At 50.1% G+C, this 71,497-nt stretch overlaps 1 protein-coding gene across 1 annotated transcript; it reads right to left on the reverse strand.

The window, feature by feature from the left end:
- Positions 1–10,598: 10,598 nt before the first annotated feature.
- Positions 10,599–46,089, reverse strand: LRRC38 (leucine rich repeat containing 38). Its single transcript, XM_039228956.1, has 2 exons — positions 45,438–46,089; positions 10,599–10,855 (listed from the first exon to the last, which is right to left on the reverse strand). The coding sequence occupies exons 1-2, from the start codon at positions 46,087–46,089 to the stop codon at positions 10,599–10,601; spliced, it is 909 nt and encodes a 302-aa protein (XP_039084887.1).
- Positions 46,090–71,497: the final 25,408 nt, after the last annotated feature.

The following is a 71,497-nucleotide window of genomic DNA, read 5'->3' on the forward strand; positions in this document are numbered from 1 at the left end:
AAGTTAGGATTCTGTGCTCCCACAGGGACTGGGAGACAGAGGCCTTACCATCCTAATGGTTATGTTTCAAAGGAACAGCTCCCAGGCCCTGGAGAAAAACTCCTGAGTTATAGGGCATATGCATCCATCTCAAAGGGACAGAGGAAGCATTCTTAACTGAAAGCCCTTTTGAGTAAAGGTTCTAAGAAAGGGAAGTCTGGGCGCATTGGCCTGTGTTGGCTAGCGCACACAGTGAATTCTCCGGACAGTGATAAGCTTTCTCGGGCAGGTGCTTGATAGGGGGTCCGCCTAGGGACACAGCCTTACGCCATTAGAAGCCCTGTTGGAAGTTGTTCATCTCCTAGAGCAGGGGTTTGGGCAGAGTCCTTAGTTCTAACTGGGGGCCCTTCTCCGGGTCCCTCACCCCAGGCTGGCCCCTGCCCTGGGCTCCTCAGGTACCTGCACTTCCTGGCAAGGTAACTCGTTACCTCTGTCGTGATCATTGTTGTAGTTGTTTTCTCTGATACAAAAGTGCTTGGAGCCAGAGACTATTTGTTCTGTTTGCTGATCTAGGACAGTGCCTGGGTCGGAGTAAATACTCAATACTGAGTGAATGCAAGAATGGGTGAATGAGCAAGTCCCAGGTAAGAAGCATCTAGGACAAGGAAGATTTATCAGGGTGGGGGAAAATGAGGAGGAGGTGTGAACCCACACAGCCACTCTAGAACCGGTTCGAGGGGCGTCTACACCTCACTTGGGCTTCTGTGTTGTGGGCTGGGGGGGCTCCAGGAGAGAGAGTCGGAGTGGGGACCAGAAATCATCCCAGCACTTAATCCCACGCCGAAGAGAGCTCTCCCCACCTCTCTCTTGCCATCACACTTATTTCTCCCAACTAGCAATCGGGCACTTTAGAAGACTCAGGATTAGCAGGAGAATAAGCTTTTAGAGGGAGCTCATCAAAAAGGGACAGACTGACCTCCACTGTGAGCAAATGGTTGCAAACTCAAATAACCTGAGTGGTGCACAGTCTCCTCCCTCTAGAGGCAGGTGGTGGACAAGGACAGGTGAAGGACACCCCCTCTCGTCATCGCGGGGTTTTAAGCCTTTCTTGCAGGGAAAGCTTGTCCAAGTAATTAACGGAAGTAATTAGGGGTCAGATGGTCACGGATGGAGATCACTCAGTACCCAGCCTCTGACGCCAAGGCTGTCAAGGCCAAGGAGGGGAGGGTAAGGGGGAGGAGGGGTTGGGGAGGAGAGGAGCGGGGAAAGACCTAACAGGATGCAGCAACCTGACAATCTGCCCAGGGCTTGTTTTCCTGGGGTCCTCAGAAAAAAGGCAAGGTGCAAAGGCTGGGGGTTGCATCTGTAATCAGCAGCCCGCACTGGGCAGAGGCGAAGGCTCCTGAGCCACAACAAATGTGGACAACTGCTAAGGAAGGAAACACAAGTGGTCCCCGATGTACTCACAGCCCTGGGCTCGGAACTCTGCCCCCTTCAAGGTGAAGAAACGTTTGCCTTTAACACACTCAGTATGTCTTGTCAACCCTTTCTCAGTTGTATTTCTCACACACTTTGTGTGGCTTTCAAGTCTTTGGAAAGAGCAGAAAATTTTCTATCCACCCATCCATTCATCTACATGTCCAAGCATCCCTCCACCCATCCATCCACCCACCCATTTACCCATCCACCCATCCATCTACCCACCCATGTATTCACCCATCTATCAATCCATCCATCCATCCATCCATCCATCCATCCATCCATCCATCTATCCATATGCCGCCTACCCATCTATCCACCAATTCATCCATCTATCCATCCATCTATCTACCCGTCTACCCACCCATCCAACCACTTCACAAATATTTATCAGGCTCCTGCCAAGCCCATGACAGATCCGGGCTCTGATCATACAGCATAAACAAGACAAGGATGGACTTTGCTCTTGCAGTTTACCGTCAAGAGAGGAGGAAACAGAGCAAACAAACAAGCAAACAAAACCAAGAAGCCTGCACAGAGATGAGCGCTCTGGAGAGAAGGAAACAGGGTGGCGTGCATTAGAGGGGGCAGGGGAGGCTTCTTTAGCTGGGATGGGCGGGGCAGGCCTCACTGAGGTGATCTCTGGGCTCTGACCAGAAAGGCAAGAAGTAGGAAAGATGAGGAGGAAGAGCATCCCAAGTGGAGGGGACAGCCAGCTGCAAGGGCTCTCAGGCTGGAGCAAGCAACGCTTGCATGCTCTAGGGCTGCAGGGGTGAGCACTGGGGACAGGAGCAGGCTGCCAGAGGCCGGGACCACTCACAGCAGTATCACACAGACCAAGGGTCAGCTGCATGAGCAGAGGCCCAGCTCAGTCACCCTCCAAAGAGTCAGGTGGAATGTGAGTACCATTCACATACCAGAATATTTTATTACTCTATTTCGATGCTCCGGGAATACCACCCCCAAATACTCTGTTGGAAACATCTTGGTGGCTGTGGGTCAAGTGTAATAGGCTGGCTGGACTCTCACCTGGACTCTGCTCTGTCTCCTCACCTCTTTGTACTTCCTTAAGGGAAGCCACCTGGTGTGACCTCTTCGGATGGAGAAGAGTGTATGTTCCTTGTTCATGTGACAGTGGAGAGCTCCCTTCTGCCAGGTCTGCTCAAGGTGTTTAGTGATGGGGACCTCATGGGGTTTATAGTATCACGGGCATCTTTGGAGGTAGAAGGCTCTGTGGGGGCAGGGAAGACATCCACGGTGCCAGCTTGGAGCCCTGTGGTGGGAATATCTTGCCCTATAATTCTTGTCTTCCCAGGCAGCTTTGCAAGGGTTTGGAGACCCCATGACCTTCCCCACCTCAACAGGTCTTTGCAGCCTCCCCTACCAATCAGGAAGGAACAGAGGTGCTAAATATCTCTTCCTGTCCCACCTGAGCCTCATCTGTTTCCAAAGCTGGCTCGTTGCCATGGCTATGGGTGATGATGTTCATGCCTGGGGAATCTATTTGCTCATGTCGATAAACCTGAGTGGAGGAAGGCCTGAAGAGAGGGGGAGGTTTTGGTGTTCAGGGAGAAAGCCCAAGAGATGGAGAAATTGGAAGGATCTTAGAAGGTCTGCTTCTAAGCCTAGCCTGGAGACTAGTATGACTCTGTGGAGGGGACATTGTCCCCATTTCCATGAGAAACACACTGAGGCTCTATGGATGAGTGAGGGCTGAAAGGAAGGTGGCCCGTGAGAGCACCTCCAGGGATGGCGGTGTGGGACTAAACACGTGGGCAGGGCACTGATCATGGGGTAAGGGTCCCCCAAGGAGCCCCAGCAGGGTGCATCGAGGCCACACTGTCCAGGACAGAGGTGGACCCTCAGCAGACATGATGGATACTCAGTGGATGCCAGTTCAGGGTGGGTTTTAAGCCTGAGAGAGACTCTCCATCCCTGGAAATACTTAGAATCTGTGGGGTGGGGGATGGGCAGGGCGAAACTTTCACTGACTTGCAGTCAGGAAGGTGGGATCCACCAGGACAACACAATTTGAAGGAATCTTCGTGTGGCCTCATTTGTATTCTGGAGAGTGGACCCCCAGGGATGCACAGGTTACGAACGCCAGAGCCACCTCTCACATTTATGCAGACTCCGTGAGCACCAGAACGCACCGAGGGCAGCCGAGGCACTAGCAGTGGGGCTGGGGGCTGATTATAAAATGGTGGCAAGGACAACTGAGCTTCTTCATTATGTGCCAGAGGTCTTCAGACTGCTTGCCTTTGGCTCCTGTTGTCCGGTGCTGGATTCTGGCTCTGATTCTCTGGTTCTCTTGAGATGGTCCCCTCTTCTGTGCACCCGTGAGCACTCAAGGAGCCGCCACTGCGATTCTGAAGGAATGGGGCAGGCCAGGCATTGGGTGGGACATCCCTCCCATTGTTTCATTGTTGTGGCTCTGGAGGGTCCATGGCGTGGCCAAGGGCACTTGGCTCCAAGGACAGAGCAGAGAGACAGTCCATGGGAGGGCTAACCCTCCACTCCCGAGGGCTCTTTTGGAGACTGGTAGACCCACGGTTGCTTCACTCTGGTTATTCAGTTAGAGGCTTGGATGGGGATGGTGGTATTACACTGTGTAACACACCCTAAAAGAATGATTCTTGGAAAACCAATTCTTAGCTTGGATACCAGCGAAACTCCAGACAGCAAATGAGTTCTTGACGAAGGATCCTGAACACAGATATGAGGTTTCACCAAAAAGCACGTCGTATTTTTTGCCAAGGCCAAAATATAATAACTCGCACCCTGGAAAGGTGTGTTTTCCAAAAATGGATCACATTTGCAAATAGCAGAAAAGTGTTCTTTTTCATTTTTAAGAAAATCTTCTCCGTGGAAGAACAATTTAAAGTTTGGGTGTGTGTTCATGAGCGCGGAGTCTTAAAGAACAAAGCTACCTTATTGACTGCAGGCACATGAAACCCACAGGAGTCTGCTTTGGGGGCAGTTTTACCATACAGGGTTCAATAGACCATTTTTGCAAATAAGAAATTAATTAACCCTCAAGGCAGCTGGGAGCCACTAAAAAGGAGTTTATGGTCAAGGCTCAGGGCTGGTGGCTGGGTCAGCTGGCGGTGGTGGGATATTAAGGAGATTTAGAGACGTGATATGCTCCAGGGTCCAGTTAAATTTAATAGCGTTAGGAAAAAAACACCAGCCCCCAGCCGCTGTTGGAACTTAGAATTTGTGTCTGTAACTTTGGCCATCTGAGCCTGCAGGGACATTGCTGGGGAGGGGGAGGAGGAAGTGGATGAGGGGGAGAAGGGGGTGGCTGAAACACGGATATTCAATGCAAACTGTCTCTGTCGCTGGTGAACGCAATCGGTGCGTGTGCATTTTTCATGCTTTCTGTACAAAGGGTGCAGATCGGCTCTGCAGAGCAGAAGCAGTGTTGGGCCCTGGAGTCACAGCCAGGACTTGTGGCTACCCTTTGGTTGCTGCTGTGGTACCCAGGCCTCCCTGGAAGAATCCATGAAGTTAAGACAAGAGTAAAAATACCCTTCACGTACCCACATCGAAATCGTTGTGAGTCATAAATGAAGATGAACTGACAAAGAAGTGTTCCACCAGGCTACCTTGACAGAACTATCTTCTTAACGCTTGGAAGACCAGCTTCAAATGATTCTCGCATTCCTAGAAGTCTGCCCCAGAATGTGGTGTGTGGGGAGAGTTGAGCTATCTAAGACCTCCCCCCGTTCTCTTCCCAGCTCTGGCTCTACCCTGTGCCACCAGGGGTCTTGTGCACACTTACATGGACACTCCAGCCTGCACATCCGACCTCTGTTCACACACCCTGTTCACACACCCTGCCAACCTCTACTGCCTGGCCACTCAGTCCATCCTGGAAGACGGATGGTGGGTGCAGATCACTTGACATCATTTGTGTGGGGAATTCTGGGGTCCTATGTGCCCAGAGAATGTTCTAGAAGAGGACTTGGTTCTGAGTGAGTATGTACCATGTCCTCTACAGATTCTCCACTCTAGCAGGAAGAGCTCAGCCAGAGTAAGGCTGAGATACGACCCTCTAAATTAGTGCTGGACCCAAAACAGGGGCCCCTCGCCTGGGCTCCAAGGCTGTATTGGTGGTACCCGCTGCCATCATAATAAGATGAACTCATCTGTGATGCTCTCAGAATCCTGGTCATTAGACAGTAAGGAGAGCAAGACAATGAGACAAGATATTCTGGTGGTGTTGACTCTCCTGAAGGCATCTGAGACATTAGACTCGAGACTCCCAATAAATTCATCCTGGGCGCACCCAGCAAGTGTGGGCTGCCCTTCCTGGATCCCAGCACACAGCTCTGAGAAGAGTGCCACCCCCGTGCTGTCCCTGTCAAGTCCGCTCCCGCTGGCATGAGAAGGGCATGTAGTTGGGTGGAGAGAGTGTGTTGCAGTCTGCATGCCTCTGGCCAAACTCCACTCCCTCATAGGCTGTGTCCTGCCAGGCAAGTTACTCCCAGGATCAAACCAGTTCTCTCAATGGCCACGCAGAGGCGCCAGGGATCTGTAAAGGGGAAGGAATAATGGTACCCGTCAGTGATGGTTTGCTTTCCTGGGTCAAATTGGCTGGGGCTCAGATGTGCGGTCAAATGTTATGTTGGATGTTTCTACAAGGGTGTTTTTAGCTGAGATCATTTAAATTGTTGGAGTCTGGGTAAAGCAGATTGCCCAGTCATACTGTAGCCTCATAGGATCAGCCTCGATGGAACAAAAAGGGAATTATACAGGGGGCAGCACCCAGACTTGAAGTGCAAGGTCAGCTCATTCCCTGGTCTCCAGCCTACCTGCCTGTGCTGCAGATTTTGGACTTGTGAGCCTCCGCAATCACATGAACCAATTCCTTGGAATGAATCTCTTTCTCCGTCTATACACATCCTCTCGGTTCTATTTCTCGGGGAAACCCGGATGAATACACTGCCTTACAGGGTTGTGAATTGCCTCATGGGCCCGGTCCAACATCTAGCACAGAGTGTCCTCAATGCACACAAACTAAGATCATAACCAGGAGCACAGGCCTCCAAGTCCAAATGTGAACCTGATCTACCTCTGCCATGTCCTGTCACCTACTCACCTTCTCTGAGCCTCAGTTTCCCTCCTTATGTGTAAAATTGGGATAATAGCAGCTCTCCCCTGGAGTTATAAAGATGTTTAAAAAGAGCTCATGTTTGTAGTGTTTCCGATATGGTGCGTGGAATTCTTTTGTTTGGTCTTTCAACCGACATGCATATGGGTTGTGCCATCGCTGTGTGCCAGGCGCAGCTCTAAACCTGGGGACACAGACACAGACAGCCCGAGACACAGACGGCTCCCCAGACAGGCTCTTGGGGAGTTTGTGTTCCAGTCCAGAGAGGTAGACCATAAGCACATAAGCAAACAAGTGGAGTAATGTCACATCATGGGGACGTGCTGTGCAGAAAGCAGCACGGGGTGCTGTGCTACTCTGAGGAAGTGACATTGGAGACTCAGTGACACTGGTAGCGATCTGACCAGGGGCATTTCTGGTGCAGGAGGCCCTCAGTTGATATGTAGCATTGTCTGTTGCTGTTGGTTATAACCGGAGACCCCAAGGCCAGTCAGAGGTCACTGAGTCACTGCCTGTTGTTTGTGCTGCTGTCACTTCTTGAAGGCATTTCCCCAGTGGAGCTGGGTCTCCTGGCCGGTATGTATTTTCCTGGGCTTGGATGTCCCTCCTGTCCCCAGAGTCCTGAGTGTTTCACAGGCTTTATGTCCAGGCAGTGACTGTTTCAACTGGTAATATTTTAAAGCCCTTCTTCCCCAGAGTCACGTTCCTTCCAAAACTCTGGGGTACAGCCAGCAGAAGTGGGGGTTGATGGGCACCCAATGAGTGCCCCTCCTCCATTCACTTGTTCATTCAGGAAATGACCACAGGCCCCTGTGCTGGGCGGGGCTTGTGTCTTCTAAGGAAACAGCTGAGTCCATTGGCCACAAGGGGTAAAACAGACTCATTAAGTGGGAATTCACCCACTGGAACCTATCAGACCAAGGCCATAGTACTAATTCCATAGCTCGAGGCACCATTTCCCTAGGATTCTGGGAGGAACAAGTTGTAACTTTGGTGGGGGCCAGTTGGATCTGGGGCCTTTAGCGGTGTCCCTTGCAGGGTCCTCCTGGGGGTGTGGATCAGACCCCATGACAATGGACAGCAATTCTGACCCCACACAAATCTCAGTGAGTCCATGGCCAGGCTGGGGAGGTGCTGATGTTACATTGTTTTGGGCCTCACACTCTCAGCCTCGGAGCCAATGATGCACGCCTCCGCCATGGTCTTTTCCATATTCTCGGGTAGCCCAGTGTCGGCAGAGTCCGTCCCCTGACTGAACACCTTCTCCGTGAGCTTTCATTCACAGAAGGTGCACGTGATGGCTGGAACCTGGAATTCATGCAGCACCTAATGTGCACGATGACCACTTTCAGGATGCTCATATTGTCTTCTCAAAGGAAGTGGTACCTGAGCTGAGGGGGAGCCCACAGAGGTGGGTCCCTCCAGTGCTGAGGTGCCACAGAGCATGGGAAAGATGTGCCCGCCTGCCCAGTGGCTCTGTGACACGACACCTCCCTTAGCTAGTGGTCTCCTCTCCTGGGGCTAACAATGTTGGGGGCCAGATGGGATGCCTGAGCCTCTTCAAGGGGGAAGAGGAGTAGAGGAAGAGAGTGGAAGAAGAGGAAAGGAGAGAGGGAGAGAAGGAAGCAAAGAAGTGAGGGAAGGAAACAGGATTCAGCCTGAAGCTACCCAATGAGACCTTCCCTGATGTGAGGGTTAATTCCATGCATCATCTTGCCTGGGTCCAGGGTGCCTGGGTATGTGGTTAAATGTTATTTCCTGGTATGTCCTTAAGGATGTCTCTGGATGAGGAGAATAGCATTATATCTGTAGACGCAGCAAAGCACAATGTCATCCCCAGTGTGGGCGGGCAGCATCCAATCCATTGGGAGTCTGAACAGAACAAAAAGGTGAAGGAAGGGAGAATTATTCCCCCCGCCCCCAGCTTTCTCTGTCTGCCTGACTGCTTCAGCTGAGTCTTCTTCTACTCTTGGACTAGAATGGAGACCAGTGGTTCTCTCGGCTCTCAGGCCTTGGGACTCACACTGGAACTACACCAGTTTTCTCTTGGGTCTCCGGCTGACCAGCTGCAGAAAGTGGGACCTCACAGTTTCCATATAATGTGAGCAATTCCTTATAATCTAGATGGATGGATGGATGGATGGATGATTGCATGGATGAATGGATGGATGGATGGACAAACAGTAATAGATATATAGAACACATATCTCCTATGGGTTCTGTTTCTCTGGAGATCCCTGGATAATATACCCTACTACCCATTCTTGTATAGCTTCTACCCATTACTCTGTTGCAGGACCTCATTTATTTCTTTCATGGTGCCTATCACCATCTGCAATTACAGTTCTGTCTACTTGCTTGTTTTATGTTCTCCCCATAATAACTGAGGCCAAGAGAGGGGTGCCTGGGTGCCAGTCGGTTGAACATCTGACGCTTGGTTTCAGCTTAGGTTGTGATCTTGCAGTTTGTAGGATCGAGCCCTGAGTCGGGCTCTGCCCTGACAGCATGGATCCTACTTGGGATTCTCTCTCTCCTTCTCTCTCTACCCCTCCTCCTCTCTCTCTGTCTCGCTCAAAATAAATAAATAAAAGAATAGAGGCCAGGTGAGCAGGGGACCTGTCTTCTTATTCAGTGCACACCCACACTGCCCGGACCAGTGCCTGGCCCTCAGCAAGCGCGCAGTGGGTGTTTTGTGGAGGCAGAGATGGGAGGGAGCCATGAGCAACGGAGGAAGAACACATAAGGAATATATTATGAGAAACAATGGAGACGGGTTCCCAGAAACACCCCAGAGGCTTCTCTTGGGCTCCCTCAGTCTCAGTCCCCAGCAGGGTCCGATGCTGCTGACGCCGTCGCCTTGCATTAACCGCCAGGCGCACGACGTGGTTTCACATTATCTCTGAACCGAGCGCCGTCTTCCACGTCAGGAAAACACAGCCTGTCACACGCTAAGCTCCAAAGAAATGTCTCACACACCCCAAGGCAATTGACAGAGGTTTCTCAGAGGCCACATCTCAGGTTTGGGTTTTGTCGTTTTTGCTGTTGCTTCTTAGCATTTTGTGGGTCCCGTGAAACCTGCTTTTTGGAATCCTGGCCTCGGGGGGACTGTCATTCTGGAGACGACAAGTCTGGACCTGTGCCAGCACCGAGACCGGCCAGGGGTTCGCTGGCTGAGGAGGGACTCCAGCTGGGGGGCAGGGGAGGGGGCTGGGAAGGGAGACAACTGGCTGTGTTTCAGGGGAAGGAGTGACCGGGCACAGAGGCCGTGGAGACTGTATACGAGACGGACCCTCTTTCCCCTACGAGTTGCTTCCTCTCAGGCTGAGGACCAGGCTATGAGCTCTGTCAGCAAGCTTTCCTCATCCGCTCGCCAAATTACAGCAACAAGCGCCCTTTGGCCAGATCTTAGCTTTTCCCTCGGTGCCACTTTAGCCAAATGGGGATTCGTTCTGTGGACCCCCAGAAGCTGCTGAAGTTCGTTATGGAAGGAGAGGTCCAGTCCAAGGACAGGGCCCTGGACGCGAGTCCCCATCTGAGCGGCTGCGTCCCAGGAGGAAGAGGCCAGTGTCCCAGGCCAGGCCAGAGAACAGATGCGCAAACCAGCTTGGTGGTGGGAGCTGCAAGCATCTGCTCCCCCTGGCTTGGGGTTCAAGGTCAGCAGGGAAGCCTCTTTCTACCCTATTCTCGCACCTCAGGCCAAGAGGCAGGTCCTTCCAGAATCCTTCCTGGGCTCATCCACCCCTAAGGTCCTAAACTCTGAGATGGGAGGTCCCAGCGGGCACCCGGGGTGTGCGCCCAGGTGCGTGGCCAGGTGCATGGCCAGGTACGTGGCCAGGTGCACAGTCAGGTGCATGGCCAGGTGCGTGGCCAGGTGCACAGCCAGGTGCATGGCCAGGTTCACAGCTGGGGGCAGGTCTGGGCACCGCAGGAAGTTGACTGCTTCCCACTTCCCGCCTCCCCTCTTCCCTCTAGGCTCGGAGGGAGCCCCGCCCGGGCTCTGGCAATCCCGGAAGGGAGGGGCGGCTCAGTCTTCCTCATCTTCGTCCTCCTCATCTTCGGCGTCCTTGTTGGGGGCACACCTCTGGAAGCACTGCACCACGGTGGCCAGGAAGAAGCTGGAGATGATGGCAGCGATGGACACCGCCACGCCCGAGAAGATGATGATGAACAGGTCTGTGAGCGACAGGCTGAACCTGCACTCGCTGAAGCTGGCCTCCGACAGCTCGTGCAGGAATACCCTCCTGTTCCCCAGGGGCAGGGAGCACTGGATTTCCTCGAGGCCTGGGAAAGAGGCAGGGGGAGGGGTGAACGAGAGGTCTGCAGGATTGCCTGAAAGTTGGCGGGGTGAGCGCTTGCGAAGTGCAGAGCAGGAGTATTCCCCTGGAACGGAAGGGGCGGGGTGGGGGTGCCCTGCTCTTAAGGTGTGGAACTCTGGGTTTTGAACCACTCAGATGGTGATAGAAGGGGAGATTCAAGGTCAGGGCCTCTGTAGATCTTAATCCAGACCTGGGTGCTACGTGGCCTTGGGGAGCGGTGGGCAGAGGAGGGGCTGGAGCAGTGGGTGGGGGGTGGCATAAGCATTGCCCACCCACACAATACGCTCCAGTGTGCAATGTCACTTCTGGAGCTGGGTGTGTCCTCCAGTCATTGTCCACAGGGCACAAATGGAGGGTAAGCACAGCACTACCCTCGAAGGGTTTTCGCGTGACAGGAGTGGGGAAAACAAGCTACATCTGAAGGAGGCCTTCAAACAGCAGGTACGGAAGCTTCTAGGAAGTTCCCATGTGCTTCAGAACCACCCAAAGATGCAAGTCCCCCAGGGAGTTTGAGAGCTTCTGGGACATTCACTCCAGCCATGCCCAGAGGAGCCCTTGTAACCTCTGTTTTATATATTGAGGGTCCCCTTAAGATTTCACTTGAAGGATGGTTGGCTAATTTAAAAAGAAGCTTCACACCCTCCAGTCCAGAAAAGCATGACATCTGAGCACATGTGAGAAAGGGCTTTAAAACAATAACCATAAACAGGGCGCCTGGGTGGCTCAGTGGGTTAAGCATCCAACTTTGGATTTCAGCTCAAGTCATGATCCCAGCGATCAAGTACCACATCAGGCTCTGTGCTGAGCGTGGAGCCTGCTTAGGATTCTCTCTCTGTCTCCCTCTGCCCATCTCCCTCCCTCGCTTGCATGCTTTCTCTCTCTCTCTCTAAAATAAATACATTTTTTAAAAATCAATAACCATAAATGCTAACTAGAACCTACCATGGGCCAGATGCTGTTCTAAGCACTTCACATACAATAATGTGAATCCTCACTGTGCCATCAGGGGAAGAGGGGGAGGATTGCAGGTGGGTGAATTCTACACCCTCCATTTACTCAGTGAGCCTAAAGGAAAACTTGCCCGACGCATGAAAATCTGAGCACCAATGAGGATGAGTCTCCAGATACTTGTTTATTCATTCAATCCACATTTATTGAGCACTTTATCCTGTGCCAAGGGATAAACAAGGCAAAAAATAAAGGCTCCTATTCTCAGAGAGTATACATTCTAGAAGACAGACACTCAATCATGCATTCAACAAATGTTTACTGAGTATCTACTATATACGAGGCCCTGGGGATACAGCAGTGAACAAGACAAAGTTCTTGTCATAATGCAGCTTAGGTTTAAACAGTTAATGAGTAGATCGAGAAATACATAAATGTTAAGATGACACACTAGGGTGAAATGATGAGAGTCTGGCACAGAGGACCATCTTTAGATGGGTGTTCTGAAGGTACTGTTTTAGTGAAGATCTAAAGAATGAGATGAACTGGTCATGAAAGAATGGTCTAGGCAGAGGAGATAGGAAGTTGGCTAAGGGCTGTGTTTGGGGAACACCATGCAGCCAGGGGCAGCAGAGTGAGCAAAGGGGCATTTAGTATGAGTTGAGGTGGGAGAGGTGGGCATGGCTTGAGATGAAGCCCCCAGCTCATCCTTCAGTCCCCAGGGTCTCCAAATGAGTGTCATGAACAGAAGCCCCAACTCCACCACCAACCTGCACTGAATTGTATCCCCCTGAAATTTATATGTTGAAGACCTAACTAACCTTCAATGTATCTGTAATTAGAGATAATGGGAGATAATTAAGGTTAAATGAGATCAGAAGGATGTGGCTCCAATCTCATTGGACTTGTGTCCTCAGAAGAAGAGAAAGAGACATGCGGTGCCTGGATGGCTCAGTCAGTTAAGCGTCTGACATCAGCTCAGATCATGATTTTGCAGTACATGAGTTCAAGGCCCACATCAGGCTCTCAGAGCCTAGAGTCCACTTCGGATTCTGTGTGTGTCTCTCTCTGCTGCTCTCTTGCTTTTGCTCTGTCTCTTTCTCTTTCTCAAAAATAAATAAACATTAAAAAACATTTAAAAGAAGAAGAGGAAGAAACATGGAGCACCTGGGTGGCTCAGTCAGTTGAGAGCCCAACTCTTGTGGAATTGAGCCCTGAGTCAGGCTCCACACTTAGCTTAACATTCTCTCTCTCTCCCTCTGCCCCTCTCCCATGCTCATGCATGTGCTCTCTCTCTAAAATAAAAAGTTTTTAAATTTTTTTTTAAAAAGAAGAGGAAAAGACAACGCAGATCTCTCTCTCTCTCTCTCTCTCTCTCCCCACATGTGCACAGAGGTAAGGCCATGTAAGGACTCTTACAAGCCAGGAAGAGAGGCTTCACCAGAAACCAACCATGCGGCACCTTGATCTGGGGCTTCCAGCCTCCAGAACCATGAGAAAATACATTTCTGTTATTTAAGCCGCCCAGTCTATGGCATTCTCTTATGGAAGCCCTAGGAGGGGCACCTGGGTGGCTTAGTCGGTTAAGCATCCGACTTTCACTTAGGTCATGATCTCGCAGTTCATGGGTTAGAGCTCCGCGTCGGGCTCTGTGCTGACTGCCAGCTCAGAGCCTGGAGCCTATTTCAGAGTCTGTGACTCCCTCTCTCTCTGACCCTCCCCTGCTCACGCTGTCTCTCTCTCCTAGAAATAAATAAAAATATTAAAAAAAAAAAAAAAGGAAGCCCTAGGAAACTACTACAAACTCTCACTGGGCATGAACAAAAGATAAAGACTTGTGTGAGTAGTCAGCCACCAAAGACTGCTTGTTACCAAGTAAAATCTACACATCCTGACTGATACACAGTATGAACTATGTACAAAGTCGAGTCACTACCATGATTTCACAAACTTCAGCTACAAGAAAATGCTTAATATTAAAATGCATAAAGAGATCAGATTTTCTGTTCTGATCTGGAAGAGGGGAGAAAAATAAAGCAATAGAAACTAGCAGCCACACTGCACTTACTACATGGAAACACTCTTCTAAGTGCTGCATACATACTGACTCTTAATTCTTGCAACAACTTCATGAGGTAGGTAGTGCCATTATGCCTGTTTTATGGATGAAAAACACTGAAGCACCGCGAGATTCCACAGCTCACTTTTAGCAACACAGCTTCCCAGAAATGTGAGGACACCATTTTGACATTAAGCTCAACTATCTGCAAATCTCTTTCAGGAAAACCTTCGACGGTCTCTTTTTCAGTGCCTCCAGATTTCAGAAAGCTGACCCTCAGCCCATCTTCTGAACTATCTGAAAGTCAGAATGAGCTCTTCACACCTCACTAATTAGCTGGTGTCTGGATTGCAAAGAACCGCTTGCTAATTGCACTGTAACCCAGTGACCACCCTTTGGGTCTTTATTTGCGTATCTTTCCTTCTGCAGCTCAGAAACAGAGGCCCCTCCTTTCTTGGGTCTTGGCCCACCTTTCCTGTAGCAAACGGCCAACTCACTGGGGCTGATGTTCTCCTCCCCATGGGAACTGTTGCCTGGCAACCAGACCCACAGCACCTCCTCTCCCTGATTCAGTGCCGACCTTACACACCCAAGGAATTAGCTGGACCAGAGCTCTGCGTCTTTCTCCAGTTATGCTTGACTAGTTTTTTACTTTCTTTTTCTGAAAGGAGCCAAAGTTTTGTTTACTTCTTATGAGCACTTTAATTTTTTTTTTAATGTTTTATTTATTTCTAGGAGAGAGAGAGAGACAGCGTGAGCAGGGGAGGGGCAGAGAGAGGGAGACACAGACTCTGAAACAGGCTCCAGGCTCTGAGCTGGCAGTCAGCACAGAGCCCGACGCGGGGCTCAAACCCACGAACCGCGAGATCATGACCTAAGCGAAAGTCGGACGCTTAACCGACTAAGCCACCCAGGCGCCCCCTTATGAGCATTTTAAATGCATTTGAACAGAATAGGAGAACTTGAAGACAGAGTTATACTGGGGTTCCCTTGTAGACATGGTTTTCGTCAATGGAAAAGTGGCTTCCTCTAAACACTGCCTTCCCCTAGCCAAAGATATTATAAACATAAACAAGGTGGACGTCAATGGACTCCATGAAACACAGGCAGTTTCTAAATCTAAGATAATACAGTAAAACCCTGCATTGCGAGTAACTTGTTCTGCCGGTGTTTCACAAGACAAGCAAACATTTCTAATAAATTTGAACTTAATAAACGAGTGATGTCTTGCAATACGAGTCTCACATGATGCTGAACGTTACATGATCACAACGGAGCCAATGGTTCTTGAAATTCGCTTTGATACACAAGTGGTTTGGATGACAAGCATGTTTCCGGGAAAAATTCTGCTTGCAAATCAAGGCTTTACTGTATTTATAATCTTCAAACCTGTAACAGGTCACTGTTCTCTACAGAGATGTTCCTGTGGTCCCTGTCTTCAATAAGCTGTATCACCTGGGAAACAACCACAGCGGAACAATACAAGCGCACAGCATCTGCCACTTATTTTTTAAAAACTTTTAATGTTTTTTCATTTATTTCTGAGAGAGAGAGAGAGGATCAGCGTGAGCAGGGGAGGGGCAGAGAGAGGGAGACACAGGATCTGAAGCAGGCTCCAAGCTCTGAGCTAGCTGTAAGCACAGAGCCCGATGCAAGGCTTGAACCCACGAACCGTGAGATCATGACTTGAGCTGAAGACGGACACTTAACTGACTGAGCCACCCAGGCGCCCCGCACTTGCCATTTAAACCCCACCTTGGCCAAGACTCCTCGAGTCCACTCTGATTTCTATGATGTTCTTTGTGCCTTGAGATTAAGCCTGGCATTTTTACAAAGTGACGCTTTTAGAAAATGTCACCTCACATTTCTCTGTGGCTGGAAGAAACAGGCTTGTTTGCAGAACGTCGCCCGCAAACCCACCAGGGGTGAGAGACTCTGGAACCCCACTCGATGGAGCTGGCATGGTAAGATACACTGTCTTAATGGGTTTTCGTAGCTCACAAAAGGCTGAGAGAAATAAAAAGAGTCGGACAAAGAGCATTAGCCCAGTAGACAAGGAAAGGGGGCAGGGCTTTGCTGCCAGAGCATTCCAGAGTCTCATTCTAGGCGGGCTGCAGAACTCCGGGGTCAGGGTGACCTGACTCCGGGGTCCCCTCTTCTCCCTGCAGGATCTCACTCTAGACCAGAGTTTCTCACCCTTGACACTATTGATATGTTGCATCAGATCATTGTTATGATGGGGGCGGGGGAGGGCGGGTGCTCTTGGGGGCTCAGACGGTGAGGCATCCGACTGCGGCTCAGGTCATGATCTCCAGCTTCCTAAGTTCGAGACCCGTGTTGGGCTCTGTGTTGACAGCTCGGAGCCTGGAGCCTGGTGCAGATTCTGTGTCTCCCTCTCTCTCTGCCCCTCCCCTGCTCACGCTGTCTCTCTCTCTCTCTCTCTCCTAGAAATAAATAAAACATTAAAAAAAAAAATAATAAACATTAAAATTTTTTTTAAAAATATGTAATTGTCGTGGGAGGGCCATCCTACGTGGTGCAGGATGTTTACGGCATTCCTGCTATCTACCCACTATAGATACCTAGCACCCCACGCACTATGATGGTCACAAATGTCTCCCAACAGTGCCACATGTCCCCTGGTTGGGGGAAGAAAGTTCTGATTGAGAACTCAGGTGGCAGTGCCTGCCAAAGTAAGTTACCTTCTAAGGCAGGGCTACTCTGTTACTGAGCTTAGTTATTAAATGGCTTTCTTTGATTCAGGCATTAAACAAAACAGGTGAAGCTTTATGCTAGAGGTTGTGAAGGACACACACACACACAGAAAAGAAAGAAAGAAAGGAAAGGAGGAGAGAAGGTGGGAGGGAAAGAAGGAAGAAAGAGAAAGACTCAATTGTGGCCTCAAGGACTTTAGGTCTAACAGGAGGGGCCCCAGGACAGGGAGAGTGTGCCCCAGGTGTGGGCACATAGGGGTGGGGGTGGGGAAGAGTTGCTGGGATGTCCCTACTTGATGTGGAATGTTCTTCAGCTGTCGGAGTTAAGGACAGCAAATAAAAGCCAATGCAGATATAGCACCTTGTATGTGCTGGACGCCACAATTCAGGCTTTACACACGTCAGCTTGGTTAATCCTCCTGCCAACCCAATGAGCAGCCTGCTATAATTATCCTCATTTTACAGATGATCAGACTGAGGCACAGAGACATCAAGTGACTTGCCCAAGGCGACACAGCCAGGGAACGACAGAGCTGAGACTGACCCCCGCCAGTCTGGCTTGCCTCCACACTCTGACACCCCCACTCTCCCAGGGCTGCACGGCCCCACCCAGCAACTCAGAACAAGTTCTCTTTGGGCAGGGTGTCTTTTAAAGAGGCTCTAGGGGCGCCTGGGTGGCTCAGTCGGTTAAGCACCCGACTTCGGCTCAGGTCATGATCACACGGTTGTGGGTTTGAGCCCCACATAGGGCTCTGTGCTGACGGCTAGCTCAGAGCCTGGAGCCTGTTTCAGATTCTGTATCTCCCTCTCTTTCTGACCGTCCCTTGTTCACGCTGTCTCTCTCTCTCAGAAATAAAAAAAATAATAAATAAATAAAGAGACTCTATGGAACTCTTCAGAAACCCTCCTGTTCCCACGCCCTGACCTAGACATACTGGGGAAGTCAGACGTGGAGGGACACTTTCCTGTGAGCCTTATTAGAACAGACCCCTGGCTCATGGTCATGAGCATGTAATAAGGGGATATCTGGAAAGCTCTTAGCCTGACCACCATCTGTGCTTGACAAAACTGTGTTAGTTTTGTTCAGATTTTCAAGGTTTCAAATTGTGCCCACACCTGACTCCAGATATGTGAGGAGGGTGCCTGCATTAGTCAGGATACTCCAGAGAGATAGTTAATAGGGCGTGTGTGTGTGTGTGTGTGTAAAGGGATTTATTATAAGGAAATAGCTCACATGATTTTGGAAAGTGATAAATTCCCAAATCCAAAGCCAGGAAGCTGGAGAGGAGGGGAGGGTCAGTGGTTTTGTTCTAATCACCTGATTAGATGAGGCCCACCCATATTGGGGAGGGCCCTCTGCTGTACCCACTCTACTGGTTCAAATGTTCGTTCAAATGCTCCTGGGCACACCCAGTAATGTGTGCCCAAATATCTAGACCATCAACATCAACCACCACAGTGCTCTCTGTGCTTTTCCTCAGCAGCATGAGAGACGTTTTTCTCATCTTATTCGTCTGAGGTGGAAATTAAAATGAAACTGTCTTCTGTCCCCTACTTGCTCGGAATACCTGCTGGGATGCAGAAAGAGCTCGGGCTTTAGCTGTGAGGAAAATGGATGATCTGCGCATCCAGAAACATCCTCCAAATACAGAGAGGGTGGTGGCTTCTCCTCCTTCGTCTTCCCTTCAACCTTCTCCTCCTCCTCCTCCACTCTCTGTTTCTGGGACTTTCCATCCCCAAACTCTGTGCCCACTAAACAATAACTCTCCCCTCCCCCTTCCCCAGGCCTTGGTAACCACTGTCCTACTCTCTGTCTCTATGAGCTCACCTACTCATATAAATGAAATCATACAGTATTTGTGGTGTGACTGGCTTGTTTCACCAAACATAAGGTTTTTAAGGTCCCTCCACGTGGTAGCATGTATCAGAATTTCCTTATGTTTTAAGCGGAATGATCTTCCATCGCATGGATACGCCACATTTGTTTCTCCTTCTATCTGTTGAAGGACACTGGGTAGTTTCCACCTTGTGGCTACTATAAATACTCCTGCTGTGAACATCAGCATATAAATATCTCTTGAAGTCTTTGCTTCCCCTTCTCTGGGATATACACCCAGAAGTGGAATGGCTCGATCATATGGTGATTCTACTTAACCTTTTGACGAACCGCCATGCTGCATTCCACAGTGGCGGCACCATGTGATGTTCTCACCAGTGGTGCACAAAAGTTCCCATTTCTCCACGTCCTTGCCCACACTTGTTATGTGACATTAAAATAATAATAATAATGGCCATCCTAATGGGTGCAAAGTAGTATCTCATTTTCTGTGGGTGTGATTTTGATCTGCATTCCTCTAATGACTAGCGACTTAAGCATCTTTTCAGGTATTTATCGGCTTGCTCCTTCTTAAATGAAGGCCATCGTGTCCTAAAGAGACTCCATGTGATATTTCATCAGGGATTATTAGCAGCCACAGGGCAAAGGGCTTGTCCCAAGGGAGTCAACACTGGGTAGAGGGTAGGGCTGGGAGAGCCCAGAGGAGACACACCAGGCAGATTTCTGGAAAGAGAGAATATGCGTAATCTCCCCCATTCAGTATAATTCACCCACAAGCTCCTGAGCCCTCACCCATGCCCTAAACCGGGAGGATAGGTATGCCCGTGTGGGGGTATCGTGTGTTGGGCACCAACTGTGTTCTGGTGCCCAGGACACACACCATGTATCACTGACTTCCCCTGCGAGGTAAGCAGCAATATGCTCAGCTCATAGGCGAGGAAATGGGCCTCAGAAGTCGTCAGCAATTCGCATACCAGTAAATGATGAAGCAGAATTCGAGCTACACTCTGTTTTACTCCGATGCCCATGTTTCTTCCGTCTGCCTATGCTGTCCGTAGTACTGAAGAAAGTGACTTCCCGGGCCCCAGGACATTAATAATCCAAGAAGGGAGCCAGCACTAAAATTTATGAAGCCACTGGAAAGTCAAATAATATACAGCTGGAGAATCTATAGGGCTTCACAAATTCAGAGAATGAAGAGACAAGGTGTCTAGAAGGTCTAGTATGTTCTCATCAATATTTATGGAACGAATGAATACCTTTGAGTTTGAGGGATTATTAGAGCAGAATGAGAAAGGCCTTGCCGACAAGAGGCATGAGTGGAATCTGAAAGCATGGGTGTTAGATGGACCTTCAGTACTAGGACAGCGCCCCCTAGATATGGTCTCTTCCCAAAGGACTATCTGGCGGATGTCCCATGGGCTGTATGTGGAGTCACCAGACAGCTATTTCCAGGAATTGAGAATTTGGATTAAGAGATTAAAAATGGCAGGTGCCTGGGGGGCTCAGTCAGGTAAGCATCTGACTTTGGCTCAGGTCATGATCTCACGGTTCGTGGGTTCGAGCCCCGCATCGAGCTCTGTGCTGACAGCTCAGAGCCTGGAGCCTGTTTCAGATCCTGTGTCTCCCTCTCTCTCTGCCCTTCCCCTGCTCACGCTGTCTCTCTCTGTCTCTCACAAATAAATAAAAACATTTTTTAAAAATTAAAAAAAGAGAGATTAAAAATGGCAGCCATGAGGGGCGCCTGGGTGGCTCAGTCAGTTAAGCGTCTGACGCTGGCTCAGGTCATGATCTCGCAGTTCGTGAGATCTCAAAGTCTGCAAATTCGAGCCCCACATCGGGCTCTGTGCTGACAGCTCAGAGCCTGGAGCTGCTTCGGATTCTGTGTCTCAATCTCTCTCTCCCCCTCCCCCACTCACGCTCTGTCTCTCTCAAAAATAGACCTTAAAAAATATTTTTTTTTAAATGGTAACCATTGGCCAACTCAGGCTGCATTTTTTTTTTCTTGTCGATAGCGATAGTGGTGGTCTTTTAAGAATCTAAAAAAACCCCAACATTTAAATCTGAAGACAAAGTGGCATGGTCACAAGGACACAACTATCAGGCTACCGTAATGAGACAGGACATATGCCGTGAGCCTCTTCACTCACACGTCGCCCGTCACTGGTGGGCCCCGTACAAACCTCTGAGTGCTCCTGGGGCAGTGGGCTTCTGCCTGTCCCATGTCCTAGGGGCGGCCCTGGAGTGAAAAGCATGGCCAGAGGTTGAGGCAGAGATCTTGTGGCCCTGAGGGAGACCTCTTGAGAGCTCCAGGCGAGAGCTGTGGTCCTCAGGCTTTTGGATTTTACATGCTGATAAAAAGGAAAACTAATAAGAAACGGAGAGACTGCAGCTTATAATTCTGCCCCGTGAGGACATGAAACACAGATACCATCATCATCATCGCCACTATCATCACCATTTTATCAGAGAAACCTCTGTACATCATTAAAGTCAAGCGGGATAAAATGAAATAGCAGTAAATTCGTTGAGCCTTGAGAACAACTCACCACAATGCCCTCATTGTTCTCATTTTGTGAAGGGCCCGTGGGTGCCTGGACGAACAGCCACAGGTCCAGGGCCACCTTTGGGAAGTACCGTCCATGCACCACGGTCCAGGGCCATATTCCACACTCTCCATTTCTCCTGGGCAAGGGCTGGGCGATCGCTTCCTTATTCTTCAGGAGCAGAGGTCCGCAAACTACAGCCCCAGGGCCACACCTGCCTTCTGCCCCTCCCATATGTGTTTGTGAATAAAGTCATATTGGAACACAGCCAGGCCCCCTGGTTTACACATCATCTAAGGCAGCTTTGCGCTACAGCGGCAAATCGGAGGACTTACAAGAGACTATATGCCTCACGAGGCCTTAAATATTTACCATCTGGCCCTTTTAGAGGAGGTTTGCCAGCTCCTGTTCAAAACTCAATGCAGGAGGGGTGCCTGGGTGGCTCAGTCGGTTGAGAGCCTGACTTCGGCTCAGGTCATAATCTCGTGGTTCATGGGTTCGAGCCCTGCGTCGGGCTCTGTGCTAACAGCTAGAGCTGGAGCTGGAAACTGTTTCAGACTCTGTGTCTCCCTCTCTCTCTGACTCTCCCTTGCTCACGCTGTCTTCTATCTCTCTCTCAAAAATAAATAAAACATTAAAAAAAACAACCCTCAATGCAGGAAACACCTCCTCTGGGAAGCCTGCCCTGAATGCTATCTGTGTTCCCCCTTCTGTCAGGCCTCTCCTTCCTGCCCCCCACCCATATCTCCTCCACAGGGTAGGCGGGCTGTGCTTACCACGTCTGTACCCACAGCTCCCAGCTTCGAGCTGGCACACAATATATGAATGTCCCCAAAACCAAGAAAATCCAGAACAGATCAGAAATGTCTAGGTGGGAAGGACCCTAGTGTATGATACCCAGCCTGGGTCCCAAAGGCAGGCTGCAGGGCTATAAACAAGGTCCCGTCTGTCAAGAAGCCAATGAGGAACCACTCACTCATTTGTGAGAAGGCCACAGAGCTATCAATCAAACATGCCCTTTGTTTGGTGGACAGAATCTTTGAAAGCTGGGCTCTGGAAACATAAACATAACAGGTTCTTGGTGGTGAAAATGTTGGGAGCTACCAAGTTTTATGATTTCTTGACCTTCTTCAAAGACATGCATCCAAGATGTGAATTCTTTCTACTTATTACAGATAGTAACAGTATCACAGATACGACTTCTGCAAGAACACTAGCAACAGCTGATGGGCCCTTCCGGCCCTGAGTCTAGAACTGCAGGAAAGACATGGGATCCAGAGGAAGGAGACTATAGATAATCAGTTTCACTACTGCATGAGCCTCGGAGCTGCCCTGATGTTTCTGCCCCAAACCACCCTTTAGCTGCCCCAATGAGTCTTTTACAGAAAAACTTACAACCCATTATTTTTTTGCTCAGCATATTTCCCTCCCAGGCCTCTTCATCTGTCTTAAAGTGAAAGCCATGATCCTTACTAAGATGCCCCCAAACTTCTCACTGCAACTTGCCTGCCATTCCTCATACACCCCAAGCACAGGTCGACCTCAGGGCCTTTGCACCCACTCCCTGTGTCTGGCCACTCCTTTACTTTCTTTGTGCCTCTGCTCAGATGTCACTTTATCAGAGGTGTTCTCCTACCCCACCCTCACCATGATCATTTCCCATCCCCCCCCCCACCTGGCTTTAGTTTTCTTTATAGCACTCAGCACCACGTGACATATTACGTATGTATGTATGTACGTACGTATGTGTTTATTTTCTGCTTCCCTGCCCCTCTCCACTCCAATGTCAGCTCCATGAGGTCAGGCTTTGGGTTTTGTTCCCTGCTGGATTCCCAGTAACTGGAACTTTCAAAACATATTTTCGGATGAGTATATCAATAAAGATAGGATGGGAGAATGTGGCTCAGTTGTGCAGCCGTGAAGAGCTTCCAAATTCATCTCTCCTAACAGACAGGCCATCTCACTTAACGTCTGACTGTGCTGGACAAGCACAGACCCCTCCCCTGCAGGACAAAAGTCCTTCTCCCCAAGTTCAGCAGCGGGTAACTCTCCACTCCCTGTGACGAAAGAGAAGCTGTGTTACTCCTGGGCTTCTCCCTCTCAAGGGCTGGAAATTCTCAGTGCTCTTTGGGAACAGAGAGCATGGGAACAAAGAGCCCCCACAAATAGTGGGGGCATATCAAATAACCCCCTTGAGGAACCCCAATGCCTAGTGCTCTTCTAAGCACTCTGCATTGTTTATGCTGCTTTAATCCACAAAACAAACTCTGGGGCAAGTACCGTGATGGCTCTGGTTCGCAGGTAAGGAGACTGAACAGTTGTGTTACCTGCTTATGGTCCAGCTACGAAATGGGAGAGCCAAGATTTGGCATCAGGCCGTCTGACTCTGCAGCCTGTGCGGGTAGCCATTACCCTCCCCTGTTGCCTTCAAAATGCTTGCACTAAGTTATTGCAGGGGATGCAAAGCCCCAGTGGGTCATATAATTACACCAAGGCTGCACAGTAAATTCCTCAATTTGGAATCCATGCTACCTCCAGGGGTAACCCCAGCCCAGGGTTCTCAGTGGAAAGAACATACAAAGTCAAGCTCAAGGGTACGGGTGCAGTATTCATCTCCTAGGGCTGCCCTGACTTAACCACAAACTGAGTGGCTTTTTTTTTTTTTAAGTTTATCCATTCATTCTGAGAGAGAGAGAGAGAGATCGAGAGAGAGAAAGAGGTGAGGAGGGGCAGAGAGAGACAATCCCAAGCAGGCTCTGAGCTGTCAGCGCAGAGCCCGATGCGGGGCTTGAACTCACGAACCGGGAGATCATAACCTGAGCTGAAGCCAAGAATGCATGCTTAACTGGCTGAGTCGCCCAGCGGCCCCCAAATTGGGTGTCTTCAAACAAGTTTATTCCCTCACAGCTCTGGAGGCCCGAGTCTGTAAATGAAGCACCAGCAAGGCCAGCTCCCTCCGAAGGGGAGAATATGCACTGGCCTCCTCCGCTTCTGCTGGCTCCAGAAGGTCCCCGGTTTATGGTGGCATTGCCCTGCCCCCTGCCTCTGTCTGTCAAATCTCCCTCTTATAAAAATACACCTGTTGTGGGGACGCCTGGGTGGCTCAGTCACTTAAGCGCCTGACTTCGGCTCAGGTCACGATCTCACAGTTCATAGGTTTGAGCCCCGTGTCAGGCTCTGTGCTGACAGCTGGGAGTCTGGATTCTGCTCTGGTTGTGTCTCCCTCTCTCCCTGCCCCTCCCCTGCTCGCGCACACATGTTCTCTCTCTCTCTCTCTCTCTTTCACTCTCTCAAAAAATGAATAGACATTAAAAATTTCGAAAAAACAACACCTGTCATTGGATTTTAGGGCCCATCCTAAATCCAGGATGACGTCATCTTGGAACCCTTAATCACGTTGCTTGAGACTCTTTTTATCAAATAAGGTCCGATTCACAGGTTTCAGGCTTTAGGACTCGAACACAGCTTTTGGGGGACACAACTCAACACACTCCAGGTGTCTTATAAGTGGAGCAGTCCTCTGCTGCCCTCGGCTTCTCATCCTCCGTGTCTTCTTATTTGGAGGCAGCTCCCAGGTTTCATTCTGGGCAATCACCTCTCACCCCCCTGGATCCTTCTTAAAATGCATTCTTTTCTGATCTTGCTTTCTGGGCTTCCCTTCCGTTGTAGGACTTCCCCGAAACCCCCGCAGTGAGTCCTTCTCTTGCGTATGTTAGCCAGAGGTTGGCTTCTGCTGCTCACACTCAAGAGACTCAACAAGTGGATCGCACAGAGTTCGAGGGTGAGCTAAACGCCCGAGCTGTCAGCCTCTGTTTCCTAGGTCTGAGCAGCTGGCCCATAAAAGCACGTGCTCGGTGGCCGCTGGGTCCTGAAGGGGTGGGGATGGCTCAGTGCAGCTCTCGTCCCCTCCTGGGGACACAACATAGTGGATGAGCCCCCCTGATGGGAGGTCAGGCTCCGACCTCTGTCTTGCTAAGGGAGTTCTGTCCCATCCACATCCACCTTCTGCCGAAACAAACTGGGGTCCAGCTCGTTCTGGCCGAGGCCAGAACAGGCCCACCACTCCTTCCCTTTAGAAACATCTCTTCCTTCTCCATGGGGTGCACCCCGTGGGATATGCCTCCTTCCTCGTGTGGGGCAGCTCAGCACCCCACCCGCAGCCGCTCTGTCCCCTTGACTGATGACTTCTCCCAGCAGCTGACACCGGGGCTGGAGAGGGTGAGGAGCTGCCACACTCCCAAAATAGATGGTGACACAGCGGATGGTAGATTGAGATTAATCTCTCGCCCCTTGGCAACAAACAGGCCTGCGGCCAGAGGATCTCTTGAGGTCCTTCCCCTGATCCGGCCTCCGGGGAACTGTCTAATCCAGATCAGCGATAGGCTCTCCTAAGCACTTTTCGTCTTTAAAAATATTTTTTTTGTTTCCCCAAACTCCACACACAAAGCCAGTGTGTACACTGAGAGAAGAGAAATAAACAAAGAGAAGGAAGATAAAAGGACCCATAAACACGTGTGTAACACACTGGCTTATACCTGTCTAGATTTTTTTCTGTGTGTATGTGTACATAAATCGTCCAAGTAGGAATCTACTCGGCCACTCTGTTGGACAACCATACTGAGAACATCTTTCCATTCGACCCATATAATTACCAAACATCAAAAATAATGGTTGCAGGCGCTCTGTTGTGTGGATGAGCCATGATTTACTTGCACAATCCCAGGGCCCTTCTAGAGTGTCTTCTTACTAGAAGCACTCTGCTATGGGCCTCCGTGTTCACATTCTTAATTATCTCCCCGCGATACATTCCCACAGGTTGAAGGCGGTCCACAAGACTTGTGCCAGTGATGGATCTTGTCACTTTTCATCTTGGCCAATCTCATAAGCCATCAAAGAGCACAGTTGTTGATTTAATTTATACTTCTCTGGTTACTAGTAGAGTGAGGTGTATCATGTGCTCATTGACCACTTGGAGTGGCTCTTCTGTGGACTGCCTGCCCATGACCTGTACTAAAAGTTTCACAAGTCTCATCAAGGGTGAGAAGGCCCTGGTGTCAAGGGGGGTTGGGGAGATGGTGCAGGTAACTGTCTCCACCCGACCCACGGCCAGAACCACGACTCCCAGGGAAGGGGCTTCCACTCCCACCTCCTGGAGGAAGGACCAGCCCCCGGGCATCCGTCCCACTGGCCTTGGCTAGCCCTCCTCCTTCTATACTCTTCTCTCCTGCTCTCTGGAGTAAGAGGGTTCAGTCTGGGCTGGTGAAATGCTGCCAGGCCCTGCCTGCCAGCCTTCTGGAACTCCAAACCCAAAGGACCGGGAGACAGAAGCACCCTTGTGTTCTTTCACATGCTCAGCCAGACGTCCGGCCAGGGCTTCCTGATTTCACAGCAGCATAGAGGGTTAGATCCAGAGGCATATGTGAGTCCATCCCCAGCCCACGTCTCCCCTTTATTATACAGATGAGAGGCCCAGTGAAGTCAGACACCCTGTCTAAGGTCACATGGAAGTTAGATGGAGCCCAGGTTTCCTGACTCTTAGTTTTGTGCTCTTTCGAAGCATCCGGCTCTTAGTTTACTCTGGGCATCTGAAGCTGTGGGTAACCATGGCCACTGCTGCAGCCTCCTGGTGTTGCAGGGGAAGACTTCTCGGGGAGGCCTCCCTGCATGGACTGTAAGGGGGCAGGGCACTGGGAACCACCAGCTCTAATTTCCCGTAGTGCTGGCCTTTGTTCCCCACCATAACTTTCATTAAATATGGGTTGCTGCATCAGGGGAAATTCCCAACTGTCCTCCCTGTCTCAGCCACAGACACTTTGTCTGATTAAGTCATCAGCTCATTTCTACCGGGGGAAGATGCACGGGCAACGTCGGGTCAAGGGCTCCATTTGGCTCCATGGAGCATGCTCTGTAGAGTGGGCAGCAGAATGCAGTCGGTCCTGTGCCAGGGTTGTGACTCGCGTCTGCTGTCCTACACTCCAGCCTGACTTGCAGCCCCGGACCTCAGGACACCCACATCAGTCACTGCACAAGCATAGATCGACAGACTCACAGCACGGTCTTCCCAGCCTGTCCTCCTCCTGGTGAGAAATGAGCAGAGATGATCACTGAGGGCTGAAAATCTTATTCTCTGGGGAGGCAGGCACGCATTTCCACTGCCAGCACCAGCACCACCATCCCTGCCATCATCCGGACCATCACCGCCATTACTACTTCTAGTGCCTGTCCCTGTCCGCCATCTCCACTATGATGTCTCCCACCCACCCCATGTCCACCGTGTCCACCATGAAGCCACCGCCACCATTGCTATCACTACCATCACTGCCACCTCAGTCGAAAACACTGTTTACTCGCCCTAGGGATACTCACCTGTGTCTAGTTATTATTGATGATCGAGTTAAAGAGAACATTCCGGCAGGTTCCTCTGTATGGGGAAGTCTAAGACTGGTCCCCTGAGTCTAGTACCTCCAATACTCATGGTGATCAATGTTCCATGTTGCCATGGTGTATTCAGCGACACCTACTGTGGCTCTCTCCCTGGACCTGTCCTTTGGAGCTCTTATTGCCCCCAAGGAAATCTCTAATAGTGGGCCCACTGGCCAGGTGGATGCAGTGATGTGTTGAGTGTGTTGGGGATAATGAGGGGCGTGCACGGGAAGTGGGCCCCCTCCAGTTACACTATTGAGATGACATTTGACAAAGTAATATTTATTGCAACTCTTCCTATTTACCAGGAACTATGATGAATCCACCATTAGCAACTCACTTAATTCTCTTCCTCAACAGCCCTTTGGACCAGTGCTTCTCAACTGGGGGTGATTTTGATCCTCAGCAGGCATTTGGTGATGTCTGCGGATGTCACCACCTTCCATCACCAGAACTCATTTCATCCCGCAAAACTGAAACCTTGCCCCCATTAAACACTAATTCCCCATTCCCCCCACACCAGTCCCCATTTCTGTTTCTGTCTCTATGAATTTGATTCCTGCACGGTGCCTCAGATAAGTGGAAGTTAGAGTAATTTTGTTCTTTTGTGACTGGCTTGTTTCACTTGGTTAATGTCCTGAGGGTTCATCCTTGTCCTAACAGGTGTCAGAATGTCCTTCCTTTTAAGGCTGACTGATGTCCCATTGTAAGGATAGACCGAATTTTGCTTATCTATTCATCTATCAGTGGACACTTGCGTTGCTACTGTTTTTTGGCTGTTGTGAATAATACCACTATGAACTTGAGCAGACAAATGTGAGATATTTTTTAGATGCAGAGACCAGGGCTCAGAGAAGCTGTATGTGACGGTCTGTTTTTAATTTTTTTTAATGTTTTATTTATTTCTAGGAGAGAGAGAGAGAGACAGCGTGAGCAGGGGAGGGTCAGAGAGAGAGGGAGTCACAGACTCTGATACAGGCTCCAGGCTCTGAGCTGGCAGTCAGCACAGAGCCCGATGCGGGGCTCGAATCCACGAACCGCGAGATCATGACCTAAGCGAAAGTCGGACGCTTAACCGACTAAGCCACCCAGGCGCCCCTGTGAAGGTCTGGATTTAAAGGCAGGCCTGGCTGTCACCAAAGCCGATTCTCTCTCCATGACACCATGGCGCCCTCAGGACTGTGTGGGCTCACGTACACAGCGGCCGTTTCTGGACTTCCCTGGGCCGCTCTCTGGAGGACAGTTTCACCCCAGTTGTAATACTGGCCTTCATGTCTCCCCGTCTCTGCTCAGTAGTGCCACCTTCCCTCTCCCATCTAGGCCCCGTCCACCCTGCCCTCTCAGCACATGAGACCTGCCTCTCTCTGGAGCTCCCTGGTGCTGCGTATGACGGTCACTCCAGCACAGCTGCCCGTGACCGCTGGTGTTGATGCCTCAACCGTCTGTGAAGTCAACACAGCAATTCTGATTTTCCTGGGAAGTCAGGAATCAGGTCGGGTTTTTTGTTATATTTATGAATCTGCTGGGAGCTAGGGGCCAAGGGTCGACCTGGGGTCCCCGAAACAGACATGTCCCCTTGCGGTTGTCAGTAGATCCTAGCACGACAACTGCTGTCGCCGGGGCCAGGGTTGCGCCATGTTTGGAAGTGACTTCGGGGTCAGGGGTTGGCAGGGGCCAGGGTGGGGGTGGGAGGCTGTCATTAGAAACCACCCATGCAGGCAGAGGGGCCCTTCCGTTTATGACCCTCCTCTTTCACAGGTGGGGAAACAGACCCAGGGAGGTGCAGTTCATTCCCTGCAGTGGACAGAATCATGCCCCCAAGACGTCCACACCCTAGTCCCTGGGTCTGTGACTGTACCTCAGACGGCAAAAGGGACTTTGAAGACGTGTGATTAAGGGTCTTGAGAAGGGAGATAATCCTGAGTATCCAGGTGAGCCCAATGTATTCAGCAGATTCCGTATAAGACGGAGGCAGGGGCGCCTGGGTGGCTCAGCCGGTTAAGCATCTGACTTCGGCTCAGGTCATGATCTAACAGTTGTGAGTTCCATCCCTGCATCGGGCTCTGTGCTGACAGCTCGGAGCCTGGAGCCTGCTTCAGATTCTGTGTCTCCCTCTCTCTCTGCCCCTCCCTGCTCACTCTCTGTCTTTCAAAATAAAGACATAAAAAAAAAAAAAAATAGACGGAGGCAGGAGGGCCGTCCTCCGGGAGGAGATGTGGCAGAGGTCACAGCGATGTGGACCACGAGCCAAGGAGTGCGGGGACAGCCCGTTAAAGCTGGGAAAGGCCAAAGGAGCACAGCCATCTCGATTTCAGCCTGTATGACCCATTGTGTTTTTTTAATGTTTATTTACTTATTTTGAGAGCGGGGTGGAAGTAGGAGAAGGGCGGGGAGAGAGGGAGACAGAGAATCCCAAGCAGGCCCCACACCGTCAGCGCAGAGCCCAACATGGGGCTTGAACTCCCAAACCGTGGGATCATGACCCGAGCCAAAACCACGAGTCACGGACGCATGACCGACGGAGCCCCCAGGTGCCCCTGTGAGACCTGTTTTGGGCTTCAGACCTACAGGACTGTGAGATTATAGATCTGTGTTATCCTAAGACACAAATGTTGTGGTAATCCGTTACAGGAAGCAAACACAGAATGAACGCAGCCCCCAAGGTCATACAACGAGTCAGTGGCAGAGCCCTGCCGGGGAGCCGACCATCACTCTGAGCACCTGCAGCAGCAACACGTACTGGTGGCTCAGTACGAGCCTCTGGAATTGGGTCCCTGGGGAGGTGACACAGGTGTTCATTTACAGCTGATAATAATAACAGCTGGTGTTTATGATGGGCTTTCAGTGTATCGGGCACTGTGCTAAGCCTGTTACAAGGGTTATCTCTGGCCTTCATGAGAGTTATGAGTATTATTGTCCATATTTTATACATGAGAAAACTGAAGCACAGAGAGGTTAAGTGATCTGCCCAGGCTCACACAGCTAGTAAATACAAGAGCGGGGTTCAAATGGTGGGGGACTCTAAATGCAAAGCCTGAGTTCTCAGCTACTGTGACACATCCCTGTCTGGTGTGTAATGAGCCACATGAGAGAATAGCATCAGCCTGGAATCAGGTGGGGGGGGATGGGGGAGGGAACTTGACCTTGGTCTGCTATTCACTAGTTTGCTGTGTGGCTTTGGTCAAGTCACTCGATCTCTCTGAGCCATGGTTTCCTAACAGAAAATAAAGAAGGATAGACTACATAACTCTATAATCTAAGCTTGTTGAGTTTTCTGGAATGTTCCCTCCAAGAGAGCAAAGCTTTTGTCGGGGTCACGGTCGTGTCCTTCACACTTGGAGCTGAATTTGGTTTCACAGATATTTAGTCTGCTCTGGTTTCTGCTAAGACATTCAGGTCATCTTTGGATTCAGGCCAGGTTCTGAATCTGGAAAGCTCCCTAAGTTGGGTTCTGAGCTCAAAGCAGAGGCTCTGGACCCAAGGGGATGGGCTTGTAGCTCAGATACCCTGGTTTCTGACATGGGATTTGAGAAGCTGCACAGCGACTACTGACAAAGATCCTGGGGCATCCACTCTGGCCGGTGTCCTGGGCCAAGTGACATTAACCCGTCTGTGCCTTGGCTTTCTCACCTGTGAAATGGGCTGATGTTGGCTGGAAACATTCTCTCTGGAGGACACTAAGAGACTTGGAGCTATGCCATCCACTGCAGTAGCCACTGGCCACATGTTGAGGAGTCAATACATGGCCAGTCTGCATGGAAAAGTACTGTTGGCGTAAAAGACACCCCACGTTTCGAAGGCTTCGTGTGAAAAAACAATGGACAAATAACTCCATGAATGATTTTTCTATTGATTCCAAGTTGAAACAAATAACATTCTGGATATGCTGGGTTAAATAAAATATTAAAATTAATTTTACTAGGGGCACCTGGGTGGCTTAGTCGGTTAAGCGTCCGACTTTCGCTTAGGTCATGATCTCGCGGTTCGTGGGTTCGAGCCCCGCGTCGGGCTCTGTGCTGACTGCCAGCTCAGAGCCTGGAGCCTGTTTCAGAGTCTGTGACTCCCTCTCTCTCTGACCCTCCCCCTGCTCATGCTGTCTCTCTCTCTCTCTCTCCTAGAAATAAATAAAACATTGAAAAAAAATTAATTTCACTGGCTCATTTGTGGCTCACTCTGTCTTTCCACTGGGGGGCGCTACGCTAGGGGGCTTCACTCAGTGCCTGGGACTCAGACACTCAGAAAGTAAGCAGGGCAGCCTGCTGGAGGCAGGGGGCAGGGACACCCCTCCCCCCCCCCCCGTGAAATAAACAACACCCTGTTTTGCACCTTTAGGGCTTATTTCCCCAACATGCAAACGGAGTGAAGCAATTTGCTTCGATGTCATAAAATCGGACCACTGGACACCATTTTGGAGGCTATTCAACCGCAGCTCCTAGGGGTTTGCTGGCCATCCTTGGCGATCTTTGGCCTGTGGACCTTGACCTCTTTCTTCATCATTATATGCCTTCTCCCTTTCAGCCTGTGTCCAAATTTCCCCTTTTCATAAGGGCATTGTTCATGTCCATCCTGCTTTAGGGCCCACCCTAATGACCTTATCCTGACTAATGACATCTGCAATGATCCTTGGATTAGTCACGTTTTTGACATCTGAGGGCCTTGCCACCTGGGCATTGACACCCCACCCAGGATTAGCCAATTCCTAGAGGCAGTAAGTCAACCACCAGCTTGAAAGTGTACCTTTGATATGCAAACTGCCTGCTCCACACCCCCACCCGCCTTCTTCTGTCAGACTCCTGTGGTCTGGAACATTGTCTCCTGCCCTGGATGACACCAGGGCAGGGACCAGACGACACCATCCCTTTAGCACCCAGCCTGCCCCAATTCTTCAAACTAGCCAACCGCAAACCTGCCCAGCCCGTCCACCCTGCCCTTCCTCCTACAAACACCACACTAAAGATTCTTGCCTGCACCTTCGCGTCACCAACCCCCCCCATCCCCCCCGACCATGCCTGGTGCCTCCTAGGGTGTCCTGCACGGCATTCACACTTCCTGTTTCTAGAGATCTGTGAGTGTTAGCATCCTCCTTCGCAATGGTCATTTCTGGGTCTGCAGGTCTTACTGGGCTGAATTAAAACAAATCCCAGTTACATTTAAAACAGCCCTATCTTGAGACTCCTGGGTGGCTCAGTTAGTTAAGCGTCTGACTTTGGCTCAGGCCATGGCTTATGGTCTATGGGTTCAAGTGCTGCTTGGGCTCTGTGCTGACAGTTTGGAGCCTGGGGCCTGCTTCACATTCTGTGTCTCCCTCTCTCTCTGCCCCTTCCCTGCTCACACTCTGTCTCTGTCTCTGTTTCTGTCTCTGTCTCTCTCTCTCTCAAAAATGAATAAACATTGGGGCACCTGGGTGGCTCAGTTAGTTAAGCATCTGACTTCAGCTCAGGTCATGATCTCACAGTTTGTGGGTTCAAACCCCACGTCAGGCTCTGTGCTGACAGCTCGGAGCCTGGAGCTTGCTTCAGATTCTGTGTCTCCTTTTCTCTCTACCCCTCCCCTGCTCTCACTCCGTCTCTGTCTCTCTCAAAAATAAATAAACATTAAAAAAATTTTTTAAATAAATAAATAAACATTAAAAATAAAAAAATAAAAATAAATAAAATGACCGTATCTCCAAATAAGGTCATAATCTGAGTTACTGAGGGTCAGGACTTGCACATCTGATTTTGGGGAGACATAATTTGGCCCCTAGCATTCCTTTCCCATCATTCTTTGCTGAAAAATCTGTAAGAGCTCCTCAGGTCAGGGTCCCCGCAGGAGAGCATGGCCCACCCAAACTGGGTTATTTGAAGGGAGTCCGACAAAGGGGCTATTTACAAAGGTGTGGACTGGCCCCTGGAAGTCAGCAGGGGGCAGTGCGGTAGCCAGGGCTCTGCCAGCCAGACGGGGCGGCCTTGCCTGCAAGGATAAGGGGATAACCTGGAGAAGCAGGAAAACAGAGCCGCGGTGGCGCAGGTGTGTGTGCCTGTCTGTCTGTCGCGTGCTGAACGAGGTAAGGTGGGGGAGGGAAACATAATATTTACCCATCGTGCAAAAACTCTATGCCATTCTGGAAAAGGCCAGACTGTAGAGACAGTAAAAAAAAATTAGTGTTTCCCAGACAGGGATCCTGGAGGGAGGGGAGAGGAATAAATAAATGTGGAACACAGGATGTTTCTAGGACATCATGATACCATGATGGTGGATACATGACATTATCCATTTGTTCAAACCCATAGGATGCACGTCTCAGAATGAACCCTAGTGTAAACAGTGGACTTTAGTTAATAATAATACAATAGCATCGTTGGTTCCTCTATTGTGACAAATGGACCAGACAAAGGCAAGGTGTCAGTAAGAGGGGAACTCTCTGTATCGTCTGCTTAATTTTCCATAAACCTAAAAGGGCTCCAAAAATAGTCTATTAATTATTTTTTTAAATAAAACAAAATGACTCTTTCACCCAGAGAAAATCACCAGTGGCATTTGGCTGCCTGCTTTTCCCAATCATTTTTCCATGGGACTCGGGTCTTTCTCCTGGGCTCCCCCGGGGGCTCCCTGCAAGCTTCCCCAGCTTCTCGCCCCTGCACTGGCTGGGCAGTCCTTCTCACCACCTCCTCCCTCTGCTCCTGTCCCCACCAATGAACATTAAAGCTGAGATTTTTCCATCATCCAGCAGTTTCTGTGACCCGGAATGTCCACTCTCTCCCGCCTCCCATCCAGAGGGTACAGAGCGTTGGCGGCCCGTCACTGTGGTTCTGTCTAGGGGACTGAAGACCTAGAAACCACTGTCTTGTAATTTACTGGGTTGACAATGGCCCTTCTCTTTTGCAAGTGCTCCCCGGTTTTCTTCTAAAGCTCTTTTATGTCAGTATTTCCCTGATCACCGGAGGGTGGGTGGGTGGTGGGGGACAGACAAAGAAACCAAAGCCCAGAAAAGCTAGCGACCTGCCCAAGTCAAGGGGGTGGCTGTGGAGGCAGGATGTGCTGACTTCGGCTTTAAGCTCCCAGCCCCTCAGTGTGACTGTGGGCAACTTGCAGTTCTGATGCAGATAACCATTTATGGTAGTTATGTTTAAAAACAGATATTGTCTCATTGGCGTCTTGTGAAAAAGCAAGGCTATCCTAATAACTTTGGGGAGGTCTTTTCTCTTTTTTTATTTTTATTTATTTATTTTTTTTTTAAATAGTTTATTGTCAAGTTGATTTCCATATAACACCCAATGCTCATCCCCACAAGTGCCCTCTTCCATGCCCATCACCTCCTCTCCCCCCACACCCATCAGTCCTCAGTTCTCGGCATTCAAGAGTCTCCCATGGTTTGCCTCCCTCCCTCTCTCCACTATTTTTCCCCTTCTTCTCCCCCATGGTCCTCCATTAAGTTCCTCCTAATCCTCCTTTACGTGTTATTTTTGGGAGAAAGAGCACGAGAAGAGGAGTGGGGGTAGAGAGAAAGAGAAACAGAGAATCCCAAGCAGGCTTTGCACTGTCGGCATGGAGCCCAGTGCAGGGCTTGAACTCACAAACTGTGAGATCATGACCTGAGCCAAAATTAAGAGTCAGACACTTAACAGACTGAGCCACCCAGGCAACCCTAACTTTGGGGGATCTTTTTTTTAATTTTTAAAAGTATTTTTATCTATTTTGAGAGAGAGACAGAGCGAGTGGGAGAGGGGCAGAGAAAGAGAGAGAGAGACACAGAATCTGAAGCAGGCTCCAGGCTCTGAGCCGTCTGCATAGAGCCTGACTCAGGGCTTAAACTCATGAGCCGTGAGATCATGACCTGATCGGGAGTCGACACTCAGCTGACTGGGCCACCCAGGCACCCCTGGGGGCCTTTTTTTTGATATGAAGATGGAGAAGAGGGGGACATATTCTTGTACCTCTTTGTTTAAAATATAACTGCTGGAGGGTAGGGCCTGTGGCAAGGGAACTGACGCCAGAGATTCTTGCTATGAGCCAGGGCCTCTCCAGACCTTTCATCCTACGGCCTGGAGGAGGCTGGCTCAGGAGGGGACAGAAGAACCAGCCACATCAGAGCAAGAAGGAGTCCTCACTGCCATCTAGCCCAGTAGGGGGAACACAGCCGCCAGCATGTTTCGGGAGGTCCAGCAAGTGCTCTAAATTATTTTTCATGTGCATGTGCTCTCTGGTTCTGCTTCTTTTTTTTTTTTTTTAATGTTTTATTTATTTCTAGAGGAGAGAGGAGACAGCGTGAGCAGAGGAGGGCCAGAGAGAGAGGGAGTCACAGACTCTGAAACAGGCTCCAGGCTCTGAGTTGGCAGTCAGCACAGAGCCCGACGTGGGGCTTGAACCCACGAACCGCGAGATCATGACCTAAGCGAAAGTCGGACGCTTAACCGACTGAGCCACCCAGGCGCCCCTCTCTGGTTCTGCCTCTATCCCACCAGCTCCAATGACTCCCATCTGTTGCCCTAAGGGGTCTCTGAGGTGATCTAGGGCAATTCAGAGTGAGACAGAAGATGGGACTCACAGGTCCCACTGACAGCTACGGATGCAGCCAGGATCCAGATTCTAATTCCTGCCTCTTTGATTTGGGTTCATCTCTAAGAATCTTCCTTTAATCCCGAGGGGCCTGATGCTCCCTCAAGGTTTTGACCTCTGTCCTTGACATTTATCCCACAAGCAGCCCGGAGGATGGGGGCGATGGGGCATCAGGGGCTCCTTGAGCAGCAGCCTCTGAAGGGGCGGGGCCAGGCTGAGAGCCAGCGGGAGGATGTGCTGTATAAACACAGTGCCCGTCTGCATGGACCATCAGACACTTGGATCGGACCAGCAATGCCAAAACCCAGTGGGATTTCTACGTAAGGCTGTGTGCATATCTGCTCTGTGTATCAGCCTTTCTATGATTTGCATAAAGAGAAAAAAATAGCTCCTATGTGTGGTGGTAAAGGAAATTGCATTTTGAGCTATTTCATATAATGTCACTTGAGGTCAAAAGGCAGATGCCATCCCCTGTATTTGATCGAGGGGACACTGGGACCCAGGGATGTCAAGGGATTTATCTGCCATCAGACAGTTAACTGGAAGCACAGCCACGGCCATGGATGCCTTGCGGTGGCCTGCCCAGCCCCCCACACCCTGGCAGTACAATGTCACTGCAGTCATCCCCACAGCTGACTGGACCGAGAGGGACAGCTCCCAACTGGAGCCAGACATGGCCTCCTCCAGGGACCTGAAAGTTGGGACCAAGGGAGCACAGTGTCTCCTGGCCCCGCTGGTGCCGTCACAGATCAGTCCGCCTGTGCCACGTGGGTGACAAAGGAGAGCAAGCCCGTCAGCACATGGAGAAGAGACTAAGGAAGCGTGGGAGGCAGAGGTGAGAGCGGGAGAGAGGCCATGTGCTCCCTGTGGCCTCCCAGGTCTCAGCCGTTGGGTCCCTGGGGCCCAACAGTCGGGACCTAGGCTTCCCCGTGACACCCCACATCCTTACTAGAAGCCCTTCTGTTTACTTATACCAGATGGAATTGGCTTCCGGTTCAGCTGGGTTCACTGAGATCAATGGCCTCCGTGACCCAAACTCTGTCCACCAGCCTTTCACCCTGCACCTTGCAGAGCAGAGATTAGTAGTGCACTAGTCACTCACGCCAAGACTCCCAGATGGCTGCCCCTTCATCCTGCCAGCGGGGCCCCAGCAGAGAGGCAGGCCCCCTCCCTCCTTCACAGCGGAGAGCCCGAGGCTCAGGGGGCGATGGGGTCTGGCCAGGATCCCCCAGATCTGGGACAGGAACCCACAGAAACTTCCCTCGAGGCCTCTGCCTTTGCTGAAAGATGTTCTGGACATCCTTTGCTGACCACAGTTGGAGAGGGCTATTTGCTGATGACACAAGCCAACGATCTCTGTGACAGAGGCCTTGGGCGCGTGCATTCATCTGCTCACAAGTGTCCCCTGCCCCACAGAGCCCCTTCGATGCTGGACATGGCCCCGGGTGCAGGGGACACAGCAGCGAGCATGCTGGTGGCTGGGAGCTTGTGTTTCTACAGGGACACGAGACATCTTGTGGACAAGGTAGCATGGACCTCGTGAGTGCTACGACACAAACTCAACGGAGATGAGACTACCTCGGCAGCAGGGTGGACAGGGAAGGTCCGGGAAGTGGTGCATCTGACTGGGGACCCGATGGTGAGGGAGATGCCGCCATTTGAGAAGGAAATGATGTCCTAGAGGGAGAGAAGCAGTAAGTTCAGGGGTCCTGGTTGGACAGTGGAGCTTGGCGTGTCCCAGGAACAGCCAGGTGGGGGGGAGGTTGGTGTGGCTGTGGTGGGGTGGGCAGGGACAGGGGGGCATAGGGGGAGGTGTTGTGGGACACGGAGGGAGCTGGCTTCTTCTAAGTGCAGTGGAAGTCATCTTCCAATCATGCCATGTAGGGTACCAGCCTCTGGGGATTCAAGGAGGAAAAAGACATATCTTGTGTCCTCCAAACAGGCCAGACCTGTGACCGAACAGCGTCAGGCAGTGGTGACAGAGACAGTACGGGATCCAAGGAGGTCACACAGGAAAGGCTCCCGACCCCAGCCGGAGGCTGGGAGGCTAAATAGGAACCAGAAAGGTAAAGAAGTAAAGGTGGGGATGGGAGGGAGCGGGGGACGGCAGGATCTGGGACCTGTGCCGGCTGGGACAGAGCCCTGAGGGCACGAGCCCGGGACAGCCCCCCCCCCGGGCCGCAGGCATGCACCCTGTGGTGGGCCCGTAGCGCCCACGTTCAGGACAGACGTGGTATCCTGCAAACTGCATCCGATCCGGGTCCTCATGACCAGCCGCGTTCGTCCGAGGGGGTCCTGCTGTGCTGTCACTGGCACAGCCGGCCCAAAGGTGACACGGCCTGCCAGGCCCTTCCTTCCAAACCACACCCAATGCCACGAGATTCTGGGACAGCGGAAGCTGGACGGGCCGCTGGCTGGGTATGTGACTCGGCCGGCACCCAGCTGACAGCCTCTCGGAAACAAGCCCCCCCTGCGTCCCCCAGGGCTGCCCGAGATGGTCCAGAATGCCCCGCAGTGAGGCTGCCCTTCGAGTTAATGGACAGAATGGCACGACCAATGTGACATTTCCAGAAAGATCCAGTGTTTGGGATGAAGCAGCAGGCCTCGGCCGGGCTCTCCCGGGAGCCAACAAGACAGAGTGAGGTGGCCCTGGGTCACGTTTGCGACTCACGCTCCACGGGAACTGCAGACCCTGGTGCCCATAAAAGCTGACGCTCGGCCCCGACACTGGTGATGATGCTGGGAGAGGCGTTACCCTGTGACTCTCCTCTAATTAAGCGACGAGTTAAGAACGCGTTAGCCGCTGCACACAGGATGTGCACAGACCTGTCAAAGGCACGAGGGAGACCACTTGCAGAAGGGACCCAGACCTCAGTCAGCCTCTGCCAGGAACGTGATTCTCGGGTGTGTAACACACCCAAAACATCCCCTCGAATGGTCAGATTAAAGCAAGAAGATGTCCTCGCTTTGCCGATGGGGAAACACGTTTAAAAACAAGAACACACATGATAAGACAGGTCTTCCCCATTGGCCGACGGGGCCACCTGCCTAGGGTGCAATTAGGCACAACATACCAGAGGTTTAAAATTACCATAGACGTTCCCCCCCCGCATTTCCGCTTCGAAGAATTTACACCAAAGAAATGAAATGCCAAGATGCATCCACAAGCTTTACACGAGTGGGACAGTTAGTGTAGCACCGTTTATATACTAAATAAATAAATAAATAAAAGGAAATCACATTTCTAACAGCAGGAGACGGGTTCAACGAATAGATCCATAAAACGATGTATTTCGTGGCCGTTAAAAGTTACATGTTCGGGCCTCCTGGGTGGTTCAGTCAGTTAAACGTCTGAACTCTTGGTTTCAGCTCAGGTCACGATCTCCCGGTTTGTGAGTTCAAGCCCCGCATCAGACTCTGTGCTGGCATGCAGGGCCTATTTGAGATCCTCTCCCTATGCCCCTCCTCAGCTGTGTACGCTTGCTTTCTCTCTCTCTCTCTCAAAATAAATAAACTTTTAAGAAAAGGTTACATTTTCTAAATCTTTTTTTTAATGTTTATTTATTTTTGAGAGGGAGAATGTGAGCAGGAGAGGGGCAGAGAGAGAGGATCTGAAGCAGGCTCCGAGCTGTCAGCACAGAGCCGGATGCAGGGCTTGAATTCATGAACCGTAAGATCATGACCTGAGCTGAAGTCAGACCCTTATCCAACTGAGCCACTCAGGTGCCCTAGGTTACATTTTCAAAGTGCTGCAGTGACAGGAAATGCTCACATCCCAACAAGAGAAAAAACATCAGTAATGAGATCTATAGTACCACAGCAATGTGTTTTAAAATATGTATGTGCATAAGAATAAAACCGGAATAAAATACAGCAAAACTTTAGTAGTGGTGGGATTCTGGGTGGTTTCTATTTCCTTCATGAGACTTATCTACGTTTCTCACGTATACAAGGAGGTTGTTATTTTATAACTGGGAAAATAAAATGGCTTTATTTCTAAAGAAAAAGAACTAGAGTCACCTTGGATTCCCCTGTGAGGAAAGCCCCGTGTTACCTCCAGCAAAGTGTCAGTTTTCGGCCCTTTCACAAGAACGCCGTTTACTTTGTCAGTAGAAGATGATGTCCCTGCTCATCTGACCGAGCCAGGCCCTCATCATGTCTGACGGGAGGAAAGGAAGTGGGGGCAGCTTCCCCAGCGAGCGGTGAGTCAGGGCTGGAAGGTCCTTGCCTGCCATGACACCCCTTCCTCGAGAGGGCTCGGGGACCCCCAAGGGCTGTGCCCCCTAAATGCTTGGATACTCCAGGCACTATAGTGGACCTTCTCGGGGTGCCTGGGTGGCTCAGTCGGTTAAGCGTCCGACTTCGGCTCAGGTCATGATCTCACGGTCGTGGGTTCGAGCCCCGCGTCGGGCTCTATGCTGACAGCCAGCTCAGAGCCTGGAGCCTGTTTCGGATTCTGTGTCTCCCTCTCTCTCTGACCCTCCCCTGCTCACGCTGGCTCTCTCTCAGAAATAAATTTAAAAAAAAAGGAACTATAGTGGACCTTCTCTAAGAGGCTGCCCACCCAAGGGGCCAGGGTCAGAGACCCAAAGCCTGACCTGGGCCCCTGGGCCCCCTTCCCACCCTAGTCCTCCCCTCCCTATAGCTGCCTGTGTCAAGGTCTCAGGGTGCAAGAGGAGTTCAGATCTCTTCACCGGGACTGCGGGCTGTGACCTGTGGGCCATGTGCACTGTGGTTAGAGACGGTGAAAGAAGATGTCTAGGCAATTCGGCTTCCTCCTGGGGCCCACATGTGCCCAGAGTGGCGTGGTGAGGGCTGTGAACAGTCTGGGGGCTCCGTGCACCTCCGAAGGGGAGCACAGACACAGCCCCTTGCCTGCCCCTGGGGTTTCTCAAACCCAGTAGCCTTTCCTCCCTGTGGCTCCCAGAGCAAGTCTGGGGACAGGTGAGGTGTCCTGTGAGCCCAGAGCCCTGAGTGGTCTGCCCCCACCCTATTGCACAGAGACCACAGCCCCATAGATTCCAGCAAAGGACTCTGGAAGGAGCTGGCCTCCCCCAGCCTCAAGGACAATATTCCCTTTCCTTGAAACCATTGAATCTTAGAGTTGAAAGGAGCCTTAAAATCCTCCTACCCACACTCCTTTGTTTACAAAAGAAAAATCTAAGGTACTGACACACAGCTAATGAGCTACTTACTGACCCAAGACAAGACCTTGGGTTTTTAGAGATGCAGGGGCCCTCCCCACTCCATGGCTTCGGCAGATGCCTATTCAGTAGGCCTGGGGGCCCAAGAATCTGCATTTCTGTGAGCTCCTGTGTGTTTTCATTCCCAATCCTTCGCACTGGGCTGCTGTAGACCAGGTGCTGGGCCAGCACGAAAGCGTTAAAGCTCGAGGGCGTTATCTTGCTGCTCCAAGTCTTTCCAGACACTCCCACCTTCTCCCTCTCTACCCCACGGGACTCGCCTGCCTGGTTGCCAAGGACTCCTGCCTCCCGGTCTGGGGCCCTTTCTACCTTAAGAGGGGTGGTTACTGGGGCACCTGAGTGGTGCAGTCAGTTGAGCATCCGACTTCAGCTCAGGTCATTATCTCATGGTTCGTAGGTTCGAGCCCCATGTTGGACTCTGTGCTGACAGCTCAGAGCTGGAGCCTACTTCAGATTCTGTGTCTCCGTCTCTCTCTCTGATCTTCCCCTGCTCATGCTCTGTCTCTCAAAAATAAATAAAACGTTAAAAAAAAAGAGGGGTGGTCACTATCCCCACCTCCCGGGGACCCACTGTGTCACCAGACCAGGTGCAGGGTCTGGGGCTGGAAGGAGGGTCCGCCAGCTGTCAGCCAGGGCAAATGGAGATTGAGAGGGCGCAGTGTTGGGGACATGCTCACCCTCCTCCCTGATCTGGGTCCCTCAGAAAGAATGAGGTGTAAGATCAGTAGGATCACTCCTGGTGACCACAAACCGCTTCATTCCTTTGTTGGGTAAACTGTGGGCAAAGGTACCTGCCAAACACAGACGTATTAAAGGGGACGGCACTTGTTAACTGCCGAGTGACGTACACCACAAGGTCAGGCCAGTTATGTTGAGCCAGGATGGCTCAGTTATATTGAATTTCAGAAAACAACAAATAACTTTGTGTGTAAGTATATCCCAAATACTGCATGAGACATACTTACACTAAAACATTATTCATTGTTTGTCTGAAGTTCAGAGTTAATTGGGCGTCCTGCAGTGGGGGTGGGGGATTCCTTGGTTGTTTTCTTGGTTTAGGTCTGTAAGCTTTGTTTGTTTCGTCGCTAAGTCGGCTGATGGGCATTCCAGCAGGCATTGCCTCCTCCTCTTCCTCGAGACCCAGCACTGGCCTGGCAGTCTCTCCTGAGTCCCCAGCCCTGCCTAACCCCTAAAGGAGCCTGGATGGAGGGGACCCGTCGTCCCCAATGCGTCCCCTCCTCCCGGCTGTGGTGTGGTCCGTGAGGGGAGCTCGCCCATCCCCATGGTGGCCGCACGAGAGGCCTGCCTGGCAGATAAATGTATTTTTGTAAATGTCCGAGGCTGTCAAGGTCACTTGCCTTGCTCTTTTCTGCTTCTCTGGGGGGAGGGGAGAGGGAGGCGGGGAAAAGACAATGAAGTCAGGATCCCTCTGCTCCTGCCTTTGAATCCCGTTCCCCGGAGGAGGAAGGGCACTTGCCTAGACAACCCATGGACCCAGACTTTCCTTCGCAGGAGGTGGGTGGCCATGTCGCGGCAGGGGGCTGGATGCCTTGAGGTCCCCGTGTGTCTCCCAGCTGTTGTTAACTCTGTGCCCTCACCTCTCTGGGCCTTCCTGTTAAAACAGGATGATAACAACAGCACGGACACTTACACAGTAGTGCTGGGTGCCAAGCACTGTTCTTAGTGTTTCATAAACCATAGCTTCTTAACCCTCCCAGTAATGCTAGGAGGTGAGCACTAGTATCATCTCCATGTCACAGAGGAGGAAACCAGGGCGCACAAAGGCCACACAACTAGCAAGCAGTTGAGGCGGGATTTGAGCCGAGTCTGGGCCCTCAGCCACTTTGCCCTGAGCCTCTGCGAAGACACAAGGCGGGAGGAGGAGGGAAGGGCGGCTGGTTTGCAGCGAGCACCTGCGCTGTGCTAAGCATCCCTGCACCCTCGCCAGGGCCGATCTTCTTCAAACCTCAGGGCAAACGAGGCGGGGGATGCTGTTACCGCATTCTGAAGTCGGAGGCGAGGGAAACGGAGTCAAAATCGGAACTCCGCTCTCTTCCATCAAGGCCCGCGTTAGTTCCCTCACCACTCACCCCTGCTGAACCAGACCAGCCCTCGACCAGGGCCCCAGCACTGTTCCCTGCTCTGAACCTGTCCATCCTTTCCCCCGGCCACACATCCCCGTCCGGTGTCCCTCTCCTTCCCTCTGTCACAGACAGTGGGAGGAATAGCATCTGACAGTGTCACTGCTCTTTACTTTGCCCACATTATCTGGTTTTGGTTCTGACAACCACGCGGTCAGACAGATCACCACACGTTACCCGTGTCCCAACTTCACATGGGAGGAAGGTAGGGTTCAAAAAAGTTAAGGGACCTAGTCAGACTCACCTAGGTTTTTGCAGGGGGACTCAAACCTATGGCTTCTGACCCTACATCCAGGGCTCTGTAGAGGCCTCAGAGGTCAACCAAAGCACTTTATCTACTTATTTATTTTAATGTGTATCTATTTTTTGAGAGACAGACAGAGACAGAGACAGAGAACAAGCAGGGGAGGGGCAGACAGAGAGGGAGACACAGAATCAGAAGCAGCTCCAGGCTCTGAGCTGTCAGCACAGAGCCCGACGTGGGGCTCAAACCCACGAACTGTGAGATCATGACCTGAGCCAAAGTCGAAGTCGGGCACTCAACCGACTGAGCCCCCCAAAGCGCTCCTCGAGCAAAGCGCTTTAGAGATGAGGAGTTTGAAACCCAGACAGGACACATGCCCTGTTCGAGGTCACAGCCGTCCGTGGCAGAACTGAGATTGAAATTTACAGCTTCCAACCCTCTAACACCTGGTCCTCATGTGAATGGCACCAATTATACTCACTCAACTAATGACAGGGCTTAGTCATTAGTTGAGGCAAAGGCAGGAGCCATCAGAACAAGGGCATACCGCCAGCCCACGGTGATGTTTTTAGCTGGACATTCCTGTCTCCCAGAGGTGGGGAGGGGTCAGGAGAACCAGGCTGTCCAGTGGAGGCAGGTCAGATCTGTTTAGGACTTGCTCACGTGGTAGAGCCGACCTGGCCGAAATTGCCAGCTCAGGGGCCTGCATCTGCTGGGGAGGGATCATCCCAATGCCTGGCGGCTGTGCTTAGTAAAATATGGAGTGAATAAGGGATCACAGGGAATTCAGGGCTTAGATGAGCAACACCCTTGAAATCACAAGAAATGGAAAAAAGATATACCAAAGTGAAATCCACATCTATGTCACCTTTCATAACGTGTGACTTACAGCTCTGGGTCCTATTGTGCCAAAGCCTTGGCGGCAAGGTGGGAGGCAGAGTCTGGCTCTGCAAGGTCACTGTTAGGACTGATGCTCACATGTCACCAGTGGAAATCTGGAATCCTCTGAGGGTGGGGACATTCTGCCTACTCCCCATCCTGGGGTTCATTTCTGTGGATGCTGGGGTCCCCTCTTCTCAGCTCTGCCTTGCTTCCTTCCGCTGGCCTTAGCAGGCCCCTTAACTTCCGTGCCCTCTGTGTCCCCATCTGCCAAAGGGATCCGTATGTCCATGTCGCCACTGGAAAAGCACACCAGGAAAGGAAGGGGTGCACCGCCTGCTAAGGTTTTTGTTCAGCTACTTCACATCTGGGCTGCAAAGCCACAGAACTGCACATCCTTCCTGCATCAGTGGCTTTTAGCGGGCTGCCATTATTCCTCACCAGAAATATCTCTCATCCCTTTCAGACACAAGAGCTGAGAAACGGACCTGCTCGGGCTCTGGAGGCTGCAGGAGAGCCCTTAGAATTGGCTGGATCTTTCCATGCTCCGTGTAGCAAGAATGGCCTTCAGCTCCTTCCCACACAGGAGGGTGCCTCCCCCTTAGGAGGGGCCCATAAATAATCTACACTCACCAGTACTAAGGACCCAAGGCTCTTAGTGATCAAGGGTGAGTTGATCTCGGACTCGGGTAACAGAGAAATGGTAGGTCCCTAACTCTGGAAAGTGAGTTGTTGGAGAAACAGGTGGAGAAGCATGGCATCAGGGCTCAGAAACTCCAGAGAGTCCAGATATGAGCCTGCCCACCCACCTCCCCCAGCAGACCCCGGGGCAAAGTTCAGGCTGGGAACCTGCCAGGGTTATGCCTGAGCGACTCTCCTGGGGCAGTTGGTCTGATGCACCCAGTTCCCCCGGGGTCCAGGCTGGACCCAAGGCCGCCTGCCCTCTCCCTGTCACCACCACCCCCCCCCCGACCCTGTCCCTAGCCCCGGGTACGGTCCAGCCCGCAGGCTCACCTTTGGGCAGCTTGGACGCGTTCTCCTGGATCCAGGAGAAGAGATGGGCGAAATCACAGTCGCAGAGCCAGGGGTTGCCGTCCAGGCGCAGGGTGCGCAGCGCGGGGAGCGCCGCCAGGGTGGCCACGTTGAGGCTGCGCAGATTGTTGTCATTGAGCTCCAGCACCTGCAGCGACTCCAGGGTCTCGAAGGCGGCCTCGTGCACGCCCGCCAGGTTGTTGTTGGCCAGGCTCAGCTTGACCAGCCTCCCGGCCGAGCGGAAGGCGCCGGCGCCCAGCTGGGTCAGGTTGTTGTAGCTGAGGTCGAGGAAGGCCAGCTTGGCCGAGCCGCTGAACGTGCCCTCCTCCAGGGAGCGCAGCGAGTTGTTCCTGAAGTCCAGGTAGACCAGGTCGCCATAGAAAATGAAGAAGTCCTCGGGGATGTGCTGGATGCGATTGCCGGCCACCAGCAGCTTGCGCACGTCCAGGGGGAAAGGGTCGGGAACGCTGGGCAGCCCGCGGTCGCGGCAGTCCACGGTGTGCGGGTCGGTGCAGGCGCAGCCCGCGGGGCACGCGTGCCCGGGCCGAAGCAGTAGCAGGAGGAGGAGGCTGCGGAGCCCGAGCGCGGTGGCGGAGGCGCCGGCGGGGGCGCGGGGGACCGGGCGGGGGCGCATGGTCGGGGGACCAGCGCGAGCCGCGGCTACGCGGACGTGGCTCTCGGGGCGAGCCCTGGCGCGGGGCGGCGCGCTGGGCCCCGGGCGGCCGGGGCGGGGAGGGCGTGCGCCCGGGCGCGCGGGGGCGACCGAGCGCGACGCGGATGCACTAGGGGAGTACGCGGCGGCAGGGACGGAGAGGGGAGAGTCGGGGAGGGAGGGGCGAGGACTCGCGAAGGACTTACCCGGACAGGAGATTAACCCGCTGGAAAATCCCAGGGAGAGGCGGGAGCGATAGAGGTTGCCGAGTGGCTGTCGCCAAAGCGGCCTCACCCGGGGCAGGTTTTTTCTGAGACCCGGCAATGAGCCCTCTCGCTCGGACTTGCCAGGAGCGCACGACGACTAAGCTGTTACCGAGCGCCCCCCACCCCAGCGATTTCCAGAAGGGCGTGTCGGGGGCGTGCGTCCCGCACCCCGGCGCTCGCCGGGTGCCAAAGCGCCCTCCCCGTGCCCCAGCCCGGCTGCCAAAGGTAACGCGACCTGGGTCCCTCTGGCTCTGCGCCCTGGGGCAGTCCCGGTGCGCTCTAGGGGCCAAGCCAAAAGCTGCTGACCTAGGGTTGGGCGGGGCTCCAGAGTGCCTCCTTTTCCTGCCTCACTCGGCCCACCGCACTTGACCCATCTCAGGGAGGCACGAAGGGTCGGTGAGGCTGGCAGCTGCCTGGGCCCCCCGCTGTGGCCCAAAAGGAAGCCAAGGCCAGTCAGCATTTTCCATGCTGGCCGGAGCCGGTCAGGAACCGGAATCCCCCTTGGCAGGATCAGACCTGGCTGCTGGTCTAACAGAGGCCCGACGGAGAGGCACTGTGGCCCGGAGTCAGAGACCCGGCTCCCCAGGGGTGTGGCCTCAGCTCCAGTGCCTCCGCCTCTCTGAACCCCTTGTAGAATGGGAAAAGGTACTTGTGGGGATGAGCACTGGGTGTTATATGGAAACCAACTTGACAGTAAACTATTAAAAAAGGAAAAAAAATGGGAAAAGGTAGTATGTATGATACTGGCAGGAGATTTCCCTCCCTGGGGGAAACTACCGCCTCCCAAGCCAAACTCCTCCCCCCACCCCCAGCTCATTTCAGAAATGTTGGAGAGGTCCCCACAGAACCCCGGAGAGCTTGTCTTGCTGCTGGCTATTTTGGTCCAAATACCCTGGAATTGATAAGCTCCCACGGAACCAAAATAACCCAGGGAACAGCTGTTGTTGGACAACAGGCCCCGGGAGACCCTGCCCTGGTCCCTGGTCCCTACACAGACTGGTGGCGGCTCGGATTCTAAAATCCCAAGAGCTAAGCCTCAGCCTTTTTCCAAAGGTACATGCAGTCTTGATGCCTTCCGATGGATCAAAAACCCAAGCCTCTGGGGCTGAGCCAACAGCTCAACAGACGACAAGTGTTTGCAGAAGACCAGGGAGCGGTGGCGGGGGTGGGGGGGGTGGTAATGGATAGCGTTCCAGGGAACAGCCCTTGGGGTCTTGCGGCTCTTTTCCCTGCTGGGACTCCAGGCCTCCTGAATCCTCTGTGTCCTACTTTCCTAGGGTCCCTTGCTTGCCTTTATCATCCCCAGATACAGGGTTTCAGCCCCCGCTCTGGCATCATCCCCCTTGAAGAGGCAGGTGCAGGGAGAAATAATCCGAATCCTCCTAGAGCAGGCGAGAGTACCCCAGGCCGCGTAAACGCTGTGTTATTATAATGGCAGACAAAGCACAGGCAGGTGGTAGAGTAAACAGGTCCTCCTAGTGCAATTCTCCAGGAACACCCTGCACCGATCTGTTACATCCTCCACCTTTCCAGTCTCAGGCTCAGGTTCCGGCGGCTCGCTGTAATCCTGAGAGCCTGTTTATCACTGGTTTGAGCCCTCAGCATCATTGCTTCGGGACACCTGCATTGGGCTGGCTGCCACTTTGCAAGTGTGTCTCTGCGTGCACCAGCCATTCCTACCACAGTTTGTCTGGTTGTTGGAGCCCTGGCCTGGGAGTCAGGCTCCTGGAACCTGGTCCTGGCCCCACCACGAGCCACCTTTGATGTCTCTGGGGGTCCTCGGGCCCCTTGATGATGAATTCTTTCAGAGTTTTATAAAAATCTGGTGAAAACTGGACCTTTACCTGTGAGGAGGTCACCCGGAGCAAATGCTGCAATTCTTGGTGATGAACTTAACCGTAGCCCTAGTTCTTCTGTGCTGAGCAGAAACTGGCACTCCTGGATGACTTTGATGAATGAAAACACGAAGGCATTTCTCCTTAATAAATGCAGAGTATTTATTTAGCAAGGGCTTGCAAAACAGAGATGCAGGGTGATAAAATAACAAAAGGGGCTCCTGGTAATGAAAATGTTAAGAAATACTCCCCTCCCGGCCTGGATTTCCTCATCGTGAAAGGAGGGAGAAAATAATTTCGTCTCCTCTTCCACAGACTATGTAAGGCCCACTTGGGGAAATACTGGGAGGGGATGTGATCTGAAGCTGTTTTAGAGAAATGCTACATTAAGAAGTAGCCATAAGTCTCGCTCTGGCAGGAACTCCTTGCTTCTTGCCTTGAGTGTTCCCCCCAAATCCCTTGAATCTAAATCTAAGCATTTTTTCATTAATGTCAGTGGGAGAAGACGGGGTTGAGGTTTGTGGGGGACAGAGACGGACCCCTAATGTTCCAGGACTCCTATCCCTTGGGGGAAATGCAAACTTTGTCACCTCTGATTTTCCCCAGGCAAAGAAAACATAGCTGTGACCTCGGCAAGGTCGCGCCGTGAGTCAGTGATAGCTGCTGGAAATAGAACACAGGCATCCTGACTCCCCAGCTGCTCTGCTCACCCCACTCCTGCCCCAGGAGAAGGGGGCCTTTGCAGCCCCAGGGAGAATGTTGCAGGTGACAGGGACAGACCTTCAGAGACTGTCAGCCAGCTCCTTCTTTGTGATTCCTATTCAAGAGGTGGCAAATACCCAAGGTATTCTGATGTTTTCAAAACCTGATGTCATGCCTTCCCCAACTAGCCAAGCAGTGCTCCCCACTCCTGTGCTCCCCGAGCACTTCCTGTCTTACTTTATAAGTGGCCCATATCTGTCTCTCCATGAAGTTGGGCCTTGGGAGGTTATGTGGACAATGCCCCCCCCACCCGGGCAGACTGACCTCTAAATTAGCCAAAATCCTAGGCCCTAAATTGTGAACAAGATAATGCCAGTATGGTATGCACAGGAGTCTGATGCTAGGTTTGAATGATGGCTGGTGCTTGGTGATGTCATTTGGGTTACTGGTGTGTATCATCTCTGCTGAGTGCCTGGCTGACCCGGGCAGGACGCGTGAGGACACCCCAAGGGCCCCAGGAAGAAGACACACTCTGGCCCTTTGCCTGGGACAGCCTGATTCCATGGAACTGGCTCTCGGCTCCATGCACATGGCTGTGACTCTGTCCCCCCAATAGCTGGCCAAGCCCAGGCGCCTCCATATTGCCACCTGCTGCCCTTTCTCACAACCACCACCAGGGCACACTATCCACTGCCTGCGCTGGTAAGAGCCGGACCCTTTCTTGGGATAGCTGTGCGTCTCCTAACCACTTAGGTTAGGGGACATGAGAGCTCTGATAAGCCTGGACCCACTTAGAAGAAAATCTCCTGCCCCTGGTTTCATCCCTTGAACCAGGACATGAATCTTCAACCAGCCTACATGAGAGGCAGTGAGGTGGTAGTGGTTTGGAGTCAGACCTGGATCAGATCCTGGCTCTCCCACGCATTGGCTCTGTCACCTTGGGCAAGTTGCTTAACTTCCTAAGCCTCGGGCTTCCCATCTGTGAAATGGGGTAATCCTGGTTCCCATTTCACTGGGTTGTGATGAGGATTAAATGAGGTATCTGTCAAGTGCTTAGTAGTGAGACTGTCACAACAAATGGCAGCCACGTAATTATCTATCATTTCACCCATAGAGATGGTGTTCTTCAGGTAAAGAATGTGTTTGTCTCTCTGGAATTTATTTGTTTGGAATGCCCTAACATAGTTGGTTTCCAGACCTCTCCCTTCCCTGTACCATATTTCCCACACCAACTGTAGACCATCTGAGAGATACACGCGCACCCACACGCACACACATGCACGTGCAAGCGCACCTTAGCCGTCTCCGGCGCTGGCTGAATTTGCCAGCGTAGTTACAGGTGAGCGATTCCCCAACCACACCCCCGGTCCACTGGCTTGGTTGGTCTGAGCGTGGGCAGACTAATCAGACCGAGGACGTGGGGTCAGTCCCTCAGCACAGCACAAGGAGATGTCTGTGCTCTGCTCCCGACTGGTGTTCCTAATGCTGGCTAGCCATCCAGCAACTGCATGACCTTGGGGAGGGCCGGAGGAGGATGGGGAGTGTCTTTCCCGGGGTGGGGGGAGAAATGCAGAGCACACATCCCAAGTCAAAGGCACCCTCATCCTGGATTGTGACTGCAGGCTCAGGAGGCATCCCCAGTTCCTCTTTGCTTGTCCCCACCCACTCCTATCCATTGGCGAGGCAACCTTGGCTGCCCTTCCCTACCTCTCCACTGTTACCTCCCTCATCCAAACCAGCATCATCTTGCCCAGAAGCCCCGACTGGTCTCCCTGCTTCCACTCTTGCCCAATCCCTGCCCACACTGCCTATACTCAAGAAAGTCAAAGTGATCCTTTGAAAATATACATCAGATCACGTCACTTCCCTGCTTAGACACCACCAGTGACCTTCTGTGTGTGGCAGACTTCTAACATGACCTCCCCCCGTAATGCTCCCTGCTGATCTTCTTTGACTGGGAGCGAGGCCCATGACTTACTTCTAATGAACAGAATATGGCCAAGTTGATAGATGCTGTTTTTAAGATTAGGTTACAAGAGACGGTGACTTCTGTCTTGCCGTCACACTCTCTCTGCTGCCTCTTTGGCTTGTGGGCTTTGATGAAGCCAGCTGCTGCGTCGGAGTGGCCTGCATGGTAAGGAAGTGAGGATGGCTCCAGACCAGCATCCCGTGAAGGACTGAATCTTATCAACAACCACATGAGCAGCAAGCCACCACACGAGCCTAGCCAACAGCTTGGTGGCTGCCTGTAAGAGACCTTGATGTAGAGGGTACAGTGAAGGATACTCAGATCCCTGACCCACAGGAACTAGGAGATTTTAAAAAATGTGTTTGGTTTTAAACTGCTACATTTCGGAGTAACTTGTTACACAGCAAGAGCTAGCTAATACACTGTGGCACTTGGAATGAAATCTTACCAGACCCTGTGCAGTCTGGCCCTACATGCCTCTCCCACTCCATTTGGGGACCACTCCCCCTTTGACACACCACCCTCTGGTGACTCTGATCCTTTGTGCTTCTAATGCATCACAATCATTTCCACCCCTGGACTCTGTGTGCTCTGCACATTCTGGCTGAAACAGTTCTCCCTCCCCCCAGCTTTTTAGCATGGTTGGTGGCATTTAGTCATCAGACTTTCTCAGCCACCTGTCACCTACTTAGACTGGGCTTCACTGGCCTCACTTTCTCCCCAGTTACTCTCTATGCTACCATTTTGTTTTATTTTCTTCCAAGCTTTAATTGCCACCTGACATTACCTAGCTTGCCTGTTACTTTACTTACCTTCTGCCACTAAATGGGTTACCTATGAGGGCCATTATGTGGAGCCAGTGCCTAGACTCAGCCCCAGAGCATAATAGTTTCTGAAGAAATGATTAACTAAGTTCATTGCTAACTGCAGGTGATGCTTCTTAACTCGCATACCAGTTCCTCAATGGCTTCCAGTGGTGTCTCATGTGAAGAGATCCACCCACCTCTGCTGGGGAGCAAGGACTGTCATCCCTCCAAACCAAGCCCCAGCTCTGCTCTCCTGGAGGGAAAGGCAACGTATGTGGATCACATGGTGCTCCAGTGACACCCCTAAGGTAGTCTGGGAGTTTGGGGCCCCTCCAAATACATTTCTAGTTCCTTGCCACTCCATCAAAAGCATTCAGCACCCGTGACTGGCTTTATCACATCCACCTTATTTCAAGAGCTTCAGACTTATATGTCGGTCTGTAAAACTCCAATTCATACTGTTTTATTAAGCGCACTGAACAGGGGCAGTAAAGTTGGGTAGAGTCAGAGCTAAAAGCATTAGCCCTTGGGCCAGTCAGCCAACATTCAAATCCTAGTTCACCGGGATGAAGCCGTGTCTCTGCAAGTAAAAAAAAACAAAAAACCAAAAACCTCACTAAGCCTCAGTTACTACATCTGTAAAATGGGGACTCATTGTAGTCACCTGGTAGGATTATTGGGAGGATTAGATGAAATGATGGATAAGTCAGCCTGTGGCACATCTCGAACGTAGCAGTGTCCCGACACTGTCTTCCATTTGGACACTTCCTGCAACAAATGTCTGTTGCCTGCCTACTAGTCACAAGAAAGGCACTGACCTGGGTGCGGGAGACAAAGATGGAGTAGACAACCTCCATTCTCGATGACTCATGGTCTCCTTGAAGAGACGGGACACAAAGGAGCAGCAGACAGCAAGCCGTTCAAGGACTTGCTGTATAATATAACCACCAATGTCACGGGCATTTGGCGGAGTCAGGGATGCCCAGGCTGGCGTGTGTGGGGAGAGGTACATCTTGACACTGTTGGCTACATTTTCCAAATCAGATCTTGGAGCACATGACCATGTGGCTTCATGCTTCTGTACCCTGGTGCACAGCTTTCCCTCTGCCGGTCCACCTGGCAGACTCCTGCTCACCCTTGAAGACACCGTGCATTTTTCCAGGTGGCCTTGACCTTCCCAGGTGCCGCCAGATCTTCTCTCTTTTCCCTCTCTTGCTCGCCAGGCTTCTGTTATTGTCCCTTGTATGCGGTGTGACAGTTACCGATGGCATGCTTGTCTCCCCTGCCGGACGGTCACTGAGCTCCGGTGTGAGAAGAAAGCGGTCCTTGTGAGCAGGGAGAGCAGAGAAACGTCCTTGGAGCAAAGATCATGTCTTTTCCATCTTTAGATCTTGGAACCCAGCATAGGGCGCTGCCTGGGGCAGGTGCCCAATGTCTTTGCTGAATGAATGAATGAGTGAGTGTACATATGTATGAATCAATGATTCTGCCAGGTGGAAGTATTTGGAGCTCTCCAAAGCAAAGCTCGAGTGGTTCGTGAGCTTGAGCCCCACATCAGGCTCTGTGCTGACCACTTGGAGTCTGCAGCCTGCTTCAGACTCTGTCTCCCTCTCTCTCTGCACTTACCCCACTCACACTCTGTCTCTTTCTCTCTCAAAAATAAATAAGCATTAAAAAAATCTATAAAACAAAGCAAAGCTCGAGAGGTATGGGTCTCTGTAATGATGCTACGGAACTGTTTGTTCAACCCCACAAAGCCTGCAGACTGCTCGGTGGCCCTGTGGCTTCTGCTCCTTGCTCACGTCTCCCTTCACAATAATGAGCACGGTGGTCCCAAGCACTCTCGTGAGCCATTTGTAACACAGCAAAGCCCTTTCCACTTATAATCGCTGTTGGTCCTTAAAGCACTTGTCAGGTGGGCAGGCCAGGGATCATTGCGTCTGTTTATGGAGGGCTCTGCTTGCACAGCTGGTGAGCTCTTTCAAACCAGGAACAAGATCCCTGCGCTCCATGAGCGGCTCCCGTGTCCGGCTCCCGTGTCCTCCAGCGCGGTTCTGTAATAACGGGAAAGGAGCACAGGGCTGCACTGATTGGAGCCTGGCCCTCAGAGCCTGGCATGTAGTTTATTTTGGACCAGCCACACATCTCTGATTGCACAGCAGAATTTACGCTGTCCTCACTACCCTCCCCTGCCCTCCCCCCACCTTACCGCACATAACCCTGCACGTGCCCCACGTGCACACCTCCGTGGGCACACCTCCGCGTGCCTGCACACACCTCTCTCCCTCCAGGTGTGTCTTTCTGAGAGGGCAGATGGGAACAAATAGTATAAAGGCACCTGAATTCTTTCTAGTAAATGCGGAGGCCCACGGGAGGCTATTTTTATGGGAATTTGTATACGATTTGCATAAATCTGCATCTATTTCCCAAAGCCATCACAGTGAGTTCAGAAAGCAAGCGATTAATGGGTGGATCCGCTTCATTCATGCCAGCCAATGGCCGAAGTAGGCACATCTGCTATCCTAGCTGCTCTGGCTAATTTTTTCCCCTGAAATTTCTTCTCCTGTAACATGAAAACATTTTCAGTATTACTGAAGACCTCAAAGGGTGCAGAGAACATGACATTTTTGTAATAATAATTAATAATAATGGTATCTAATGTGGAGGGCTTGCTTTATGTTAAGCATCGCTCTGTGAGCTGTAACTATACTATCTTAATCTTTTTGATAATCCAAATGTAGGGTCCTGTCACTATCCTTATTTTACAGGTAAGAAAACTGAGGTCCACAGTGTTGGGGTAACATGGCTTGTCACTGATTGAAATTTGGGCATCTGGCTGCATTTATTCATAAGGCAAATTTGAGCTCAAGCATCTACTATGGGCCAGGTATTATTCTAGGCACTGGAAACATTGCAGTCAACAACAAAATAAGACAAAGTCCCAGGTGTCCCAAAGCATTAGCGTGAGTCAGTTAGGGGAAGGTTGGGTTGCTGTAACAAAGAGACCAAAAAATGTATTAAGTCAAAGAACGAAGGAGTGAATTCCTCTCTCAAGTAGTAATTCAAGATGTGCTTCCCAGGTTGGTGAGCAGCCCTGCCCCTCACGGTCACTGGGGAGAGCCCAGGTTCCTTCCAAGCCATTGCCTTCCTTTGCTCAGTGCCTGGGACACCGTCTTCCCCTGGTTGGGGGGAGCGTGGCTGCTACCACATCTGTGTAGCTGGCAGGAACGTGCAAGGGAGCGTGGGAGGTACTACCACCAGTGAGCTAAAGCCTAGGCCTGGAGGCAGAGGCAACCATCATTTTCAGGCTTTTTCTGTGAATGAAACTTAGTCCCGTGGCCACATTCAACTTCAAGAGGGGCTGGCAAATGAGATCTAGCCAGAGACCGAAGAGGATGGGTGAATGGATCTGGCTGGGAAGCCCCGTTGCCACAGTATAACATTCACCAAGCAAATCACTATATTGGATGGTGTCCCAGAGTGATAAGGGCAACAAAGACAAACAAGACAGGGGAAGGGGCTGGAGGGTGATGGGGACAGATCTGTAGGCAGTCATGAGCTCTTAATCACTGTTCTGAACTGACCCCCCAACCATACCCATGTTCGCAGTGATGGTCCTGAAGGTTTAGGAGAGCCCCATGTACTTCCTGAACCAAAAAAGGCCACTTTGTGCCCAGATGAGTAATCAGAGGCTCTGGCCAAGCAGCAGTCTACTGGACTTGACCTTTACAGAACCTCTCATGCCTGTTTTCAAGGAATGTTTATTTATTGGTCATTTTACTCTCATTTATAAAATGCCTTAAGGTGGCGAGGGCAGATGTTGTCATTCCCCTTTGACAACAGGGGAACGTGAAGCTTGAGAGTGTTTAGTTCAGTTAAAAAATAAACTGCATTGAGCTCCTATGTGCCAAGATGCTGGGATAAAGAGGCAAGTGGTTGTAGGTCCCCCAGATGCCGTGGCAAGGAGGTTAGTGTCATCTATAGACATGTAAGCAAATAATTTGTGAAACATGCCATGATCTTGACACCTGGGTGGTTCAGTCAGTTAAGTGTCTGACTTTGGCTCAGGTCATGATCTCAAGGTTCATGAGTTTGGGCCCACGTTGGGCTCTGTGCTGACAGCTCAGAGCCTGGAACCTGCTTCAGATTCTGTGTCTCCTCTCTTTGCCTTTCTCCTGTGCACACTCTGTCTCTCTCTCTCTCAAAAATAAATAAACATTAAAAAAACATTTTTTTAAAAATGCCCTGGTCAAAATGTATACAAAATGCAGTGTACAGAGGAGGAAGGGAATGATAATTCTCCCCGGGTGGGAGGGAACAGGCAAGGTAACAACAGAAGAGGTGATGGCGGACCATGGTTTTGAAGGATGAATAGGAGTTCTTCAAGCAGATGAGGAATCTGTTCCAGGTAAGAAAAATACATTTCCAAGAGAACTGTGTATGTAAAGACAAAGAGGTCTTATAGAATAGTTCAGAATTTGGCCATGATGTTTGAGAAAGGCTCATTAAACTTCTATAATCAATGTTGGAAAGCAACCCAGGCCTCCTAATTCCTAGTCCATGCTTTTATTTGACCCTCTTTAGCAGCTGTCCCAGGGTCTGGTGGCCCAATGCCTGGGTGTCATATAAGTATTTGAAAAGTCCTGATCACAGAGCTACTAGTTCCATGCATTCATCCAACAGTACTGACTGGGCATCTTCTAAATGGACTTGAACATTGTGGATACAATGACTTCCCTCAGCTGGCCTGATCCCCATCATTTGAGGTGATTTGAGAGGGGGTAGTGGGGCAGCACCAAGAAGGACACTGTATATTTCAGGATCAGGACTCAGGACCTCATCCTGAGCTCTTGAAAAGTTTTATGCTGAGAAAAGACATAACTGGGTGTGCCTTTCAGAGAGATGGCTGTGAGAACAGTGTAGGGCTTGGATTGGAGAGAAAGGAGGTTGGAGTCAAGAAAGACAGTTCTAGAAGACTTCCACAGCAATTCAAGGGGGAGATAATGTCACCAGCACTCTTAGCAACCTATCCAGAAGGAAGAACAATCAAAGTCCACCCCAAACCATCTGGACTATTGCTTTCAGCAGCATTATTCATAAATGCCTCAAACTGAAAATAACCCAAATGTCCACCAACAGGAGACTGACAAAGTTTGCATGTTTGCACAGTGGAATACTATTTAACAATGAAAAAGAATGGACTACTCATCCATGGCAAAACATGAATGACCTCGGAAGCATGCTCAGCGAAAGAAGCCAGACACAAAGGACCATGTGCTGTAGGATTGCATGAAATGTCCAGAATAAGAAAATCTAGAGAGACTGACAACGCATCTGCCCACGGAGAACAGTGGGGTCTAACCCACAAGCAGGGGGAAACTTTTGTGATGGAAATGTTCTAAAGCTGGACCATGGTGATAGTCGTACAACTCTACATATTTATTGGAATCATTGAGTTGTACACTTACAATGAGTGTAAGTTGGCGGTGTGTAAATTATATATATATATATATTTTTTAAATGTTTTATTTATTTTTGAGAGAGAGATAGAGACAGCATGAGCGGGGGAGGATCAGAGAGAGAGGGAAGCACAGAATCTGAAACAGGCTCCAGGCTCTGAGCTGGCAGTCAGCACAGAGCCCGATGCGGGGCTCGAACCCACAAACCGCGAGATCATGACCTGAGCCGAAGTCAGACGCTCAACCGACTGAACCACCCAGGCGCCCCAATTATATTTTAATAACATTATTGAAAACAAGGGTGATGATGGGGTTCCGACCTGCGGTTTGGGTAGTGGGAGATGAGAGGTTGGAAATCTCTTAAGGGGCAGATGTGAGGGATGGGGGTGGCATGGGGGACATGCTCACCAAAGGTCCCACTGACCTGCCTTGGGAGCACCCAAAACCTGTTACCCTGCTTTTTCTTATCCTCACTGCTCAATACCTCTTCTTCAAATGGGAGACTTGAGTGAAATGGGCAGAAGTTAGTGCTGGGGACACAATTCAGCCAAGACGGCTGTGGGGAGAATGGGGCATAGTTCTAGGGACTTGGCCTTAACTTCAAATGGACTTCGGGCTGGTGTGCATCTCCAGGCTGAGACCAGAGATACTGAGGCTGTCATGTGAACAGTCTACTGTCCTCACCTCTTCCCAGGAGGACACAGGGCGCTGGAGCCTGGGAGAGGTGAGTTTGTACCCTGGTGCCATTTACTAGCTGTAGACTAGCTGAGATGGTGAAACTTAGTCTTCTCATCTGTGAAATGGGCCAACATCCTTCCTTCATATGACTGTTGTTGAGGATTAAGTAGAAGCCTGCCACATGGAAGTCCTCGGTGGGTGCCAGATTTTGACTTCCCATATTTTACCTACTCTTAGCAACAGCCACCCCCCCCCCCCAAGGCTATCTATCTTCATGGGTCACTGAAGACTTCAGAGCCACTCATTTCCTAGGTCTGCTGGCAGCCATGGACTGTCAAGAGTGCTGGGCTTCCCTTCCATAGTCCATCCCCCCTTCCTCCAACTTCCCCTCCACTACCGCCCTCCATTCCAACCGATCGAATATACCAGTACCTGCTTTTAGGAAGGACCCGTTAATTTTTTAATCCTGCTACTGAGTAAAATTGGATGAATAACTTCACTTACCAGGAAATGCTTTTGCATCAAATAAGGTCCTTTTGGAGATGCTGACCAAACGGAGTCCCAGGACCAACCAGCACCTTGCAGAACTGACCTCCCGTGGGTCTGCAGGATATGCTCATTTAATGGCTGGGCATTTCACAGCTCCTCCTGCTTAGCACAAAGCAGAAGTCAGTAAGCGGCTTTAAAAGCATATGTTTATGTAAAGAAAATGGTTGAGTGCCTCAGAGGCGGCGGCAATACTGACAGCGGTGAGGGACGGCATGAGGTTGGGAAGCAGCAGCTAGTGGGGGGTGGAGACGGGCAGCAGTGAGGGTGTCAGGATAGACTGAGGACTGGAGGACTCCTGGCTGTCCCTCGAGGGACTACGCTTCTGATGACTGCCTACTGCACCTCTATACATGGCTGACCCTCTCCCTGGCAGCGAGCAGGGATGAGAAAAGAAGGCAGCCATTCAAGGAGACACTGAAGTTACCTGTCAATGACCAGTTGGTAGTGTTTTCTCTCTGTGGTATCTCATCGGGGCCACCGTCAAGGTGAGGGCCACAGCTCTGGGTCAGCTGGGCAGGTGGCTGCCGGTCCAGGGTCATTCAGTGGCTGGGGCTCTGAAGATGCACCGAGACCCCACAAACCAAGCAGGCAGCCCAGCCCATCCTGGTCACTGTGTGCTCCGCCAGCAACACCCAGCTTCTATGAAGAGTCTCTCATTGGTCACATGTCCTCATGGGACAAATCTTTCATTCAGACCTGTTGTGCACACATCCAGGCTCTAAGCACTGTCCTGGGAGTGCAAACAGGCATCCCACGGGGTCATTTGGGGCCTCAGAGACTTTGTGCTCCATTTGGAGATAAAATGCTGGTGCTCTGTCCAGTGCCTCTCCTCTCATGCCAGCGGGGCCACCAGCTTCTATGCCGTGGTCCAGGCCAGGGGGACAGGCGGGGACTGTGAGCACCCAGCTAAGCTTGCAGATGGTGCAGACAACTCTGCCAGCATCTGAGTCCCAGCTCCGTCCTTTGCTAGGTACACAAAGTTAGCTCAAGTTATTTAAATGGTCTGTGCTTCATCACCAACTCTGTAAAGTGGAATCACAGGACCTCCATCCAAGGGTTGTGTGTGGATGAAAAGAACACCACAGGCTTAGAACAGCACTTGGTAAGTATTATTTCTAATATTCTAATCGCCTTCAACATTATCACTATTATGTCCCCGGCGGCTGCTGTTTCTCCCGCATCCACTGACACCAAGTCCTGGAGATCTCCCTTCGTGTATTTCTTGGGTCCTTATCCCTCTCCCCAGCTGACCACAGTCGTGGACTAGGAGAGTGAGCCTCATCGTCTTGGTAATTATAAGACATTTCTCCAAGCCGGTTTCCTGTCTTCAGTCTCTGCCACCACCTAAATCTCGCTCAGCATTCCTACCCCCGTGATCTTCCAAAGAGAGATCTGATCTTCCAAAGAGAGAGCCGATCTTTGCCTAAAGCCTTCTGATGACCAGAGATGTGCACAAAGATGGTCATCGCATTATTTATAATGGTGAAAGAAAAAAAGAAGGAAAGAAAGAAAGAAAGAAAGAAAGAAAGAAAGAAAGAAAGAAAGAAAGAAAGAAAGAAAGGAGGGAGGGAGGGAGGGAGGGAAGAAGGAAGGAAGGAAGGAAGGAAGGAAGGAAGGAAGGAAGGAAGGAAGGAAGGAAGGAAGAAAACAACTGGAAATATTGTCTTAGTCCATTCAAATTGCTATAACAAAATGCTTATGTCTTACAACCAACAGTGATCAGTTCATGTCTGGTGCTCGTGGTTCATAAATGGCCATCTTCTTGCTCTGCCCTCTAATGGTGGAGGGGACTAGGGAGCCCCGTGGACTCTCTTTTACAAGGGCACTGACCATACTCATGAGGACTCTACTCTCATGATCGAGTCTCCTCCCAAAGGCCCCATCTCCTAACACCACCACTTTCTGTAAGCTATCCAGATGTCAGTCCTAACCTTCTCCAAAGCAACCCTCTTCCTCTCTGGGCATCAGGGATAGTTAGGAAATCCTTGGTACCATTTCCGTCCCACTTTTATCAGTTGGCTCTTGCTTGCTTTCCCGCTGAGTTCAAATCTGACTTTTCCTGACGTTGTATGATGCTAGCCAGTGCATCTCTCCCGCTGACCCCCAGCTCACTGGCCTCAAGTACAGCATTTCAGTAAGTGTTTCAAGTTTGCTGCAAGAATTAGATGGGATAATACCTATGAAGCTCTCGGTAAATTCTTCAACACTTTGCAAATGTGAGGTCCTCCTTCTCCCACGCCTCTGAAGCCCAGGACACACCCATCCTTCACTCGAGTATGAAACGGCAGAAAAGTTAGATGCACCTGTTTTCCACTGAGAATGTTCCCTTTCTCGGATGTCATGATAAATCAGATGGGTTCCAAGTTCTTTGGGAGATGGGGAAAGTGCATTTTATAATGGTGCTTTTGTGGAAATCCTACCAGATTAATTACCTGGAAGATTATGTGTATTTCTTGGCAACCATACAAGGGACTCATGGGTTATTTGTGTGCCGAGAGGTTTTGTTCTGAATTTTCTGCAATGTACTCTAAACAAGTGTCATTTTGTTTATTCATTCAAACACCAGACAACTTAGTTCCCCGACTCGACTCTGGGAGACAAGAAGGTTTGAAGAATATAGTGCAGACTGGTGGGGGAAAATGAATTCCTGAGTGGGGAAAATGAATTCACTTCAACGGACAGATGGAAATAAATTGCACCAATTCTGAGCAGGCAGTCTCTTGCTCATTTACCCTACGCTTTCCATGAAGTGTCATTCCCTGTACCTTCAATGCTGCCAAAATTATGTTTCTGGGTCTTGATAATTTATGGCAGCTCCAGTGAGATGGTAACAATTGGGGGAAATTTTTGAAGCAAGTTAGCCATTTAAGTTGGGCCCCATCATGCTAGAAATGTATAACAATCAGTGACATGCTGGTAAATGTTAATCATTGACTCTCCAGAAAACCAAAACCAAAGCAAAACCATAACCAAAACCATGCCAGTATTTAGGCACATAAATAAGTAAAATTTTGGGTCACCTGGGTGACTTAATCAGTTAAGCATCCGACTTCGGCTCAGGTCATGATCTCATGGTTCGTGAGTCTGAGTCTCGCATCCAGCTCTGTGCTGACAGCTCAGAGCCTGGAGCCTGCTTCGGATTCTGTGTCTCCCTCTCTCTCTGCCCCTCCCCAGCTTATGCTCTGTCTCTCTCTCGAAAATAAATAAACTTAAAAAAAAAAAAAACAACTACCCTGCCATGAATAAAATTTTGCCTACATAAAGGATATATAGCATACAATTTACAAATAATGTCACACAATACTTTTATTATACATTCCATACAGCCAACTGATTCTTGCAAAACAGTCTCACTGTTTTCTGTAGAACGCTTATCTGTAGCAACCCGAGGGGTGCAATTCAACTGTGTTGGCAAAATGACTGCTTGCTCTGACTCCATAGAGGAGCTGCTTACATCTTGGACGATTGACTACAGTTCCGACATGAACATTGACTGACCTCTTGATTTGCACTGGTGAGTAAAATAAAAGTAAAATGATGTCTACATGTTGAAACTTCATTTAATAAGGTGAGCAACTTCTTTACTGAATCAGGTAGTGGTTTTCAAGTACAAGAAGATTTCCTCAGTTTTAGTCAAAATGGTCACAGACAGAGCATGCTTCTCAGTGTATTGTTGTATTTTTTATGGCTAAATAATGCATTATTAACTATTTTAGTGGCATCATTAATGTATTTCCATCACTTTTTAAAGTCTATGTAACTTATTTTATTTTTTTTAAGTCTACACAATTAAAATGGAACATGCTAAGTCCTGATTTGTAGTGTTTTCCAATTTCTGTGGTGTAGATATTTGCATCACGGCCGATTTCAAGCTACCGATGTGATGTCACTGGGCATGGAATCAAGTAACAAACGTTTAACGGAATTTCTACCATATGGATCTAGTAATAGATATAAATAACCTCAAGAGCACAGATGATAGTAAAATGTAGCAAAATAATGAGGAAATGATAAGTTTTAAGTATTTCTTACTTTTTCTTTCTCTTTATTTTTTTAAGTTTTTATTTTTTAGTTTTTACTTATTTGAGAGAAAGAGAACAAGCAGAGGAGGGACAGAAAGAGAGAGAGAGAGAGAGAGAGAGAGAGAGAATCCCAAGCAGGCTCCATGCTGACAGCAGAGAGCCCAGTGCAGGGCTCGAACCCATGAACCATGAGATCATGATCTGAGGTGACGTCAGATGCTCAACTGCCTGAGCCACCCCGGCGCCCTTTTTTCTTTCCTTTTTTTAAACTGCCTTAACCATTTCTGTTTACATGTCAGTAGCATCGAGTATATTCACAATGTTTTACAACCAGCAGTGCTCTTCAGTTCCAGAACCTTTTCATTGCCCCAAATGGAAACCCCATACCCATGAAGCAGCCCTTTCCCATCTCCTTCTCCCAGTCTGCTTTCTGTCTCTATGGATTTGCTTATGCTGGATACTTCATGTAAATGTCTGGCTTCTCTCACTTCTTCTCAACTTTGAGATGATGTTTTCAAAGTTCATCCATATTGGAGTAAACGTCAGTAGTCACTCCTTGTCATGGCCGTCTAATATTCCACTGTTCAGACAGACCACGTTTCATGTATTTCTTCATCCATTGGCGGACATTTGGGGTGTTTCCACCTTTTAGATACAGTGAATAGCATTGCTATGAACATTCATGATCACCTTCATTTTTAATATAATTTACTCCATCATAAGTTCATATAATTTCATTTTTAATAATGGTTGTGTTGGGGTGCATGGTAGAACATGCAACTCTTCATCTCAGGGTCGTGAGGTCAAGCCCTATGTTGGGCGTGGGGCCTACTTAAAATAAAAATAATAATAAAAATTAATAATAATAATAATCTATTAAAAACATTATTGCACTATATGCTAATGAACCTGGATATAAATTAAACATAAAAAATAAATTTAGGGGCGCCTGGGTGGCTTAGTCGGTTAAGCGTCCGACTTTCGCTTAGGTCGTGATCTCGCGGTTCGTGGGTTCGAGCCCCGCGTCGGGCTCTGTGCTGACTGCCAGCTCAGAGCCTGGAGCCTATTTCAGTCTGTGACTCCCTCTCTCTCTGACCCTCCCCTGCTCACGCTGTCTCTCTCTCTCTCTCTCCTAGAAATAAATAAAACATTAAAAAAAAAAATTTAAAAAAAAAAATAAATAAATAAATTTAAAAAAGAATGAAATCTTGCCATTTGCAATGACATGGATGGAGCTAGAGAGTATTATGCTAAGACAAACACTGTAGGATTTCACTCTTATGTGGAATTTAAGAAACAAAACAAACAGAGGTGAGGGGGAAAGAGAGGAAAACCAAGAAACAGACTCTTAACTATAGAGAACAAACTGATGGCTACGAGAGGGGAGGTGGGTGGGGGGTTAAATAGGTGATGAGGACGAAGGAGGGCACCTGTTAGAATGAGCACTAGGGGTTGTATGTAAGTGTTGAATTACTCGTATTATACTGTCGTTAGTGTTACTAACATTACATTGTATGTTAACTAACTGGAATTTTAAAAAATGTTTTTAACATTTATTTTTGAAAGACAGAGTGAAACAGAGCATGAGTGGGAAAGGGCAGAGAGAGAAGGGGGACACAAAATGTGAAGCAGGCTCCAGGCTCTGAGCTGTCAGCACAGAGCCTGACGTGGGGCTTGAACTCACGAACCTCGAGATCATGACCTGAGCCAAAGTCGGACACTTAACTGACAGAGCCACCCAGGCGCCCCTTAACGAACTGGAATTTAAATTTAAAAACTTAAAAAAATAATAATAATGGCTGTATTTACCAAGCAACTTGCAAAATTCCTGAACATTTCAAGGCTGGCCTTTGGGAGTGGGCAAGGGCTGGCTGCTGGTTGTCACTGTCAAGCAGCAGATCTGTGTTCCGGGGTCAGTGCAGTCTCCTTGCTTTGTCACTTTGAGCAGTCGCTAAGCTCTCTTGTCTTTGGTCTCATCTTCAGAATGAGCCTCTTGGGCTAGATGATGTCTAGGGTCCCTTCCTGGGGTGCCTTCTCTCTAATCAGCAGCAATGCTGCGTAGACAGGTGAAACAAACCTACAGTAACCTACCCTCCAGCAGTTCAGGGGCTGAGCGACACGCTTCTGCAGGTTAGGGTCATTGGCTCCGTGCCCCCAGCGGACATGTTTTGACTCTCACCCCGCCATGCCTTCTTTTCTTCTCTTTTCAGCAGTTTTCCTGATGGCAGATTCAGCCCCTCCCCAATTCTCAACCCTGCGTTTTGGGTACTGACCTGATGAACATTCTCTCCTTGACCAAACTCTACTCAGGCTCCTCTGAGCTCTTCTTCCACTGGACGCCATGCTTGGGGATGTCCTCAAGAGTCCAACGTTAGCAAGACTCTTGCTTCATTAGTTTAGCTGGAATTCCTACCCTTGGTGGTGTCCTCACCCCCACCCTCTGCCACTACTCCCCAGATGACATCTGACCATCCTGGACTGCCTTCAGCAAGGATCCTGCCAAGTCCATTTAGCTAGAATTCCTCCTGAACCCTGATGTTTCTTCTTGGTCACTTTCCATCTACTGACACCCCCCCCACACACACACACACAAACCCCCACTGCTCCTTGGTTATAAATTCCCATTTTTTTCTTTTTATATTGGGAGCTGAGCTCTCTCTCTCTCTCTCTCTCTCTCTCTCTCTCTCTGTGACCACCTGCAGGTGATCAGGTCAGGTCGGAACACAGGACCCAGTTGTCTGCAAGAAGATGCACCTGCTGTTTTGATGGGGCTTTTGAGAAAGAAAAGTCCTGGAGCCTGCTTCGGATCCTGTATCTCCCTCTCTCTCTGACCCTCCCCTGCTCACACTGTCTCTCTCAGAAATAAATAAAAACATTAAAAATAAAAAATAAGAGAAAGAAAAGCATCTTCTCCCTCCACAGAGGTGCTATGATGTGAGGGTGCAGTGCCTGCAGTTGCTGGGGCTATTTTGTGGCCATGGTAAGCATTTATTAAGCACCTCCTATGTGCATGCAAGGCCCTGAACCAGTGTGGAGCCCATGGGCAAATGGATTAGAAGCAGAATGGAGGGCCAGTGAGAAGATGAAAAATGTTCAGTTTTTGTGGACTTTTCAGTTACACAAACCAATAAAATCCTGGATTTTTTTTCCCCTTGGGCCAATCTGAAGTTTAAGCTGGGTTTTCTGTCTCATGCAGCTTGAAAGAGACAAAAACAAAAAACAACCCCAATCAAAGGATACCACCTCCATGAGAACCAGAGCCACACTTCTGCTGCAGTCTTAGACCAGCTATAGCCAGTGCCTTTGGTCCTCAGAGGGAATATTAGAAAAACCAGGCCCTGTGTCAGCTGCCCTGGCAGAGGACTGAAGGATCACCTCTGGATACTGCGGTCTAATAAAAAATATATTTGGTCTTTATCCCTGGTTCCTAGCACAGCACTCTAAACCTTTGGCATTTCCTGAGTGACAGGAGTGCCTTTAGTTTCTCATAACGAGCCCCTTTAAGTCACACCTGAGTTTGCGCCACTGCATTGACTCTGAGTGGGGCCCCTAGACAGCGTCAGGATAGGACTGGTCACCAGAAAGACCAGGAACTTTCAGCCCTACCCCCGGCCTCTGGAAAGAGGAGAGAGGCTTGAAGACTGAGCTCTGTAAAAAAATCATGGACAATATTTTTGAAGTTTATTTATATTGAGAGAGAGAGTGAGCTGGCGATGGGCAGAAAGAGAGAGGGGAACAGAGGATCTGAAGTGGGTTCTGTGCTGCCAGCAGAGAACCCCCCGTGGGGCTTGAACCTATGAACCATGAGATCTTGACCCGAGCCGAAGTCAGATGCTTGCCATACTGAGCTACCCAGGTGCCCAAAACTCATGGACAATTTGACTCACAGAGCTTCTGGGCTGGTGAGCACATGGAGGTGCTGAAAGGGGGACCTCATTTGTTCTTCTGTCAGTGGTACTTCCTTTTCTCCCCAAGCCCCCATTACCTGCATCATTGCAGACTCATGCATTTTCCCGGCCCTTCTTAACAGTAGATAAGCTTATCAGAGCTTGGAAGAGACAGTGACACATGGCTTCTCCTGTGGCCATCAGACTGGCTCTCTCCCTAGCACTTTATAGACATACATTTTAGTTAGCTGATGAATGAAATGGAGCAGGACCTTGGAAGTGACCGGGTGGTAGAATGGAATGAATGGTGAGTGAGCACAGCTAAGCCTGAAATCACTCAAGGAAAGGAATAGATGAAGCTACATGAGCTACTTATGTGTGTCAAGAACCAGGCCAGCAAGAACATACAATGGGAAAGGACAGTCCCTTTAATAACTGGTGTTGGGAAAACGTGGACAGCTACATGCAAAAAGAATGACTGGACCTTTTTCTTACATTTTCATATACAAAAATAAACTCTAAATGGATTAAAAACTTAAATGTAAAACCTGAAACCATAAAACTTTTAGAAGAAAACATAGGCAGTAAGCTTTTAGACATCAGTCTTTGCAGTATTTTGGGGGGGGTCTGCCTCCTTAGACAAGAATCTTAAAAGCAAAAATAAACAATTGGGACTATATCAAAATAGACAGCTTTTGCACAGTGAAGGAAACCATCAACAAATTGAAAAAGCAACCTACTGAATGGGGGAAGATATTCACAAATGATATATCTAGTAAGGGATTAACATAAAAAATATACAAAGATCTTTTACAACTCAATATCAAGTAAACAAACAAACAAAACAATCCTATTAAGAAATGAGCAGAGGACCTGAATAGACATTTTTCCTCGGAAGACGTAGAGATGGCCAACAAGCATGTGAAAAGATGCTCAACATCACTAATTATCAGGGAAATGCAAATCAAGACCACAATGAGATATCACTTATCAGAATGGCTAAAATCAAAAAGACAGGAAATAGCAAGTGTTGGTGAGGATGTAGAGAAAAGGGAACCCTCAGGCACTGTTGATGAAAATTTTAATTGGTATAACCACTATTGAAAACAGTATGGAAGTTCTTCAAAACAGTTTTTTAAAAAAACAACCTTACTTTCCAGCAATTCCACTTCTAGGTATTTATCCAAAGAAAATGAAAACACTAATTCAACAAGACATATACACTCCTGTGTTCAACACAGCATTATTTACAATATCCAAGATATGGAAGTCACCTAAATGTCCATCAATAGGTGAATGGATAAAGAAGATGAGGGGCACCTGGGTGGCTCAGCTAGTTGAGCATCTGACTCTCGGTTTCAGCTCAGGTCATGATCCCAGGGTCGTTGTATTGAGCCCCACATCAGGCTCCATGCTGAGTGTGGAGCTTGCTTGAGATTCTTTCTCTCTCTCTTTCTCTCTCTCTCTCTCTCTCTCTCTCTCCCTCTGCCCTTCTCCTCCACATGATCCCCCTCTCTCTTTCATAAATAAATAAATAAATAAATAAAATGAAAACTAATTAGAAAAATAAAATATCTCTCACACACACACACACACACACACACACACACACACTGGAATACTAATGGGGGGGGAGAATGAAATCTTGCCATTTGCAACAACATGAATGGACCTAGAGAGTATCACACAAAGTGAAATAAGTCAGAGAAAGACAGAAACTATGTGACTTCATTTATATGTGGGATCTAAAAAACAAAACAAAACAAAAATGAATAGGCAAACGAAACAAACCGAAAGAGACACATAGATCCAGAGAACAAACTGAGGGTAACCAGAGGGGAGGAGTGTGGGGGGATGGGTGAAATCAGTGAGGAGGATTAAGAGGTACGACCTCCTAGTTATAAAATAAATAAGATAGAGGTGTATCATGTACAGTGCAATGAACATAGTCAATAATATTGCAACAACTTTGGTGACAGATGGCAACTAGATTTATCAGTGGTGACCATTTAACAATGTATACGAATCCCAATCACTGTGCAGCACACCTGAAACTAATACAGTGTATGTCAATTCAGTAAAAACAAAGGGGCACCTGGGTGGCTCAATCGGTTAAGTGTCTGACCCTTGATCTCAGCTCAGGTCTTGATCTCAGGGGCAGCAGTGACTTCAAGCCCCGTGTTGAGCTCCACGCTGGGCTCGAAGCCTACTTTAAAAAAAAAAAAATAAAGAAAACATGTCGGTCAGTAAGCATTTATTGAGCACCTCCTATTGCGCACAGAGCCCTGCACCAGCCCTGGACCAGGTACTTAGGAGGAGAGGAAGGCAATGGAAGGTACAATTCTGGGCCATGGACATGAGTCCTTGGTTCTCGGCAGCCATTAAACTCTAATCTTCTCATCATGGAAATACTCTTAATCATCACTGGGTTTAAGGGGGAAGCACTTAGGCAGAGCCACTCAAATCAGATTGGAGATGCTGAATTTGGAAGCTCTCCAGCGTCTATAGGAGGCCAGCCGTCTGATTCTTTAGGGAGCAAATGACCTCAGCAGACGGTACATTTCATCACCTGAAAGGATGGGAAGAGGTGAGTGGGGATGCCTCAGAGGAAGTGACACCCAACAACGAATTTCCCATCCTGTTTCCAGGCCCCACAGGCAAAGTCCCTGTGGGCATCTGGTCTACCCTTCGCCGGCAAATGCAAGGCACAAGCTCGAACACGCACAGAGGGTGAATCAAGGCCTTTTTCTCAGCTTCATCCCAAGCCCTGAAGGAGCAGAAAATGAGTTCTGCATTGCGATTCTCCGCCTCCCACCCCTGATTAGTTATTCAGGAGCTGTTGATGGGTGACACTTGTCTTGGGGTTGTGGCGACTTTCAATATCCCCAAGTGTAGAACGCAGAGAGAGAGCCCTCTGCACAGAATGACAATGCACATTGAAAACGGAAACTAGCACGATCCCTGCCTTGAAAATAGGAATGTATCTTTGATGAGAAAGCACTTTGCAGATGAAACTCTCAGGAAAAGGAGTTTCGAAGTGATTATTTCTGAGAAATTGCACCCGGAGATGGGCAGCTATTTTACCATAAGACACTCATGGTCTGATTATGAAGGAATGAATGAACAGAAGAGGGACGGTCGGACCTCTCATCTCATCTGGATACACACGCTCCTCACTTTAGGGCAGGGATGTTCCTGAAAAGTTAATCTCAAATTGGAATTTTTATAGCCTAAGTCATTTTTTCCCATTTCTCTCCTTGCAAGATGGGCCCTCAGAATATTCTTAGTCTCTAGAGTGTAATAAAACCCTTTTAGGGGCGCCTGGGTGGCTTAGTCGCTTAAGCGTCCGACTTTCGCTTAGGTCATGATCTCGCGGTTCGTGGGTTCGAGCCCCGCATCGGGCTCTGTGCTGACTGCCAGCTCAGAGCCTGGAACCTGTTTCAATCTGTGACTCCCTCTCTCTCTGACCCTCCCCTGCTCACACTGTCTCTCTCTCCTAGAAATAAATAAAACAAAAAAAAAAATAAAAAATAAAAAAAAAACCTCTTTTAACATGATCACTTTTATACTTGGGGGTGACTGTTTTCTTATACTAAAAAAAAATACATTCCAAAAAAAGCTGAAAAACATGAAATACAATGCTAGGGTTATTTCTCTATATGATGCAATAATTTCAATGTCAACCACCATTTCCTGAGTAGTTTCTAAGTTTGGGGCACCAGGCGAGACATTTTTACATTGTATCTAAATTAATTCCCACAACAACCTGTGAACTAGATATTATTGTTTTCTTCCTGTTTCCCTATATTTAGGGAGCTTAAGTCACTCACCCATGTTCACCCATTGAAAGTGGCAGAGCTGAATTCAAGCCAGGTCTGGTGATTCTGGGTTTGGAGTTATTTTCCCCTCCACCGTCGATACCTGGTTTAAAGGTCTAAAGCAAAACACCAAACAGTGACCCCAAAACAACTTTAGCTACCAAATGAAATATCTCAGGCCCAGATTCTAATAGGTTTCTTTCTTCCTTTTTTTTAATGTTTATTTATTTTTGAGAGAGGAAAAAGACAGAGCATGAGTGGGAGAGGGGCAGAGATAGAGGGAGACAAAGAATCCGAAGCAGGTTCCAGGCTCTGAGCTGTCAGCACAGAGCCAGATGCAGGGCTCGAACACGGAACAGCGAGGTCATGACCTGAGCTGAAGTCAGATGCTTAACCAACTGAGCCACCCAGGCGCCCCTGAAGTCACACTTTTAACTGAACAAGACAAAGCATACAGTCCAAATGGAACCCTTTGTCCCCTAAGCCACAGCCTTAATTCAGACATTTTTTTTCCACACTGGAGACATTTCAGGAGAAAACTCTTGACTGCATCCATCCACAAAATGCAGACTCAGAGGTACCACTGGTGCCTTTGGAAGGCTCTGGATCATTCTAACCGGGGGATGCACACGCAAACATTTAGTCTGTAACTTAAGCCTGACTTCAGTTGAATCGAGCTGCTGAGTGCCCAGCACTATAAGCAGGCTTGCCTGGATGGTAGGTGCCCCCTCTATCTCGGGGAACACCTCCCAGAGGCTCCGAGTGGGAGAGAAATTGTCACACATTCCTTCTCTTCTTAGGCTTCAGGACACAGGTCAGATCCATCTCTGACATCGGAGGTGAGTTCACTGCCCCTGTTCTGGGCTAGAATTTCACACTGGCCATGGCTGGAGGAAGTGGGTGCCATTATGGACGCACAGAGGGGCAGGGTAGAGAAGCATGCGTGGCCTGGTCTGCACACCCGCGTTCAGGGAAGATTTACAAAGAAAAAGAGAGGGGCACCTGGGTGGCTCAGTCAGTTAAGGGTTGGACTCTTGGTTTCAGCTCAGGTCATGATCTCACTGTTTGTGAGTTCGAGCCCCGCGTCGGGCTCTGCACTAATGATGGGGAGCCTGCTTGGGATTCTCTCTCTCTCCCTCTCTCCCTGCCCCTCCGCCACTCAGGTTCTCTCTCTCAAAATAGATAAACAAACATTAAAAAACAAAAAGCCACCCCCTGAGTGAAGCCCCCTGCAGGCTGGCCCCACCTGTAAACTCCCCGCCCCCTTCCACCCCCTCCCTTCCCCTCCCCCTGCCTCCTNCCCCCCCCCCCCCCCCCCCCCCCCCCCCCCCCCCCCCCCCCCCCCCCCCCCCCCCCCCCCCCCCCCCCCCCCCCCCCCCCCCCGGCCCCACGGTGGTTC

The sequence above is a fragment of the Hyaena hyaena genome, unplaced genomic scaffold, assembly GCF_003009895.1.
Source record: "Hyaena hyaena isolate Hyena2069 unplaced genomic scaffold, ASM300989v1 scaffold_35, whole genome shotgun sequence".
Classification (NCBI taxonomy): domain Eukaryota; kingdom Metazoa; phylum Chordata; class Mammalia; order Carnivora; family Hyaenidae; genus Hyaena; species Hyaena hyaena.

Bases quoted from the DNA above. Each gene is read 5' to 3' on its own strand.
- LRRC38 (XM_039228956.1), bottom strand. From the start codon at position 46,089: ATGCGCCCCCGCCCGGTCCCCCGCGCCCCCGCCGGCGCCTCCGCCACC. The intron at 10,856-45,437 runs GTGAGCCTGCGG...CCTCTTTCCCAG, and splicing joins CGCGTCCAAGCTGCCCAAAG to GCCTCGAGGAAATCCAGTGC.